This window comes from Pygocentrus nattereri, chromosome 6, assembly GCF_015220715.1.
Source record: "Pygocentrus nattereri isolate fPygNat1 chromosome 6, fPygNat1.pri, whole genome shotgun sequence".
In the NCBI taxonomy this organism is placed as follows: domain Eukaryota; kingdom Metazoa; phylum Chordata; class Actinopteri; order Characiformes; family Serrasalmidae; genus Pygocentrus; species Pygocentrus nattereri.
In genome coordinates, this window is record NC_051216.1 from 21849387 (window position 1) to 21918943 (window position 69557).

The 69557-nt window shown below is 39.8% G+C and overlaps 9 protein-coding genes across 13 annotated transcripts in view; 1 reads left to right on the plus strand and 8 right to left on the minus strand.

The window, feature by feature from the left end:
- Positions 1-6685: 6685 nt before the first annotated feature.
- On the minus strand, positions 6686-10799 carry LOC108424272 (homeobox protein Hox-A1-like). Of its 3 annotated transcripts, none has more exons than XM_037539178.1 (3): positions 10525-10799; positions 7514-7923; positions 6686-7372 (listed from the first exon to the last, which is right to left on the minus strand). In XM_037539178.1, the coding sequence occupies exons 1-3, from the start codon at positions 10596-10598 to the stop codon at positions 7074-7076; spliced, it is 783 nt and encodes a 260-aa protein (XP_037395075.1). In that variant the 5' UTR covers positions 10599-10799; the 3' UTR covers positions 6686-7073. The 3 variants fall into 3 exon arrangements, with proteins under 3 accessions (XP_037395075.1, XP_017547671.1, XP_017547670.1); XM_017692182.2 differs by having other exon boundaries at positions 7514-7979; XM_017692181.2 differs by lacking the exon at positions 10525-10799 and having other exon boundaries at positions 7514-9552.
- A 792-nt stretch (positions 10800-11591) lies between these two features.
- hoxd3a (homeobox D3a) lies at positions 11592-32764 on the minus strand. 3 transcript variants are annotated; one of them, XM_017692343.2, is made up of 4 exons: positions 32346-32764; positions 16939-17001; positions 13766-14305; positions 11592-13361 (listed from the first exon to the last, which is right to left on the minus strand). In XM_017692343.2, exons 3-4 carry the CDS (start codon positions 14202-14204, stop codon positions 12613-12615), a joined length of 1188 nt encoding a protein of 395 aa, XP_017547832.1. In that variant the 5' UTR covers positions 14205-14305; positions 16939-17001; positions 32346-32764; the 3' UTR covers positions 11592-12612. The 3 variants fall into 3 exon arrangements, with proteins under 3 accessions (XP_017547832.1, XP_017547834.1, XP_017547833.1); XM_017692345.2 differs by lacking the exon at positions 32346-32764 and adding an exon at positions 21210-21565; XM_017692344.2 differs by lacking the exon at positions 32346-32764 and adding an exon at positions 19162-19883.
- Positions 23188-25955, minus strand: hoxd4a (homeobox D4a). The gene is made up of 2 exons (XM_017692346.2): positions 25274-25955; positions 23188-24872 (listed from the first exon to the last, which is right to left on the minus strand). Exons 1-2 carry the CDS (start codon positions 25740-25742, stop codon positions 24571-24573), a joined length of 771 nt encoding a protein of 256 aa, XP_017547835.1. The 5' UTR covers positions 25743-25955; the 3' UTR covers positions 23188-24570.
- Positions 32765-37233: 4469 nt separating the features above from the next.
- On the minus strand, positions 37234-39072 carry hoxd9a (homeobox D9a). The gene is made up of 2 exons (XM_017692184.2): positions 38475-39072; positions 37234-38136 (listed from the first exon to the last, which is right to left on the minus strand). Exons 1-2 carry the CDS (start codon positions 39022-39024, stop codon positions 37892-37894), a joined length of 795 nt encoding a protein of 264 aa, XP_017547673.1. The 5' UTR covers positions 39025-39072; the 3' UTR covers positions 37234-37891.
- Positions 39073-41088: 2016 nt separating this feature from the next.
- Positions 41089-43492, minus strand: hoxd10a (homeobox D10a). The gene is made up of 2 exons (XM_017692185.2): positions 42679-43492; positions 41089-41925 (listed from the first exon to the last, which is right to left on the minus strand). Exons 1-2 carry the CDS (start codon positions 43409-43411, stop codon positions 41651-41653), a joined length of 1008 nt encoding a protein of 335 aa, XP_017547674.1. The 5' UTR covers positions 43412-43492; the 3' UTR covers positions 41089-41650.
- A 4311-nt stretch (positions 43493-47803) lies between these two features.
- hoxd11a (homeobox D11a) lies at positions 47804-49887 on the minus strand. The gene is made up of 2 exons (XM_017692186.2): positions 49260-49887; positions 47804-48574 (listed from the first exon to the last, which is right to left on the minus strand). Exons 1-2 carry the CDS (start codon positions 49867-49869, stop codon positions 48345-48347), a joined length of 840 nt encoding a protein of 279 aa, XP_017547675.1. The 5' UTR covers positions 49870-49887; the 3' UTR covers positions 47804-48344.
- A 3935-nt stretch (positions 49888-53822) lies between these two features.
- hoxd12a (homeobox D12a) lies at positions 53823-55293 on the minus strand. Its single transcript, XM_017692187.1, has 2 exons — positions 54732-55293; positions 53823-54061 (listed from the first exon to the last, which is right to left on the minus strand). The coding sequence occupies exons 1-2, from the start codon at positions 55291-55293 to the stop codon at positions 53823-53825; spliced, it is 801 nt and encodes a 266-aa protein (XP_017547676.1).
- Positions 55294-58622: 3329 nt separating this feature from the next.
- Positions 58623-60425, minus strand: hoxd13a (homeobox D13a). The gene is made up of 2 exons (XM_017692188.1): positions 59750-60425; positions 58623-59310 (listed from the first exon to the last, which is right to left on the minus strand). The coding sequence occupies exons 1-2, from the start codon at positions 60363-60365 to the stop codon at positions 59060-59062; spliced, it is 867 nt and encodes a 288-aa protein (XP_017547677.1). The 5' UTR covers positions 60366-60425; the 3' UTR covers positions 58623-59059.
- A 6628-nt stretch (positions 60426-67053) lies between these two features.
- The window catches only part of evx2 (even-skipped homeobox 2), a 3713-nt gene continuing 1209 nt past the window's right edge, over positions 67054-69557 (plus strand). The window contains exons 1-2 of the mRNA XM_017692189.2: positions 67054-67886; positions 68587-68828. Of these exons, the coding sequence (XP_017547678.1) occupies positions 67472-67886; positions 68587-68828 (657 nt within the window). The 5' untranslated portion in view covers positions 67054-67471. The remainder of the gene's footprint in view (positions 67887-68586; positions 68829-69557) is intronic.

Sequence of the window (69557 nt, forward strand, 5' to 3'; positions counted from 1 at the left end):
GATACACTTCCTGCATTCATGTTGAACTGCTCACATTCACAATTTGAGTTGTACTCTTAGCTGTCTCAAGTAGCACATGTGAGCAAATTTCATACAAGGACAGGAACAGATAATCTAAATATAGTAAATATTTGTTTTAAATTCATTGTATGCCATTAATATTGCTGTTTTGGAGATTGTTACTGGCAATACTAATAATGTTCCTCTGAGGTCAGTAACTGTAACTGTAGGGGTAGTCCTGGGCTGGAGGTTAGGGAACCAGCCCTGTGACCAGAAGGTCACCGGTTTGATCCCCTCGGCTGACAGTGCATGACTGAAATGCCTTTGAGCAAGGCGCCTAACCCCAATTGCTCCCCAGGCGCCGTGGATAGGGCTGCCCACTGCTCCGGGCAAGTGTGCTTACTGCCCACTAGTGTGCGTGCATGTGGGTGTTTCACTGCACAGATGGATTAAATGCAGAGGTCTAATTCCACAGTGTGCAAACATAGTGACTTGTAATGTGATTATAAGAATTTTAACTGCAGTGAATTACACTCTCATTACTAGAAAAAAGGGGAATCACATCACTGAAATGTGTTACTTTGTACCTTCTTACCCCCCAGCACTGGTCTCCAGTGTCCACTTTGGATTGCATTTTGTGATTGGAGGTAAGGTGTTGTGCACATTCACTGTATCAGTCTCTCGTTGTGCTTGTTGTGTTTGTGTATTTTAATTGCATGACCTCACATAGAAATAAACGTATAAATAAACGTATAAATAAATGTATAAATAAAGAAGAGAAGAGCTCTTATCTCTGCTGTAGTGATGCAGTTGATTTAGCAGTTATTTGATGCTGTTGTGGTGCATCTGAATGCTGTAGCGTTCACACTACAAATATTATGTAGTGAAATAAATCTCTGACCACCTTCAAAATTAGTTTAAGTGGTTGCAACGAAATGCACAGGACCCCATTCATACTTGTACTTAGCACTGTTCACCTGTGAACACATCACCCAAGGTGTATGTTAATGCCAGGTGTGCAAGAGGCAATAGTGACTACATATATGATTTAGATTTCTTTGCAAAAGTTGCTGGAGTTTCTCCCCATTATCCATCTGGAGTTGATGTCTTGGCCTTATGAGTGAGCAAGACAAAATACAGCACAGAAAGGACTGCAAAAGAAAAAGTGAAAACAAAAAGAAGAGAGTAAAAAAAAAAAAAAAAAGAGAGAAGTGAGTGGTGGGCTTGGCGGCGTTTTCTGTGTGAATTCCCTGTCGGTTTCCAGTGGAAATGAGCTGTGTGGAGGTGCAGCAGGCCTCGGGCGAGCAAGGGAACAGTGGAGGGATGGAGGGATGGGGGGCATCGAGGAGGAGGAGGGGGAGGAGGAGATGTGGGCCAGGAAGCAGCCTGTCAGGCTAGGCCCGCCGCACCCCCCCAGCGGCCTGCACTAGCCTCTCTCCTCCACAGCCACTGCAGTCTCCCGACATTTACATTATTCAAAGATAAATGCATTGTCAATTCTGTGTCTCCACACACTAGATATGTGTGCTGCTCCAGTCCCTCAGCAGCCAAAGGTGCTCTCACCTCCGCTGCCCACTAGACACACTACAAATGAAATCAAATGGCTGCTGCTACTGAGCGGAATAATTTAACCCTGCAGAAGGACTGTGCGTGTGTGGGTGTCTGTATAGCTGTATCTGTGTGTGGGTGTGTGCACACCATGATTAAAATACAGGATACTGAAACTGTGTGTATTTATAACCAAAGCTTCACTTAGAATGATTTCCCAGAGTGTATAACAAATGTTTCCTGATTTAGAGACTGAGGATTCCATATCAATGTCATTTTAGACCTGTCTACTGTACAGCATCCCCTCAGTCCTTTACAGTTACTATCAATGAAGATTTTGCTGTATCATTGGATTCTCTATACAGTAAGTACTCACAAAATTTGAACTTAGAATATGAACTTGGTTATAGTAATGTTGATTAATGCCCAAGGCTTTGTATTAAGATGAGGTTTTGACCTAAAATCTATTTTTAAATCCATTCATGGCAGTGAGAACCTAAGAGGTGAAACAGTCCTCAAAGAAAACTTTATTTTTCAGATTAACCATTATACCATTAACAATGTTACATATAAATGCTCTCAACACTCATGTAAATGTATAGGTTCTTTTGAATAGTAAACAAAATAGCTATTTGCATTACATATAATGTGACTCCTGCCTCCGATCACCATTTCACATTTCACTCTGAAACACTTTATTTGCATATCAGTGACTGACTTATAAAGACATTTTGAACATTCAGTGCAATTCGCTTTTACATAGTCCACTCCCATGTTCGCATATGCATAAAAACACATCACCCCAGAATAGTCCTATAATGTGTGTATATGTGTAAGCACATATTTGTATCTCCATTGAGTCCACTGAGACTCAGCTTTTCTAATGAAGGCAATCAGTTCTCACTCTTGGGATGCTATACAGACAACCACATGGACTCATCAGCCATTTTGTGCGACTGTAACATGGATCATAATGGACTCTGCCCACCACCACTAATTACCCATTCAGCTCCCACCATGATGAGCTCCCTCACCCCAGCACAGAGACCTCGGTCTCACTATGATCCCTCTACATAAGACCTGGGAGAGATGAGGAGGTCTTAATGTGGATTAGAGTCGTATGTAATCCACAGATACATCAATACTCTTTACACAAACAACTGTCAGTTTCAGTGAGCATTTGGGTAGCTATTAGGCTAGCATCTACTGTTGCTTGGAGAATTAGCATTTCTCTCCCATTCTCTCCATCTCTCTCCCCCTCTCATTGTTCATTGAATGTATGCAGCTTGTGAATGAGCTTCTTAATTAGAGTTGTGCAAGACTGCAAAAATAATAGCAAGTGAAAACATCTTAAATGTAGTCAATATGTCTAATATTTCTCATTATGATATACTTGGGAGAAGAAGTAATTTTATCTAGCAAAAGTGTTATTAATTTGCCATATTACTTGTTTCAGGAAATAATGCAGATCATTTTGCTTATTTCATGAAGTTATGTTTGAAAAAAATAAAATTATCTACCAGTGGAATAAGACTTTAATAAGGTAAAAGTAAAATATTTCTTGTTAAACAATCTTATGATATTATTACATTAATCTCATAGTGAGAAATATTAGATATATTGATTATATTTATGATTAGTTTTTAGATGAGAAATGTAGAGTTTGTTAATATTTCCTTAAAACTACAGATGTAATGCAACATGCAGCATAAATATAAGAATAGCCTTCAATCAAGTATCAAGTAGAGGAAGTGTGCTATGTGACAGAAGTTCAGGAGGACTATGTTATGTATGAAAACTCTGAGTAATTCAGGCACTATGGATGGTGCAGTTGACTTCTGTTCTGTCTCAGTGAGTGTGTTGAGGTGTGTTAAGCTGCCTAAGTGATTGGACGTGATGCAGGGTTAAGGAGCTGGGAGCTACCTGGCTAGACCAGTGAGCATGATAAAGATTTCCTCAGGTGAGCGTTTAAACAGAATCACTTTCACATGCTTAAGTTGTCTCCGGCTTATGATAAGTTGTTTAATTACCCATTTTTACGCTTACGTTCATGAAGGGACTGTTAACTTTAAAAGCCAAACTCATGAATGGAGCTGTCCGCTAGTCATTTTTCATATCTAATGGTCACAGGCTACTTTACTGGAATAACGTGTCTGGGATTACAAATGAAAAGCACAGGGAATCATTCTTTATCTTGTGGACAGATTAAATTCCAAACCCTGTTACTGTAATAGGCACACTTGTAGCTTTACATAAATTAGAGCCCTAATTATATTAGATACTATTTTAAACAAAATAACACATTTCTCAGAATCTATAGTTGTAATTTATAGTAAAGCCAAGTTCATTTTCTAGGATAATCCATTTCTCACTATGGCGGAGGGCTAATATGATGATGTACTGTAAAAACCCAAAGAGACTGGATCTCTCTCATCACAGGGTGCAGCGGAGGAGAAGATAAATGAAGATGCGTTTTATTCCGTCATAATTTCCCTGGGAAAATGCTATAAAGGATGTCCATATGGATATGAGTGAGGGAGAGGGGGATGCGTGAGGTATTTGTGTGTGGAACGGTATAGACATCACTGCAGTAATTGATGGCAGCTTTCCCGCGTGATCAGTTTGTCTGTCAGTTTGGAGGAGGTGGCGAGAGAGGGATGGGGCAGCCTCCGAGGAAGGGAGCCACCACATCACGTTTGCTAGGTTAAATCTCCTAATGATAAGTATAAATCATCAACTACTGCTGAGCTGAGTACATTCTGAAGGTGTTGTGTGTCTTGAAAGAAACTGATAGGAGTGTCAGATTCAGTGTAGTGAAAAATTTCTCACCTGATTTTTTGTAAGCAAAATTACTACATATGATGTTAATGCAAATGTAATCCTTAAGGATCCTTACATGCTAACAGTGAAGGCAGGAAAGCAAAACAGCATAAGATTGACCTTATCTTTGTGCATATTATACAACTATTATATTGATCCTGTTTAGCAGTGTGTCAATACTGCTCTGTGGCATCAGCACTGGGACCATGCAAAATCAGACTAATTGTATATGGTATCAGCATCTACACTTGACTGTAGGCGTGTAATCTGAAAAGCATATATTCATCTACTGTGTTTGGTGAACATGGAAAATATTGTTGTTGCACAAGTATATGATTTTGGTCTAAAGGGGTGGAGTCAAATACAAATCAGTCATACACAGTTCTACTCGCAAACAGGTTTTCCTGATTAAATATCAGCAGAAGAAGAAATAACCTCTTAAATGGACAGGAACAATAGCAGGTCAAGGTGTTAATTAACACACTTTGAAAACGTAAAGGACTCTTCAAAATTTCAATCTTAGAGATGTAAACAAAGTCATTTGGTTTGATGTGAAATGGTTCAATGTAGAGAAGCTTTTTGACTTGAGATTATTGTTACAGTGGTGCTGATAGGAAGCTGGGCTCTTGATGTGTACAAAACAAATATAGCCACTCTCAAAAAGAAAAAAAAAACAAAAAAACAAAACAACAACAATAGCAACACTGACCCTACAGCGAGTTTTATATGTAATGGTGATAAAGGTTTAATAGTGCCATCATGATATTTTTTTAAAAATATGTTTTAGGCTAAAACCTGATCTCAAATTTCAATGTAATATTCATATAATTTTAATATAATAATTTTTCTATTGGTAGCTTTTTTGTCATCGCCACTGTGAACAAATCTCACTCTGAAAATTTCTTTAGAACAAAGCATTTTATATCAAACCACTCTGAATCATCTCTTCTACAACTTAAGAATTTAATTAACATTTAATTAACCCTGCTAGTTTGCACTGTTTACCATATAGTTACCGAATATTAAGACTTAGATTGGAATAAGTCTAAGATTTAAGGAGGCTAAAAGAGGTTTAACTATGCTGCAATGATTCATTTAGCATTTTCATTGACATTATTGATGTTATTTGCATAAAACACCAAATTCTACAGAGAGCAAGCTCTCTGGCTGAAAGATATTCTGAATTTAACAGTTGTTATAATTTTATTTTCTTATCATTATTTGTTGAAATAAAATTTCCCTGAGTAGGTGTGGTTATGAGAGATAAACATGATTACTTGTAAAGTAAGTGCTGCAAAGTTACAGGTTAATGTTGCTTTATGGTATGTCAAAGAAATAAGACCAGGTATCTAAGGCCTCCAGGTTCTAATATCTTTTCCCCTTTTATTCTTTACATCGCTCCCTCTCAGTGCACCCTTTAGCAAGAATGTCTCCTACCTGTGAGGAGATGTAACAGAATTCCTCACTTTTTGGATTACAGTGCAGAGATGTTGTTAATACCAAGCAGATTCATCTCCTGGTGGTTGGTTATGGAATGTCCCTGTAAGGTTTCAAACTGACAGCAAAAAGGGTTTTACGTCAGGGGACTAGGCACCTATAGCCTTTTTCTGTACTAAACTGGAAATAGACCATGGTTAACTTGCAACTAGGCCAAACCTAAATGGTTTTGTATTTAATAATCATGGTCGTGGATTACTTAAAGTAATCGTGGATTACTTAAAAAAAAGTGAATGTTGTACGTTATTCCAGGAGTGTGATGCTCTGGGTCAAGTGCTTAGTCTATCATCCTGGCAGTGAAGTAATTATCTTTAGCTGAGGTGAGAAGTGGCAGAGGATGCTGTCTTCTGTTAGCCATTAGCTGAGCCTGGGGCAGCCTGGTGCCTGAAGACTCACCGCAACATTAGCCACTAATGGCTATCCACATAAGAGAATGTTGTGCACTTGTCTTAGGTCAGTAGGGTGGGGAATGAAGGCTGCTCTGCTTGCTTTTCTCACTATTTCATGTGATTTTTTCTAATCTATGTTTATATGAAATATAATGAAATAAAGGAAATAATATCGAATCCCATGATGCCAAATTTGAGACGCGAAGTGACCCAGCCTGAATCTAGAGTAGTAGTACTGCAGAATTTATCTATAGTAGTTCACTGGTGCGGATGCTAAATGAGATTTGTGCAAACAACAAAAATGTGCTTTACTGTGACTGTAGGTGTTTGTATGGAGTTCAGGATCATAAGCATATTTAGGAACACTTAATGATTCTGAACTCCATATGTAGGCATTCTTATTTACTAAGCATTAGTTAATGAGCAATAAATATGATTTTTCTGCATTTATTACCACCATATTCTTAGTACAGATATACAGTACAGGTTTGGGACACAATTCATCTACATACTGAAAGGCTTTCTTTAAGACACTGTTAGTCATTTCTAAGGTTATAGTAAATCTTTACAAACGTACACAATGGAAAAATGCATTGCATTGTAAACGAAGCGAGCTTTTAAAGGCACTCAAAAGTTATATGTGAGGCACATAGTATCAACAGACTAAAGATCAAAGAGGCTCAGTGATAAGGCAGTAATAACTTACTTAATAAGGCAATAATGCAATATTAATCAATGATTAAAAAACAGTGCAAGCAAGTAACTGAGAGGACGCGTTCTGCTCAGTGGCAGGAAACTTTGAATTCAATTCAGTTCAATTCAAGCACAGAGGCACTTTTTGGGCGGCAGGAGGAGGTGCGCGCGGGGCGGGGAGTCCGGGCTGGAGCAGCGGGGCATCAGGCCTTCCTTCTCTCTCTTCTTCTGCTTCATCCGTCTGTTCTGAAACCAGATCTTCACCTGCCTCTCGCTCAGGCTCACGTTCCTCGCTATCTCGGCTCTCCTGCACCTGCTGATGTATTTGTTGAAGTGAAACTCTTTCTCCAGCTCGGTCAGCTGCTGGGTGGTGAAGCTTGTTCGCGCGGTAGCGGTCCTGGTTAATTCACACGCCAGTGAGCAACCTGTAACGTGAAGAGACAAATGAAAGAAAATGGAGGTAAAGTGTGGACACGAGACATAGGCTATTTAAAAAACGGATCCAGACAACGAGATAAGCTAAGAATACCTCATCCAGCATGTTCTCATATCCATACGAAACTTACTTTGTGTGTGCTTTCTTTTAGCCCTCATCCAGTCGAACGTGTTAAAAGCTACACCTCTCGTGTCCTGTGAGCGAGACGCCCCCTCTGAACAGCTGCCCTGAGACGGTGTAAAACTTCGGGAACTGATGTAGGCGAGTGGAGTTGTCCTGTTTTGGCTGTGCTCCTCAAAGCAGAAGAAGGCGCTGCCCTTGCGCTCGGGGACCATGAGCTGTTCGGGCACCTCTGAGTCTTCATCTTCTGTGCAGCACCCCCAGAGTCCAGCACGACCGAGCGCGAAGCCGGGCCAGTGCAGCCCAGCCTCCAGACCCGATGTTAGATTGATGTCAGTAACGTGATCCAGGGGAGCGGGCGCTGCTCTCCCTCGGGGCTCTCCTGTGGACGGCGGAGGCTCTTCCTCGCATGCTTTCGCTCTGAAAGTCAGGTCTCCGCCTGAGTAACAGTCTGAGCACGAGGACATTAGGTGCATCTATTAGAGACGGGCAGTTTACAGGGTGAATGATTGCCACTGCCGCTTGTCTTCATGACTTACTGTACTTTGAAGCTGTACATGTAAATAATGGCCACCACTACGAAGGGGCGTGGCCTCGGCCTGCTGGCCAATCAGGGGCACGGATGTGTGGCCTGCCTTCTGGCTGCTAGCAGACCCTGGGCACTGGCTTCAACCAGAGCCCATAATGCGTCCATTTGTGAGCATTAGAGATTAAAACTTTATCAATTAAAAATTAATATTGTTTTTGGCTTTCCGTGAGTTTTTGTATGGTACTTCTCGAAATCAACTGTTTTTACAACACATATTGATACACAGTTTGTTTTATTCCTTTATAGTTATTTATTCCTCATCAAACCAAGCCCTTCTAGTTCCGAATAAGCCTTTATACAGTTAATGTGAGTGAGAGAGAAACAGTTAATGTAAGCTAAGTCAGCAAAAAGTAACTCCATGCTTTGTTTTGTGTTGTTTTCCTTTGTAAACTGACTCGCTGCGGCTAACCTACTAGGAGCTCTCATGCCCAGGGGGCTCTGTACTATATTAACAGCTCATTAAACGGCCTAGTGAAATTAAACCACACAATTTCTACTCGAACGCACGAGCTGTTTCACTAAAAAGGGAGTTAATGTTTTCCTCGCACTGCAGGGAAACGCATTTTACGTGCTGCTGCAACAGGCGTTTGTTTGTTGCACTGACTGCAATCTGATATTTAGATTTTATTAGGAGTGCGCACAGCCTCACTGGAAATCAGAGACAGTCCTCCGCTAACAAAATTAAACATACCTTACATATTGTAAAGCTGCTATACGTCATAGGCTGTGATTGCTCTGCTCCCTGTTTGATTTGGCTTGTTTGTTATTGTTGTTTATATATGTCTCGTTTTGGGTGTAATACGGCCAACGCCGCATCTGGCCGTGTCCCCAAGAAACGGCTGTCGAGGAAAATTGTGCCCGATCAGTGATTGATGATATAAAGCTGCGTCATACTCTCGACAGCTGTAGTAACCGATTCAGCCGCGCACTGTTTTCTGTAACCTTTCTGGCACTGTTTTTCAGTGGCGTGCTTCTGGGTTTTGGCTACTTTTTGCATTCTAGCTGTTTAGGCAGTGCAATTTCAGCCAGGCTAGTAAATGTACCACCTGAGTCGACCAGCTTAGCTTACCACAGAGACTTCTAATGATCTTCTTTGCAGTGCGGTCAGACCAGGTCTCTTACTGAGAGACATGAGCACTGACAGGAAAACAAGGACTTAAAAATACAAAGATGTCAGAAACAATATAGCATAGATCTAGGTTAGCCATGTGAATTAGGCCAATCGATCTGCCATTTCATTTAGGTCTGAAGGCCTGCAGTACTTAGCCTCCAGCCCGACCAAAGGTGCCTATAATGTGGAACTGTGAGGTCATACTGATTATCCACTTATTAATATTTTATTGTATATATTCCCTTCTTCAGATCCCTTCGTGTAGCTTCATGTAGCCCGTCTCAGTTTAACACATCAGTTACTGGAAGGGCACAAGTGCAATAGGTCTACACAGCAGTGATGTATCTAAATGCCATTTTGCAGGGGAAATAATAAATAATCTTACACAAAAGACTCAGCTTTACCATTATAAGACTATATATATATATATATATATATATATATATATATATATATATATATATAAACAATAATGTGGCCTGGCCGCCTTTTCAGGTTTTCAGAGCAAGAACATTTCAGCTGCGTCATCTTCTTTCATCATTCACCTCTATAAATGTAGATCAGAATTTTTGATCAGTTTTAATGAGAAGGTAAAGCAGTCTACATTAGACAGAAGCTCAAGTTGAAGCTCAAAGATAAGTTATACTTCATAGCCCTAACTTCGATTATTAGTGTTTTCATTAACAGTCGTTTTTCATTTTCACTCGCCCACAGTAAACTATCGCGACGCCCGGATACGTGTTATTTCAAGTTTGGAAAAGCACAGAGCACTAAGAGCTCAAATGTCGTCTTTAGACCTCCCGTCACGTTTTTCGTGAATCTGCACCCTGTAGATTTTAAACAGAGCATGCATTGTAGTCATTTCACTGTCTTTGCTTTGAAAAAGCACTTGCCTGTCACAAGTAGCCGCGCTCTCTCCTGATGTCAGAAGGTTAGCTGGGTGATTTTCTGAGCTTGTGTTATCCGAGGGAGGGAATTTAGAGCAAATAGCAGAAACGCTAATTCATTATAATGATGGAGGAAATGGCTGCCATTATTGCGCATGGACCGAAAGTAAGCGTGGGAATCGAATAACTCGCGAGAAATGACCAATTTTAGAATAAACTCCTTTTCAAAACTCCTTCGTCATTTTAAACGCTTGCTTTCCATTTAAAAGCTTGCTGACTGTTCAGGCTGCTGACTGCTGGCAGTGTTGGTATTGCACATTAACAGTTGTCTATCACATCTAACTTTACCGTCTAAATCCACGAGCTTTTTAAATAACGCACTCTTGATTTGTATTCTAAGCAGTCCGTATGAGTTGTGAATATAGTTTACCTACCCTCTGCGGAGGAAGCCAGCGCGCCTCTCATCACCATCATGTAACTTAGAAATGCCCAGCGCTCTCTCATCCATGCCCTGGTCCTACCGCCAGCATGCTGTCACGTTCCCCTTTTCTCAGCACAAAGTTTGGCCTCTCACAGTTTGAAATGTGTTTCCAGAGTTGGGAATGCAAAAGCTTTGTTCATAAGGAGGTGGAATCAGTGGCGAGGCTGAAAGCGACGAGTTTTTGATTAATGAGCTTTGAAGTGCCTCGCTAGGGGGAAGCGGGCAAGCGAGCTATTCAGTTAGAGAAGACTTGCCATGCCTGTGAAGCTACCAATGCGCAGCAGTGCCTCTGGTCTTAGTACTATTTATTACCACATTATAGGGTGAATTTTTGGGGGGAAAAAACACGAATGTAGAAGCACTTGTGCAGTGGTGTAGTGTGTTTGAGAGAAGATATGTAGTCTAGTGGCCATGACTGAAGATGTTTGACTTGATGTAGAGAAGCATTCGCAAAGCCTCGAGCCTTTAAAAATTGCCGTTGAAATAAAGTGAAAAGCAGCCACCGGTGTCTAGTTCCTTGTGTTTTAATGCTTAAAGAGCCGGAGTGCATGAGCGTTTTCAAAGGACCACCTGAATGTTCTCTCTAAGTGCATTACTGGTGGCTCATTAAACATGTCCATAGCACAGTTATCATGACTGAATGGATGGAAAGGTGGAGTCAAGGTTTTTCATATGGATTATATCAACGTTATCGCGAAATAATATCGATAGTATATGTTATACAAAAATAAGAAGTGGTCTTTTTATGGGATATCCTTAATATGTTAGTGGTGTTTATGTTAGCCTATTGTTGCTGAATGGTGAGTCGCGGTGGCGCGCAGGCGCGGGAATTGGATGCTTGTGAACACCACGCAGCCTTCTTTGTTTACTATGGATATCATTTCAAAATGGCGTCTGGCTCCTGTAGGCTATGAGCTACTTGGTGTGGGGATGTGCCAATATCACCCAGTATTAGAAAAGCACGTGGGATCCTATTTATCCGTGTAGATTTATGGTTCGAACACACATATGAGCTCACTCTTTCAATTTAAGCACTTTATTTACAAAATGTATAACACAACAAAATATAACATTTCCATATCGTTACCATTTCATCAGTTTGAGTGAGTGTGTTTGTGTGTGTGTGTGTGTGTGTGTGTGTGTGTGTGTGTGTGTGTGTGTGTGTGTGTGTGTGTGTGGACTGTTCACTTACAAAATAATATCTGTTAAGAGTGATGATGGCAAAGATGGCAAAATTGTGTGCTGGTGTTTTTTTAAGCTAGCCTAAAACATTTAAGCATTGTCCCAAAAAAAGTGTCAAGTGCCAGGTTCTCGATTGCAATAAAACAAAAATGTTTAGATGTGTCGTCTTCAGATTTTAAGTTTTGATACAGGAAGAAGAAAAAGAATACAATAAACAGAAATACACCAGCCACGTATTATCACTTTGTTTGAAATGGGAGAATGGCAGAGCCCGCGCAGTTTGTTCAGTTCTGATGCATAAATTCTACAATAGTCCATATAAATAGTCCACGTGAAAAGATAAATAATGTGCGTTACAAAACTGATAAATAATAAATACTCAATAGGGATAAATGTTGTCCATACAATCTCAAATAATAAATAATAGTGACACTTTTAGTGTTAACAGATTCATAGGTACCAATGACTAAACGGACGACTTAACAATGGCAATGATTTCTTCTTTTTTTCCCTACAAATTCCATCCCTATAAAGATGGGTGTCTAATATTGTAAAATCTACAGGACTTACCTTCAAGTAATAAGATATGAAATTGCCTTCATATTGCGCACTGCTCTCTCTCAAGATCTCAAACGACTGACAACAAACACTCTTGCGCATCTCCAACAGTCAAGAGAAATGGACCACAGCTTAAAAAATAATTACAGTCATAGCAGTAATAGTAATATCAATAATAGTACAGGGGTAATACGTTATGTCTGTCTCTCTCTCGGAGTGTATTTATATAAATTACTATTTTTTTTACTTGTGAGGTAATAAAAAGCGACACTTCGCTTGGGCACACGCGCACACCAAATCCTTACAAATGCGTTAGCTTCGGTGCTTCCTGCAGCCTTCCCTGAGAAGCGTGGTGAGAGGTGAGGTCTGTGTATGTGGGGTGAGGGTCACACGGTCCGTGATGATGGTTGCCCGGGATCTGAGCGGCACAGCTGTAGTCCACACTGGCTGATGAGGGATGAGGAAGATGGCCGAGGTTGAACATTGGGCCCGAGGCTGGCATAGAATCAACGAAATTCCCCCCGACGTACACGGGGCTCCCTTGCAAATTAGCGTTGGCAAAGCTTCCGTTCCCCTGCATGCTGTGGTGCTCGTACTCGGTACCAGGGTACCTTTTCTGCTGTGGTATACAGCCGCCTAACGGCGCAGTGTACGCAGCCAGACCGTACATGTTTTGCTGAGGCTTGGCGAAGGACGGAGGCGACGGCGCGTCGTAGTTGAGACTGTTTACATTTGGAAGCTGACCAGAGTATCCAACGTGATTGGGGCCACTTAGCGGTGGGCTTCTGTCCGGAGAGTGTCCTAAGGGAGAGTGCATTATGCCCTTGGATTTCTGATCCTTCTTGTACTTCATCCTCCTGTTTTGAAACCAGATCTTTATTTGGCGCTCGGTGAGATTGAGTAGATTAGCCATCTCAACTCTTCGGGGACGGCACAGATAGCGGTTGAAGTGGAACTCCTTCTCGAGTTCCACGAGCTGGGCGCTGGTGTAGGCAGTGCGCACCCGCTTGGAGGCCGGTCCAGGAGGACTCTTGTCATCGCAGGTCTCTCCTGAAAACGTAACATAAGCATGTTTAGTGCTTAGCGACAGTTTTCGGGTCACTACAGTGTGAGCAGTAAGGCTAAAGAGGCTACAGAACGGGGAAACCTATCAAACAAGCGATTGGCTATATTTATCATAAAGTGACTGGCATCTATATCCATATTGTTGTGCCCAGGAACTGATTTTAATACTTGGGATTAGCCATGTCATATGTAATCGATGGAATTATTTCAAAGCAGCCCACTCCTTTAGTGCTCTGAAAGCAATATAAGGCTGGTGAGCGCTCAAGGCGAATCTGAGACACCATCATTAATGAACTGGAGTGGTCCCTTCCTCTGCCCAAACAAACAGCCCGGCTGTACGCACACATCCACCCGCCCACGCACCCCACATCCACACAGGGTATAGCTACCTGGAGCCGTGCAGTTGGTGCTTTTTTGTTTTGAGTTCTGACGAGTCTCCTTCATCCATGGGAATATCTGCTTGGTGATGACTGGGGTGGCAGTGTTGGAGCCATTGTTGCTGGGAGATTTCTTTTTCTGGGTGGTGGTGCTGTTGGAGTTAGGCGAAGTGGCTGCTAAAGGAGGCGCTTGTTGCTGGTCACCAACACTCTCTGGTTGGCTGCCCTGGCTGCCACTTGGTCGCATACAGCTGCCATTGATGTCACTGTTTTTGTGCGCCGGCGGCCGCACCGTGTTAGTTTGAATGGAGCAGATTGGGCCTTGATAGTCATTCTCGATGCTGGAGGTGGGGTAGGACTGGTGTGCAGGCCCATACGTATACGAGTCAGACTTAGGGTATGAGTAACCTCCAAAAAGTCCAGCGTTATCATAATAAGTGGCTTTCTGCATTGTGAAGATTTTAATCTACGAGGGACTTTGTTCCCCTGTCCAATGGCATGGGCTCCTTTGTCACGTGACTGGGGCTTCCCACTGTTTCTCTATACCTTGACCTGCAAAGGGACAAGCAAAATCGCAAATCAGATCGGTAAAGACTGAAGAGTTTCGAATTACCTTCTTGGTTGTACACAGTGCTTCTTCACTCTGCAGACATCTTAATGCTAAACATTTCCTCCAAGTCTATGATGTTGGTTGGCAAGCTTAAGCCTTTTCCCATCGTTCAGCTCTAGACGCATTCTAGAAAAGACCATCTGCTTGCTTAAACAGCTCATAGTATCTATGGCAGGCAGAGAAATACAATATATTGTATGGGGTGAGGTGAATTAATATACGTTATGCCAATACACTGACTTCACCTAAACATTTTGGCGTTCTCCTACTTCACTCATCTCTTAACTGAAACGTTTTCACCACACTTGGGCTTCTGCTTTATGCCTGACAGAATGATATGATAGAAACATTGAGTCAAGTTGCGTCAAGTTAAAACTTGCTGAAGTTTTCTACTGGATCCGCGCGTAAAGCTATTAATTTCAATTGAAGCTTATTCAACGATCTGGAAACAAGCGCAGGCTACTTAAAGGAATGATTCCACATTCATACATACAGAAGACCCTCTCCTAAGCACTCGTTTGTTTCAGGAACTTTCTCACATATTGGTGCTTTTTTGGCTGGCGTTATGAGTGAGCTCGCCGTCATGCACCTGAGCTCCTCTTCAGACGTTTTAGCTCTATACAAGGCTTCTGGCGTGCTTGCCTCCCCAACCTTTTTAGCCTTTCGTTTTCAGGACCTCAGGCGAGAATGCAACAAGAGGGTTAAACTTTAACTAGTTCTGAAAGTTCCCCATTGAGCCCAGTCTAAAGGAGGCAGAAGGCGAATCAGCAGTTTTGGCAAGAACAATATCTCTTTCAGTCCCATTTCGTTGCTCAACACAAAGTGTGAGTGCTTTTATCTAAGGGTATAATAAGAAAAGAAATAAAAGTAAGAAAATACGTGATCCACTGTAACTATTTTTAGCCACAGATGATCGTATTACAGATGTTAATCAAATATGAGTAGTTGTAGGCCTAAATGTTGGAAACTGCCTCAGGTTAGATGTCGGGTTAAAAGCAACATGATACCATATGTAATTGGATTCAGAAATTCTGGATAGTTAAATTGAAGTAACTCCTCAGCAGTGTAATATTAAAATTTTTCAAATGCACTGCTTAATTGATGTTGTTTGATCGTGCATGCGTTAAGCCATGAAGGTTTTTATGTGTTTATACCGTCCGTTTGTTGCTGTCACATTGCTTGTATGTGAACTTTATCTGAACCACCCAAATGCTGGGCTGTAAATCATAAGACGAAGGCAGCCTTCTCCTTCTCCTCTTGTTCAAACTGCTCAAGTGTTTCATATAATGTGTTTAGTGTCATTTTTATCATCATATATACGCATACTTTTATCATCCCGCACTGTTGCTTTAATGCGATGCTTTCAATGCATTTTACACATTATACCTTCTAATGTAACTTTCCTAACTGATGATATAGGCGCGCGATATTGCTCCTGAATTCTCACCGATGCTGTGTGTTGTGGGAATGGGTGATGGTGGGTGGGAGGGTCACTGAGCTATGCTAATAACCTCACAAATGCATGGCAAATGCACGGGTGCAATCTGCTTCTTCCAGCCCTGTGGCGTGTTCAATTCAGCATGTAGGCTGGACTAGGCCTCCTTCTCTTTATAAACCTTATTTTTTTATTATCATTTTCTTTACCTTTTAAGCTAGACCAACGCCAAAATGACTCTAACGTGTGACAGGACAGCTCAATACTGTAGTTATTAGACGGCCTGAAGCTCCGCGCATTGCATATCAATGCACCTGTCATTCGGACCCCCACAAAATTTATGGCTGGCCAACTAATAAAAAAACAAGCCTACCACAGGAGTGAGCACAACACTTCCAAAAGACGTGCTACAGACCGCAGCATAAACTCCAAGCGTAGGAGGATGGCCGGCTTAAAGAATGCCCTTCTCTGCTATACTCCCATAGTGACAGCGAAGAGGCCGCCACTATAAAACCAGTCCTTAGTCCAGTCCACCCAGCACACAAGATGCCGTTGTCTTGAAATTAAGTACCGCTGCGTTATATCACAGTTTTACGAAGAGGATGATGGACTTGAAGCAAAAAGCGGAGAATATGGTCTGAAATCCTGAAGACTGGAGCTGCGTATCCTCTGCTCTCGTGCGGGATGTGTATACCTTATGTATTGCTTTTTTGGTAGAAATGCCACCTACAACACTAAAAAGATGTAGCTTTGTGTTGGGTAAACAGGGAAATGTGAGAAGAACTATAAAATTACATTCAACGCTGTGACGCCCATCAGGGTGAAATATGTACGAATCCTTTATTCTTGCGTGTCTCAGGGCTTCGTCCAGTTGACATGTTTCAGTTAACATAATCTGTGCCTCTGCTGATACGTGTTTAATAGGTATGTAACATTTTGTTGGTATTTTTTTCTATAGATGGTAAGTCAGTTTGGGATTAGAACATTTTTATATTAGCCTGTTTAGACTCACGTGTACTTTTAGAATATTACCGTTGCTAAATATTAAATAGAAGGCATGCAGCATCTGATAATACCGTGCAGAAATAACATCAAATTCCGCGCGAACTTCGTGTTTCATTAAAGGAAAGATTTACTCACCGCAGTGTGTATCGCACTGTTCTCTCTTCTCCCTCAAGCGCTCCTCATTATTCGGACCACGACCTGGAGGATGAAATTAATTCATTGATCACTGAGGTCTATTAGAAATTTACATTATTGCTGAATGCTGCTCGTTTTGTCTTCAGTCTTTACTACACACCACGTAGAGCAACATTATATGTCCTATTTGTCATTTGGCTAATTTCACGTGCTATTTTATACAGCTCTGATATTTGCAATACAGTAATGAATGAGTCATGTTCAAAATCTTAATAAAAAATCATTTAAATGTGTGCTTTCTTTTTTCGTTTATCTTTTCCCTTTCTTCTCTTTTTCTTTTTTTTTCTGGGTATACAATTGTGCATGTACGGTAAAACGTGTTTAAAAAAACTGACATAAGCGATTCTACACAAAGAGGAGCTGGCCAAAATATTTAGCACTCATAAGCCTTTTGGATGACCTTTGGCTTCTTCAGCAATAACTCACTGATTAATGAACAACGGGCGGAAGGGGCTCAAGTAAGTCACAAAGCAATCCACACCGCACAACTTTTCCTCCAGTGTTTTTAAAACCGAATGAGCCCGCGAGGATGAGATATTTAAGCTCTTCATCTAAGTTTGGTCTCCAAACAAGACTCAAGCTGCTCTTCGGCGGGCTGGGAGGATATAATAGGAGTAGAAAACCGTGGGAAGAGGACAGCACGCCTGGCTTTTTCAAAAATAATAATGGACTGCGTTTTCAAAAATGCCTAGCAGCTTTAAAAAAGAGTGGTACATTTTAAGCTGGCTCCTCATGTTCAAAGTCTTTCCTAATGGGATAAACGTTGCTATGTCTCTTGCTTAACAAGCTCTGCCATTCTCAGGCTACAATGTTTTCGCCCACGCATTGTTACGGTAAGTTTGGTGAGCATAATGGCACAATGGTTAGTTAAAATAATGGACTGAAGATGTGGAGCTCTTAAATATGCATACGAGTCTGATTCGGTTAGGATTTAAATGCTCTTAACTACGTTCTTTCAAGTCTGGTCGCTCATCTTTTTCGAAAAAATATTATATTGCGGGCAGTGGTCTTGTCTTGCTAAGTGCAAATCCGCGCTCTTACGAAGCCTTCTGCAGACAAAATGGACGGAGGCTTTTTCTCTACAGCTGTAAGGGTGTTCGTGTGCTCCAATGTCATAAAATATCTTTTTATGGTTTAGTCAAAACAGCGACTTTGGTCCTACAGTCAGGAAATAAACTGTTTAATATCCGTAAGTCTTCCGCGCTTTTGTTTATATAGGCGCCGTTATGACAGTGCTCCATTAAAAGTGTGTAAAACTTCATTAAATGTAGATATTATAATGCACTAACCAAACAAATAAGTCCGGCTAATCGTACATCACTTGGTGAAAAAAAAGAAAATGAATGGAAAAAAATCTTCAAGGATCAAGGAATACGTTTCTTTGGATTTTGCTTTAAGACATATGTGAATGTTGTAATGACAGACACAAAACATTAAAAATAGCTTAGCTTTTAACCGGGCTTTGTAATTTCAGTTAAAATATCACACTAATTACGCTGTGCATAGTAGTGGATTATGTCAAAATTCCTTTAAATTACAGATTTTTCTTTCATGTTATCATTTCTTTTGTTTTAATGAAAAAATAATGGAGTCATGTTATTTCTATTTTTGGAGATGGTATTGGTCCATTTAGAAAACGTCGCGATGATGTTTTAGATGACTGCTTTTTTTGCAATCTGTAAAAATCCCAATCCAAAATAAAACAATTGAATTAATTTGAATATGGTAGCATCGCTGCTTAACAATGCATATGTCCTAAACCACATATATCATGTCTAACATTACTGTGAGGATAAGACAACAAATTAAAGTGATTTACGATCTCGCAGGCTATGAGACAGAACAAGAAGTTGCACTGCTTCTTTTCCCCTTTGCGTTTACTCTTTTTATGTCAAATCGCAAAATCAGCTAAAATCCGGCGTCAAAAGTGTGAATCAGACGTGCAGTCCAAGCTAACCTTTCGAAAATGCTCATGGTTGCTCAAAAGTGTAAAGTAGTTCCACAGAATTCGTGTATTCACGTCCTTAAATTGTGCTTAGTTAAAGGTGCGGCGACATTAATAAAGATCAGCTGCTCTGAATGGAATAAATCATATTTTTTTTTACTGTTGCCTTAATGTAAAGCTCATGGTTAAAGGTTGCGTTTTGCCATGCAATTGCTTACCTGTGAATCAATTTATCATAGAGCCGTGCTTCTCAGTCTCAATATCTTTCCCTGCAGTGCCTCGGATATATCCTTCACCCTTTGTCTGTGCACCGTACTGTCCTAAACCTGATCTTGCGCTTTTTCAGACATTTCCATATACCAATGCAGACAGTATTCCCGAAAGAATGGAAGCCACTCACTCAACTACCAATAAAAAGCCAAGTAGGTATCCTTATTCCAAAAACGAACAAAATTGCTGGCAGTCAGCCTCCCCCTGGAAAAATAGCGCGAAGGTTTACAGAAGTAGGATCATCGTTTGAGTCAACATTAGGATATTGGGGTTTGGGAAACCTTTATCATGACAAATAAAGGCGCTGCCTTAAAATACAAGCATATTTGTTCACGTGATCTGGATAGCAGATTGTCCTGACTGAGGCTGCTACTCCAACCAAGCCTTACCTCACAAATCCGTTTTAAAAGCAAGAACGCTAAGCTGCCCTCCAGTCCCACCTTATTTTATCCAGAATTGCTCATGTTCCCACATTGAGAAGATTATCAGTGAATTATTTTTTTTTCCAGATTTATCCTCTTTGAAAGGTTTGTGGTAATAATAAATGCTCTTTTTACTAAATTTGAACAAAAAATACAGTCTGAGAAAGTGGAATGTTTGAAAACATATTTCAGTGGATGAACAGATTTGTTTATGTTCACTTCTATTACAAGATTGAGGATATATTTTGGTAAATAACCGTTTATAATGATACATTTATATCGTTGTCGATTTTAGTGCTTTGCAATAAACGTAAGAAAAAGAAAGAGCTGTCTCGGTGTACCTCATTTTTAACCTTTTTTTCTTTCCTAAATGTGTTTGTAACAGCTTCTCAGAAAGCATCGAAATATTGTTTGACGATTATAGCTCAGGCAATGACAGCAATGTATGACCCTGTCATCTGGAGAGATTCATCAAAATCATTACTGTTCTTCTGGTACCACCAGCACACTGATGTGGGATGGATCTTTTTTGGTGTAATTACGAATAATTGTTATGCAATATCGCTAGCGCTTTATTTTTCAGAATGTGTATTACTGACATTTACGGTGTATTAATGTCGCTCCCAGCCAGTGTGCTGGATGGTGGGTTAGCTGCAGGAGGGATGGAGATGGAGCGAGTTGGGAAGGCGGCCGAGCGGGATCTTGTCCTGAGGAGAGAATGCGCGTACTCTCCCTTTGCAGCATATGTTCACGGGGTAATAAAAGTGAAAGATTTACAGTCCACGCCCGGCCCCCAACAGCCTCTCACCCTTTCAGGAATTACTGAGCATGATTTACAGCGATGCAGATCTCCATCATTCCTCTCTAGCAACTTGTACTACTTTTCGGAATAATTTCACCATCATTGCGCACCACCACAAATAACATTCAAATAAAAGTCTCTGTTGGACTGATTCGTCATCAGTGTTCTGGTTTGTTTCTGGATTGTTGATGCTTTTGTTTGAACTATCTTCACTGAATTTGAAGAATTTAAAAAATGCTCTTAATACCTACTAATAAAGATTTCATCCCTGGCTATTTGGGTGCGTTTCCGAAACGTTTAGCCTTTGTTAGCCTTTGTTTTGCAGTCCTCTCGCCAAACACACAGCACCGCATCCCAACAAACAGCCACCAGTCCAGCCGGGAAGAGCCGCATCTTTGACGGATTATAAATCACTAAGAGGCCCTCGCGTGAAGCCCTGACGACCGAGCTATAACAAACCAACCCCTCTCCACTTGTCCTGAAATCTCCGATTCACAAATGCAGTCATTCTGCTGAGAGTGGTACTGTTTAAATCAGCCTACCGTCCACCATCATACGGTAAAATCACAAGAGCCGTCTGTAAATGCAAGTTCAGACCTGGATGTGGTCGTAACGGTTTCTACAAAAGAAAGAGTCATTACTCTGCTTATTCCAACTTCAGGCTGTCCTCGAGGAAGCTTCGCGCACTTATCAAAGGGCGCTATTTATCAAAATTCTGACAGATATGTTCATCCACCACCTTACTCAAAAAGAATCTTAAATGTTTACCTACCAAGCTTCCATTGGCTGAAATGCTGTACAACCGTGCGGTCTACGGTTGCGTTGGATACCAGACCGTTTGGATATTATTTTCTTGGATCTCTTCAGTTTTCAAGTCTGATAGAGTCCTCGCGATTAATGACGACGCCGTGTTTCTAGGGGACGTGCTGCATTAATTATTTAGACAATCACGTGGTCGAATAGAAAAAAAAGATATAGAACGGAACCATATAGTCACCAAATTCTATCTTCGGATGTCGACAGCGCAGTTTAATATATCTTAACGGGCTGTCTCGCTAGGCGAAGACATTTTCTGCGAACAGCTGGAAATCAAATATGGCCGTTTGAGGACCATTGTGAGAGCGGCGGTGGTAGCCGGCGCAGTGTCACTGCGAATGGAACTGCCTATGGCTCCCATTTCTCCTCTTCATACATGTAGGTCAACACCGGGAAATGCCTCACAGAACCGGCCCGAATTTCAGAATTTTTAACCTTTAATCGCACGTTTGGTAACCTTGAAGGACAACATGCTTTTAGATGGTTGCTTTAAAAAAACACAGGGCTCGCGTTCATTCCTGACTATATTTGAAAGCAAATCGGTGACCATAGTTTAAATGATTACAGTTTTAGTGTTGACCGTTTTTTACCATCGTGGAAGATTTATTTTGCCCTGCTTGTGCGTTTCGAAGCTATGGCGCGAAAACATCATTACAACTGCTGAATAAAGAAACTTGCTTGAGCAGTTTAGTGGACCCTGGTGAAACTGACCACCCTTCAACTTGAGACATGCAAGGTTGATTACCCAGACTTATACCCATGCATTATTTTCTGCCCTTCTCTGTTCTCTTGCTATCTCTTTATCCTTAGCTTGTTATATGCGCGCGCTCTCTCCCTCTCCCTCTCTCTCTCTCTCTCTCTCTCTCTCTCTCTCTCTCTCTCTCTCTCTCTCTCTCTCTCTCTCTCTCTCTCTCTCTCTCTTTCTCTCTCGCTCTCGCTCTCTCTCTCTCTCTCTCTCTCGCTCTCTTTCTCTCTCTCTCTCTCTCTCTCTCTCTCTCTCTCTTTCTGCCTCCCTCCCCCTCTCTGCCCCCCTCACATAAATATAGGACTACTGATATGAAAGGAAGACTACACAGAGAACAGACACATATAAGAGAAAGTTACAAAAAAATAAAGCTTTAAGCAAATTTCTTAAATGGTGCAAAGGCCAAAAGGTATGGCTCAAATGCTGTGGAACCACTAAGGGTGTTTTAAGGGTTGTCCATGAAAGCGTGTGATGTGTCTGCGACCTCTGAAATGAATCTATGGGGGTTCATGACAAAAATCAATAAGGCAATAAATAAATAAAAATCCAACAATATAATATTGAAAATTGCATCAAAGTAAAGGTGTAAAAACACGCGACAGGAACACACGACAGAGAATGTGCGGAGGTATAGTGCACAGCTGCCTCTCACTGTGTGCATGTCAGAGAGAAATTCAGGGCCTGCTCTCATAATTAGGTTACTGTCGATTGTTCAATCCACATTTACAAGACTTCTGTTAACATCCGAGTGAAACATAGACAAAATGTCAGTATTTGAAGTGTGATTACATGTGCCCTAAAGTAAGTATATATATATATATATATATATATATATATATATATATATATATATATATATATATATATATATCTTTCTCTTCCTATTTAATTTTAACTTAAAAAACTCTTTCTTTCCCGTGCTGGTGCAACCGAATGTTAAAACCGTCTAGGCGAGAAAGGCCTGTAGGTCTTGCAGGTCAGGGAGTGTAGAGGTCAGCGCTCGCGGCTGAAAAGCGCCCAATGCAACAGAAACTGTGTCCTCTAGATGAACCTTCCCGCAAGGCTTTTGTCGAACTTCTGTAAAAATACCTTTTCAGTGCTCTCAACGTGAAGGCTTCAGCAGAAGACGTCTTGGCGATGTGTGAGCGCCTCATGGGTTTTGTTCAAGAAGACAAAGACACCACAATGACAGTAGAACATTCGATCTTTAATCACGACGTGAATGGCCCGACTCACATTTCAGACCCGGTCCCATTCTCTTTTTGCCAAAAATATTTTCTTTTTCTTTTTTAATCAAACGTAAAAACGGCAGAGCAGTTATTTCCTTTTTCCAAACAGTACACAGCATGTTATTACTTCAACAGGGTATGCGAAGTGGTTTGTGAGTAAACCTTTTCTTAATGGCCTCTATTACTCATTTACTACAAAATGTGCTTGTAGAAAATATGCACAAAATACAGAAATATATAGAATAAAAATAACACACTTTTCATAAATGAACTTATTAGATTTAAGGAACGATCACTTAAATTCACGTAGAATATAAACACAACATTTTCAGCATTCTCGTTCTGAAATTTAATAAATAAAGTACTCAAGATCTAAAGGTGTATCTAGAAATGCAAAAGTAAGTGAAATAATAAATGCACTATTATTTAGGTATTTCAACTGACATCTGGAAGACAGATATGCAGCTTCTTTAATTGTACACTGTTTACAAAACTGTCAAGTGAGATTTATAGCCGTAAAGGTATCCAATAGTATGGTCAACACACTGGGATATTTGCTTCGAAATTAAGCAGAAGTCACATTGGCTGTTTAATTTATTTTAAAAGGACAATTTGTTCGGAAGATTATTATAAAAATCCAGTATTTGTAAAATAATAACGGTTCACATTTTACGACTTTTCGAATTTTGTGATGTTGTGGGCAATTCCTAAATTCCAATTTCTGGATGATTTTTCGAATTCTTATGAAAACTTGATTTTTTTTTGTGAATTGTATTCCTGATTAATACAAAATTTAAAAATTCGTGAAGCGAAAGTAAGAAATAGGTCAGAGATTTGTAATTCCGTGAGCTTTAACGGAAGCTTAGAGTAGTAAAGTAATGAAACAAATGAATAAATTCACAGGCCGTAGTCGTAAACCTGCTGCTTCTTAAAGAAATAATTTAACAAATTCACAGGTCGCAAATGCTGCTGTAACGCATTTGCATGGATAAGAATGAATGATAGAGAAAATCTAATAAAGGTAGCTTAGGAAAACTCCGTGCTTTTATATAGATTTGGCAAGCTTTATTATCTACTATACCTCATGGCAGCATGGGAAGCATATTGTGATGCCCTTCTATCCTTTTTCATACTTACATCGGTGGAAATGGAGATATTTCAGCTTTCAGTCCTCTCATCCAGTCCACTCACACTGTTTGGTAATGATGTGTGCTTCTGGTTCACATTAAATATCACTGGTGTCAAAAAAGTCATCTTTTAAGACCATGCAAAGGCAAATGAAGCATTGTCTATTATACACAGTTCGTCTGGACTTCATGGGCGAGTTGAAGGCTCCACTACGCTTATAAAGTTGTGATATCTGTCTGGTTGTCCTTCTGAACGTGTTTTGCGTGCTGGTTTGCAGCCGACGTCGACCTTCCCTTCGTGTTGGGCAGTTTGTGATCTTTTTTCCATTTCATTCTCCGGTTCTGAAACCAGATTTTAATCTGTCGCTCAGAGAGACACAGGGTGTGCGCGATTTCAATGCGGCGCCGTCTGGTCAGATACCTGTTAAAATGAAATTCCTTTTCCAGTTCTAAAACCTGCTGCCTGGTGTAGGCTGTCCGGGAGCGTTTGGGCTCCGGTCCTGTATAATCTGGGTTCACTGGAACAGACAAAAACACACTTGGGTGAGCAAGTGAACCCAGTTAAGAAAACAGCCCTGCTCCCACATGAGGCTCCCCCCTCCCGAATATCTGCGTGCGATTCCGCTTTGTTTTAAATAAAAAATAGCCAATGCAATTCAAAATTACATTTTCACTGAGACATTCCACTGATTTTCATGAATAAATAATAGAACTCGATAGTCCAAGTGGACGTCTCAATAGCGCAGAGGCAGCCCATTCAGCCAGCGGCCTATTTCCTAAGCAATAAAAATTTATGACTAGTGTAATTGGCGGCCCCTTCAGAAGAACCCATAAATATTTCACGGAGTGATTTTTAGCATGTCTTATATCGCCGAGTTCGGCCGGTCCAGAAACAGACAGGAAAGAGACTGAATCTTACCCGTGGTAACGTGGACTTTCTTCATCCAGGGATAAACTATTGCAGGCTGCGTGCTTTGTATCCCGTTCTGGTTCTTTGTGTTTTGCTGTTGGCCACAAGTCCTCGGGCCGGATATTTGGACCGGGGAACACTGTTCGGTCTGTGCGGGAAAGGAGTTGGGGTGGCTGGCTTGGTCCTGCACATGACCCCGTGGCTGTACCGTTGAGCCCTGCACAGTGTTACAACTGTAGGGTTGCTCCGAGTAGTTTGACCGTGAGTAGATCCCTGGATGCTGGAAATCAGTGTCCTGCGATGGACTGTAATAGCCCGAGCCCTGCTCAGGTATATAACTGTTCTGCGAATATTCCTCGCAGGGAGGAAATTTTGGATCCACATACTTGGAGTTTACCATGTACGAACTCATGGCCATTAATTTCTGAAGGTAGAAAATACTAATTTTTCTCGAGTTGTCTTTTTTTCCTCCCTCCATAAAGCCCTCCTACTTGCTGTCAACTGAATAAAGTTGGGCACCCATGTGACCAGCTCGGCCAATCGAGGTGAAGGAAGCCTATTAACGCAGAAGAAGCCATACACACCTAGCAGCGAATTTCACAAACTTCGCAAAATATCACAATTAGGACTGATGAAACACAAAATGTAGTGCGGCAGAATTCACAATGCATGCAATATATTGATCCATTAGAACAGCTTTTCCAGTGCTTATCAGCTTATCATGTTAAAAGGTTTATATATATATATATATATATATATATATATATATATATATAAACAAAGATTTCCATGCAGGATTAATATTCAACCATAGTAAATCAAACTCAAGCCAGGGATTCTGACTGGTAAACAAATAGGAGATACAAAACGACCCCAGGCACAAAAAGGGGCGAATAAAGCCCGGAGACAATTGATGGAGACCGTCTTTGTGATGAAGAGGTCATTCAAAAGTTACAGGAGTCTCATCGTCCCAGTGCTTTTCACTGCTGTGGCCCACCATCAATGCCGTGTGCCAATCAGTAATCAAACTCTAAATAATACAGAGCTGAAGCGTGGAGAGGCTGTGGTTACACTAACATGGCACATGAGGTGGATTAGTCCACGTTTTTCCAACATAAAGCACAAATCTTACACGTGTGCCGATTTCAAGCGTCATATTTTGTGTCTTTTGAAAATGAAAATAGCACTGGAGGCCACAGTAACCTTAAAGGAGTCACTGGAGGGCATCTCCGAGACTAAGTTAAATGAGGACATGCTAATGAAAGGCAAGCGACTTTATCAAGAGTAAAAGTGCATTCTTTTGCATAATGGTATCGAATATGATAGATGTTATATTCTGCTTAGAGAACTTTACCAACCTGCATTTTACCACCCTGAATGGTCAATAGAGCATATATGCATCTGACCAAAACTGTAAGTGCGACTATTTTGTTTTACTGTTTGTTTAGAAGATGATATTTAATAAAACGTTACATAAAAAGTTGAGTTTATTCGAAGTTTTTGCATCGACCATATACTCCCCTAGAATCGAATCTGTGACTGTGATTTTTTCACACAAATTCGGTTCTACAGGGTATATATAGACGACGGGATAAAAGGGTCCAATTTCTGCTTGTTGTTAAGGCTTCGCTGGCAAAGCTTTAAGACAGAGAGGTCATTATCGATCCCGAAACCTTGCATTTATGGACAGCTTTATTCATGAATTAGAAAACTTTAATTTGATCTAATTATACAGTGAAGAACTAACATGCATACATACAGTTTGTGGCATTTTTTTTGACCAAAATGCACCCTGCTTCACTCACATCCATTATAAAGTTTAACCAATTATAGCCAGTCTTTCACTTATCATTCGGCTTGCCATGTCATTATACTCGACTAAAATATGTGTCGATTAATATGAGGACATAAAGACTGTTCTACTCACACATGCTACGTTTCCATACCAGTAAAGTAAATCAGGCGGTCTCACTTAGCCACTGTCCACTTTTAACACTGAGTGGACACTTATAAGTAAATGACTAAAGGCCGAGAGGTCAACCGAAATCATTTACAACACACATCACAAAGTTTCATTATTTTTGAACGCAGCGACAGCAGCATCGGAAGAGCACTAAAGTTCATGAATTCTACATGACCTCTCCATAACCATCTCCAGTGGTCTCGCTTCCCGCCATGAGAGCCAGAATACTACAGAATCGCACAAGAAGAAAATAAGGAAAGAGTTCTTTTGAAATAAGTTTCATTTTAATTCTGAATAACGTGAAAATTGAATTAGTCTGAAGCTGAACTGCGTTTTTACTGCTGCAAGACTGCGCTTCATTGATAGAGGATTTCTAATGTTCACGTTGGAGTAGCTGGTCGTCACTACACTGATCATAAAAGAAAAAATAGCCGGACTGTAATTATTTAAAATATATACCTAGCCTAATTTGAATGAATCTATTCTATGTCTAATGTCTGGTAATTAACTGTCGGAGCCCCACTGATCATTTCTGTACATTTAGTTAAAACGCAATCTCTAGCACTTTCATTTCATGTGTGTGTCTCTGTAGAGCTGATACTTGCTTCAGAGAAGATAAGTGATTGGAGGTGAGCTGTTCAACGCGTTTTGCATTTTAATATATGTTAGACAGTTTGACCTGCGGTTCACCTTCCCTTGCGACTCCTTCATGCGGGTCAAAGCCGAGTTACTGATGAACAAAAGAATAGAGAAGCCACCGCTCTTCATGACCTTTGGCTTAAAATTTAACAGGAGCTGCACTTCTTTATCAAAAATCTCACTTTATTTTCAAATTCATGTGCAGTAAAATCAAATGCTCCAAAAACGGGGGAGTTGATTATGTGACATCATATAGACGAGCTAGTTTAGAGTTTTTACCCATGGAGTCTTTCGTGTGTTTTTTTCTTTTAATTTCTGAACATTTTCATATTTGTTTTTTTGAAAAAGGATTTATAAACTCATTTTTTCATAACTAAATACAGGCTGCAGAAACCTAATTCATGACTTACAGTCATTGCGTTATGTGGTTTCACTTTTCGGCGGGCAGCTTCTACAGCTCCAAAAACCCAAACACACTGCAGTTTATTCTGCAATAAACGAAATTGCGCCGAGGTCGGTGCTATAAAATGCTCATTCCTGCTCGTTGCAATATTCGTTCCATTTTTTTTTTCATGAAAATAACGTGTGCATAATGAGAGACCGTGTTTCATGAAAAATTTAGAACGAATAAAAAGTATAGGTTATGCAATGCCAAGCTTAAGGCCCATCCCCCGTTGCTCTGTAAATTTATTTTAAATAAATATATTTAAGTAATATTGTGGAATTTATTTTTTTAATAGTGAGAAAAATGATCAACCCCAATATTTTAGCACACTGTTACGTTTTGTTTTTTAATGTGTTGAGCAGTTTATTGACGAAATGTATCCTCTCTTGGTGCGGGGGCGCTAGAGAGCATATCTATCAGAATAAAGAAAATGGCTCACGTTTAAGGTTTGTTATACAGAATATATCACATTTTTAGAAGCTTTTGTTTATTAATATGAAAAATTCGTTTATTCTAGTTTAGTTTTTTTTTCTTAATGAGCCAGAGAGATGTTTTTCACATCACTAGATCAGTACTTTTATCAGTTTTAGTTCTGTGAAAAATAACATTTTAGCAGTTGCAACACAGCCGGTTACAAAATATGAGCACTAAAAATCTGCCCACTTCACTGACCCTAAAGTAACATGGCAAGATTAATTTTAACCACACACAGCAAACAAAACAAGCAAGAAGCACAATCATTCAGTATCTTATTTCTCTGTCCAGATCTATTTAACGTAAATATATATATATATATAAGATCAGGATCTGGTGGCGAGGGGCAGCGCTGTCCCGCTACAGTCATTCTCTCACAACGTGGCACCAAAACTACTAAACTACAATTACGCTACACGTCACTTTCCTTATATTATTTCTACTTGGTAGTCACTCAACCAGTCTTAACAGTCTTAAGAGCGAGTTTAAACGAGCAGTCCGAACAGACACTGCGACACACACACATGGAAGCAAGGCACACCGAGTGGAGTGACCCAGTTCAACCCAGCACAAGTTCAGTGACACGTATTGGAAGCGGTCTTACCTCGAGAGCTCGGCTGAGCACGCAGAGCGCGCCGATAAGCGAATATATCCATGATCAGAACAAAACCAGGACTAATTCAGGCTCCGCACTGAGACTGGAACCTTTTCTAAACCGTCTGCAAGGCCTTTCTAATATACAATGTGAATTATATTTTGGCTTGTCAACTCCCTGGCCATAAAACAAAGTTTAATGGTATCACGTGCTTCCCCACAGCCATTCATGACAGCGCGCGGGTGCCATAAATAACCCTGAAAGTTGCACTTATTCAATAATGGCGATTACACTGATGTCAGGAGGAAATAAAAGCGTTCATTGCTCTCTGAGGGGAAAACGTTTCCCTCTATGGGAGGAGGAAGAAAGTTATTGTTCAAGGATCCAAATGAATAGCAGCTACACGCACTTGGCCAAAAAAGAAAACATTTTGAATGTGGTCTATTTTCTAATTCCTTCATTTTTCCGCTTATGTCGCCGTGGCCCTTCCCCCTTGAGCAAATGAGGTGCGTTTGAGCAGCCTGACGTGTGAACTTCTGTGAGTGTTTTTCTCACTGTAATTTTAAGGCAATAAAGCAATAAAACGCACCCCTGGGGTGAACAGCGCTGCAGCCAACGTGAGAACCTTTGAACTGCACATTGTAGCTCCATATGTCGACTTCTCGCCTTCATAAAAAGCCAAATGGATTTGAACATATCTGTTGATAGTTAAGGCTTTATTTTGAGACGAGAGTTTAAAACATTACAGAAGCCCATCTACACTGAAACCATTGAACCACTGTAAACTGATTTAATATTTTAGCTATTTCTCATTCTAGCTGTTTTAGTAAAGCTAAGTAAAGCCTACAAATGCGCCCAATGTATACATATACTACAACAATTGAAATTATCAAAAAATAACCAAATCAGGATTTGCAATGTATGACAGTGATTAAATATGTACTTAGGCTTTGTTTCGAAATCACACCTTTTATTGACACCTATATCAAGTAAGGTACAATTAAGTCAAATTTTATGTTTAAAGGTCGTGGTTTGAAATGCATATCATTACATTTCCTATCACGCTTCCAGACCAAAAAGCTGAGCAGGGTCACATGCCTTCAGCAGCCAACCACAGTTTACAGAAATGACCTCGGAAACAAACGACTCAGAGGCCTTGGCAGGTCTCAGAGTGTTGGACAACAGTGCCGTCTGTCGGCTGATACGAGTACTGCTGTGTGTCTTTGGCGCATGGCAAACTGCAGTCTAGGCTTTTTTCCTTCCTTTAGGCATGACGTAAGCCCAATAATAAGACACCTGAAAGTGCTGTTTGATATCGTATGCAGAAATGCACTCTTTACTATTGCACTGGATCAACTGTCATTTGCCAACGAAAGAAAACTTCTCGTATTAGAAAAATGATCAATTTTCAGTTTCATGACACATTAGGGTTACAAGCAACAGCGGCTGTAAAATAAAAGAGAAAAAGAAGAAGCATGTATATGAAATGTGGAAATGCAAATTTCACTTCCAATATCCAGCATTTCTAAGAGGGAAATATGCAATGATTTTGTATGTGTGTGCGTACGTATTAAATAGATTAAGATACAAATCAGATTCAGATCCTCAGACTCAAAGACATCCTCCTTGAAGGCTTGATTATAAACACCTCTCTTATTCAACAATATGTGTTATAAATCACACTGGCGCAGACCTATAATGGTCTTCAGTAAATTTATTTTCCTGAGCACGTGTTTATTAATTATAGCAATATTTATAGCTTATTTTCACACAGGCAGTTAATGAATATGCTTCTAACGTTAGGGCTACATTACATTACATATTCAATAATCAGTGATAAATTAAAACTCGATGGACTGGTGCACTGGAAATAAAGCGAATGTAATGCGTTTCTAGCTGTGTGCTAGCTAACAGGCCTCTGGTTATGCGCCTTTCTCTCCTTCTCTTGCCGCATTGCAGCAAGGCTGTAAATACTTTTGCAGCTGCCTGTCAGCCAATGGTGAAATACTGTCTTTGTTCCGCAGCCCCCATCTCCAGGCAGCTCACAACTGCCCACAGAACTGCACCATTCTCACCGATGAGGAGGCATATATTAAACCGATGCACAATTTCCTTTCTTTTTCTCCTTTTTAAACACTTCACTGTGTATTCCAGCCTCTGTTTTCCAAAATTTTACTGTGTCCATGGCACATATACAACGAAAAACTAATTCATATTAGGCTGACATTACATGCAGGCGTAGCTATCAGCAAGTTGTCACATTAGAGTTATCATATTGTAGCCAGACGCTAAACACCAGTGTTAGTAATGTTGTCACAGAATTGAACAACTGTTTGAGAAAAAAAAAAACATACACACACAAAAAACAGTTTCTGAATGTAAGAATAAGAAAGGAAGCGCTGTAGGAGTTGTATATTAATTAATAACTACATTTTGTGTGTTATTATTATTGTTATTATTATTATTATTAATAATAATATTATTATTATTATTATTATTATAAATGATAATAATAGTACTACTACTAATAATAATGACCAATTTGTTATCACACTGAAAAATACATTGCACACAATTTAATCTCTGTTCTGGTCATGTGACATGCAATAGGCTCCAAGTTAATGTTACAGAATGAAGACTAAAAATGGCTCATAACATTGGATGTTGGCATTATATGAGAAATTAGAGAAAGAGAATTTTCTTTGTAAATCACTGTAACAGTAGTGTTATGTTATTCTGCATATTCGCCATGTTACGCTTCACAAACATAAAAAGCACAAGTCGTTCATTTTGATTCTTTCACGTTTCGTCTATCGAAACCATCGAATGGTTTTTGTAGACTGATCTAAAGTTGCTGTCATTACGGATTATTAATGCAAGTTTCCTGAACAACACGTCTGACCTGTCTGAGTGAATAAGAGGCTCTCCCTAGACCAGAATAATGTGTTATAAAACATACACTTACCAAACGCAGTCGGATAATCCATGTCCTCCTCCATTTTCCTCTGTCTGCGGCTTGTCTGAAGTCTTCTGCTTGTTGTTGTGTAACAGCAGCGAGCAGTACAGCGCGTCTGCATAAAGATTCTGCACAAGGAGCAGCTATGAAGCGCCTGGCAGCACATACTAGCACTGCTGGAGCTATACAGGCCCTTCGCTGACTGTGCGTGTACTTCACTGTGTAAGTCTGATCATTATATAAAGTAGAAATGCGAGCTGAGTAAAAGTGTTAGGGTTAGGACGCTTTAGCTGCAGAATGCGTAAAAAAAATCGCTGGAGAAATCAGGAAAAGGGGGCCATGAAGACGCTTGCCTCCTGCACATGACCAGTGGCATCCAATGACAGGCGATATAGGCCCATAAAAAGCTCTATTACCAAGCTGTAAATTGTCTTCTAACAAAAAGGAATTCGGGGCTGCTGCAAAGCCTCTGCCTTTTGCGCATAATGGTGGAAAGCTGCTCTCTGTTTCTATTGCGGAAAAAAAAACAAAACGAAATACACACAAATGTAGAAAGGACGTTTTTTTGCTGATTTTTAGGACAGTGAAAATTATATGCAGCACATTTGGCGTAGATAGTTGGAAAAATACTCCCTGTTTTATATTCAGATAGAAGTCTCTCTCTCTGTAGTTCTCAATTTTTTTTTTTCTGACAAAAATGTATTTATTTCATATATATGACTGATACTATATATATATATATATATATATATATATATATATATATATATCACACCATATTAGTGTGATCCATGGGTGTGTCAATAGAAATGCGGACTACAGTTATTCAGTTAGAACTCGGTCGAAATAGAAAAAGGTTCATACTTTTAAGTGACACCTGAAAACCTTTTTTGATCATTTTGATCTTCATATGTGAAATGATAGTGTAAATGATCGAATATGGCCTGGATTTTGGAGCTTGTGTATTTTTAAAATGATGCAAACACCTACAGGAGCTTTAGAGACGGTAGAAACGGTGGAGGGAAAACCTGCTGGAGGAGAATTTTATATTTTGTGTTTGCAGATCTTTCATTTCTGCGGAATTGTGGGTGTTCGGTTTTTTAAGCAATTCCATTCGCCTTCTCGATTTTCACTAGAGCTGCTGGCCACAGGTCAGACTTTGTGTGTGAGAAAGGGAACTTCTCTTTTGCTATTATTATTCTTTTTTCGTCCAGAGTGGAAAAAAGAGAGAATTTGAGCTTAAATTCCCTCTTCAGCTGCCGGGGCCGGCGAGTCTGCCTGGTTCTGCTTCCTCCACACCGCTCTGAGGAAACAAAAACAATGTGCTCGGTTCCAATTCTATCCTGTCTATTCCCGTCTGTTCATATTTCAGTATTCCACTCAAAACGGTGGTGGTATTTTAGAGGGGATGAAAGGTCTGCTCGCAGGCCTGCTCACACTGAGCGCGCGATGCCCCGCTATCTGCAAAAACAGGGCGAGCTGCAGAAGCCCGTGCGTGATCTGAAAGCAGATTGAATGACAACCAACCTTGAGCTCTTGAGACGGAGGCGCGCGCTGATTTAGGCGCGCTGGTGCTGTGCCAGTATCGCCACCGGACGATTTACAGTCGGGGTATTGTAACAGGCCGGCCTCTCGCCGCGCCGTAAAGAGCTGCTGTCTTTTTAACTTATCGTATCTGTAAAAAAATTAGGGCGCTGGCTGTAGCACCTAATTCCACACGGATTCGGCTGATAACTCGCACCCTGTGCCGAGTCCTGCCTCGAAAGATAAGATTCCTGCGCGGCTGGGAACGGACAGAGGTGCCCAGCGCCATCGCGGTGCACAAGCGATCTCATCTCACTGAAAAAACATAGTCCCAGAGGAGGAAACTGCGTCGCACAGTGTGCGCTGAGAGCAGTTGACAAAATAGGAACTCATTTGTACTGTCACACCGCTCCTTATGGATGTCAGAGGAACAGACTGTGATGGAAGAGTGTCGTTACACTGAGCCGAGCAGTTGGTGCGCATTTGCGCAACTTGGTGCCCGCGGTCAGGGGAGCAATTGCGCACAATTATAGCACTCAAGCACACCTCAAAACACATTTTCTCTAGGAGCGGGATCAGAGGATGGGGCATGGCCGGCCGGGCGGGGCTCTCCTACACTTGTACTGACAGCTTTAAGCAAATGTGGAAGAGATTTGGCTTTAAAAGGTTTTCGTTGCCCCGATTAGGCTGCTCTTTAGTAGCTATATGTATCTCTTTCCAGTCTTATCTGAATTAAATACATCTGTAAATTTCCGAAATGTTTATATTTTTAGCAGACAAAACAGATATTAATTAACCCATTCATGGCCAAAAAAAAAAAAACACCAAAAATTTAGATTGTTTAGAATTATAAGAATAAACCACACAGAACTATGCATTTTGTAATTAAGCCTTGAATCGTGACCAGTTTTTATTTTAATTTATTTATTCATTTTTATTTATTTGGTACATGTAATGTCCAAGTTGACTTTTTTCTCTTTTCTTTTTTTGTTAAAATCAATAGACTCGGGTGACCAAAGGATTACATTTAATTATGCAGAAAACACTTTTATCCACATGGTTTGACCGGATTGAATATATATATATATATATATATATATATATATATATATATATATATATATATATATTAGTGCTCAGGAAAGCTCAAAGAACATTTTGAGCAAATGAAAATGTAAAATTTTGCAGATGGACATTAATATGGTTTCACAAAAGGAGTGTAAACTGGTAAACTGATTGGCCGCTTATGGTTAAATCCAATCACTAATGCAGTGCAAATCAATACAATATTTCACAAAGCTTCACTGTGAAATTCTTTTTCATCAAATAAATATGAATTATAGAGCAGCAGCTCTGGGCCCCAGCAACACAGAGAACCTGGGCTTCACTTTGTACTGCTATGCAACAAAATCTTTTGCATTATAAGACAAATTTGGCATGAATTATACTAGCAATATTAACCTAATCTGAAATAACGGACTAGCATATTGCGGCAGCAGAAAGTGTCGTAGCCATTCAGTTCCACTGTCAGAGGTAGCCAGCTTAGTGTCCAGTGGTGGGGACTTTATCAAAAAGCCGACGCTTTGGGTATTTGTGACATGCTTCAATGAATGACTATTCCTCCATTTGTGTTCTTGTTGCTATATTTAACGAATTAAAGAAAAATGAAAGAAGAAAACGTGATCGTGTGGTTGCTGAATTACCGCGGTCATGCTCAAAAACAAAGGTGTTACAAATAAATGAAGACTTTGCAAGGTGATTGACATGCCACAGAGATCACGTATGTTGTGTAGAGGATGTCTGTCTGTCTGTCTGTCTGTCTGTCTGTCTATCTATCTATCTATCTATCTATCTATCTATCTATCTATCTATCTATCTATCTATCTATCTATCTATCTATCTATCTATCTATCTATCTAGAGGCATTGCCACTGCAATGCCATGTAATTATGTGCACTATTGCAGGCTTAGTTATATATTTAGATCCACCTTGAAATACCGCCATAATCACTGCTTAACTCAGAGCAGACACCATCCTAACTATCGCAAACAACAGTTTAACATCCATTAATGATTGCGTTTTAGTTTGCTCGTCTGCGTTTTGTTGCAGCAGATTGCAAAGGTTAATAAGATTAATAAACAGGAGGATTGTATTTGTCAACCACAAAACTTCACCCAAATAATAAGGTTGTTTAAGTTGCAACTTGTAGCATGCCTGTTTGCCGTGAAACACTCAATAGGGACAGTAGTCTCTATTTCCAAAGAACTAGATTGCCCTCTAGCGGTAACAATGCACACCTTGTTTCCACCTTTCATTAATTGATCAATTTAATTACAAACACGTTATTATTGAGGTCGATTTGTAAATACAGGCATTTCAGAAATAACAGCATAGATTGTATTGATTCAAGTGCAATGTCAGCAATATGCTTGTTCAAATATTTATTTAAAAAATGCATTGTTACTGCTTGGATGAATGGGTGCGTATACAATGTTTATGTATTAAACCCTGTGCTACAAATGGGTGCATAATAATTAGATTCATTAATAAGAAACTCGAATTTTAAGCGACAGTCAAAGTTAAGTGTCGCCGCCTCTGAGTGGAAATGCATTTGGTGAATAAACGTGACTTTCCGTGTGTTGGGGGTCGATTTCTTTTCTGTCTCACCGACAGACAATTTATCGACCAGACACCCCGTCGAAAAGTGTCTGCATTTTTGTTTGTCAGCAACAGACACAAACACCCTACTCGAATGTTTTCAAAGCGGAGTGCAATTACTGTCTTAGACCATAAACTCATTTAGACCAGACATCTAGCCATGTCTATGGCTTTATTGGACCCGGATTCTTCCTGCTTTAAAACAATTCTAAAGTAAGTTTAAAATACATGGGGGCTCTCTACAACACAAAATTCTCAATAATGAATAGTTTATTACGCTCCCCTAACAATAAACTTCTCTTTAATCTTGTTCTCAACATAAACTGAAAAGTTAAACTAAATACGTGGATGTTCGTTTCGTATTTTTTACAACTTTCTTTATTTTGCTATTTTTATTTTACATCAGAATGACTTCAAAAGTGTGCAGTCCGGGCGCAGCAACTATATAGCTGTTTTTTTTTTTTTTTAATGTAGATAGTTGTAGTTTTTGGCAACCTCGCCCAGGGGTATTAAAAAAACAGCAGGTTACTAAACATAATAATAATACTAATAATACTAATAATACTACTACTAATAATAAAACAATAAAATTACCTCAGCCCTCCAACTAGAAGATTACATGTTATAAAAAAGTTATTAGTTTACTAGGAATTTAGACTTTTACAATACAGTTGTTGAAAAAAAGAAAAAAAGGAAAACAAACGTAAGCAGGCCTTTCGTAGTTATTGATAAATGCATTTATGATGCCATGTAGTGTTGCAAAAAAATTCTTCATGTCTGCGAACAAAGATCTAAATTTAATGCTAAGAACAGCGGGCCTTGTATCTTAGACTTTTACCCAACGACGTTTAGACCCTAAACAACTCGAACAGCAACCTGATAAGTCTATAAAATTGACTTCAAATTTCAAGAGAAAGACAGGCCCAAAGGTAGCGTGGCCTACTTCATTAATACTATATGTAGGGTGTGCACAAGGAGGGAGTAAGTGCTGTTCTCCAACCTCTGAGCTCCAATACAGCCAATGCTGCCCCTTCCTCTGCACTGTTCAGATAAATTAGGCTTTAACCGCCAAATGTCTAAATGATATCTACCATGATTATCGCATGCGAATTGCCCGCGTGCACAGTTGCTTAAAGAGTGAAATGCTCTGGACCGAAATAATCCTGAACAGATGTTTCAAGAACACAAATTAGAATAATTTTAAGACTCGTTTAGGCTACGCCTCCAGTCTAAGATCACTCAGTGTACTTTTATGAACTACTTTGACAAAAATACACACTAAAAAGCCCTAATATCTTGGATCTAAACAGAACATATTACACATATACAGAGAGGACACTTAGCGAGGCGAGCAGCTCGCACACATTGTTGTTCACTGAGGGTCTTTACTGCCCCTCTCCCTGTTCATCTTCTTCATTTTCATTCTTCTGTTCTGGAACCAGATTTTAACCTGCCTCTCGGTCAAATTCAGAATTCGTGCAACTTCGTAACGGCGATCTCTCGTCAAATACATGTTGTAAAGGAATTCCTTCTCCAGTTCCAGAGTCTGGTATTTTGTGTAGGGACAGCGTTTCTTTCTCGTTGAACGTGCGTGGATCCAGTTTGCTGCAGGGTTGCCTGCAAATGAGGAAGAAGCCCATAAATTCACAAGGTCACAAAAGCAAACAAAACACGTAAACAAAAATAACCCGCGCGCAGAATCATTTGTTTAATTATTATCATTATAATTCTCTTAGGGTTATTATTTCTACTGACCTTTCTAAAGGATTATCAATGGTCACCATTAATGATGTGGACGCGTTTGTTTTAAATACCCGGTTTACGGCCGTATACATCTCTTTGGACCCGTGGTAAGAGTTCAGACACTTTTATTGGTTAGTAAAACCTCCAGCTTTACACACCATGGTCGTGCAGTTCTGACGGTTGTAAATCACGGGGCAATTTCTTTTACTTACTTGGGTCAAGTTGTTGTTGTTTTTCGTCTTTGGGCTCGCTTTGATTCGCAGTATCATTGCCAGCGGTTTCTTTGCTGGCTTTCTCCGTGCACTCGGACGCGGCGCCGCTGCTGTAGTCGGGGGCTCCGGGAGCCTCCGCTTCGAACATCGAGCTCTCGGTTCTTTTCGACGGCAAACTTTCAGCCTTTGTCCCGCACGGCCGACTGCTCGCGTGGAAACCGGAAAAAGAGACATGGCTGGAGATTGGATCGACCCAGGAGCGCACGTATCTGCTGTCTGTACAGGCGATGTGCGACTGATGGACGTAGGGGTGGTAAATGCCGGAGACTGTGGCCGTGGATGGCGGATGGACCGAGGACCAGGACGTGGGGAACACGGCTGTCTTGGGAGCAAAGCTGCAGGAGGAGAAATCAACATTTTCCCCAACACCTGACGGCCTGGCGGACACGGGGTGCGAGCTCTGGACGTAGCGCGTTCCGTACACGTCTTCCGTCTCGTGTCCCATTATAGAGTCCACATAATAATTGCTAAGAGTTGAACTGGTCGTCATTTTTGGATGCCTTCGTAGCCATATAAAAGGTTACACTGTTACGGAAACCTTGCCTCCGAACAATCATAGTATTTTTGCTGGCTTCATCTTCAGTGATTGGTTACATGAATCACGTGATCATATTTACCAATACAGAGAGTAAATCAATCCGCTGATAACGGTATGTTTGATTTTGTCTCATTCACTAGTCTAATCGTAAAATGAAGTATTATTTAGAAGAATGTTCATATAATACCACTTTGATCTGAAAATATTGGTGTTTTAATGCGCTGTTCAAAAGGAGGCGACTCCGGACTATTTTTTTTCATTTTTCTATTTTCAATTTTTATTTTTGAACACAACTGGAATAATACTTCGACCTTTTTCCACTTTCTGTTCGCAGCATTGATGCATATTATTCTATCTGAGTGTAAAATCTTGCAAGATTTTATACTTTTATGAGATATGTCATGTATTCTGGCCTTGTAAAGCAGGCTATTTTATAGAGTACTGAGTTTTAAGCCCTCGTAAAATAAATGCAATAACATGCTGTAAAATAACGAAGCCCGTTTCCTCGCGCATTCTCATATTTTATAAACTGTCTGTGTTTTTCCTTTTGTCCAGAGGGCTCATATTTGTAAAGGTGGTCTTGTAAATTTGACACAGGAAGTCATATTTGTATACCGATTGTATTTATTGAGAAGAAAGCCATAATGTTTTTATGTCTATCGATAAAAACTTTATGAGGTGCATTTGATTGTGCATTAATGTGCCCTTAATAAAACGGACCCTATGCGTTGCAAAGTAGAATATGTGTCTGTGACTGTATTTAATGGATTATGAATAATAATTTTAAAAATCTGTCTATCATCGCCCTTCACGTGATCTGAGTTTTGAACACCTTTCAAAATTCCCGCAGGCTGGCGGATGTGAATTTGATTCTGTGAGTAATCTGTGAGCGCTTTCTTTGTCAGTGATGATTTTATTATTCCAAAGCGTGTCCTATTCAGATGAATTACTGAATTATGTATCTGTCAGATTTCCTATGTCAGAAGAACCTTTACCCACACAGAAAGACAAAAGTGGTGGCTGACTGAGGGGGTCGTTTTATTTAACCATACTATGTCGACTTTTTTTCCTGTTTTTGTAAATATGGAGCTGAGACCATTACATGGGCAGTCACAGTGTATGTGTAAGTGTGTCTGAGAAAGAGATCCAGACATATATACTGAACCCGAGACAAAAATAAAGGAAGGAAATATTGATCTTTTTAAAAAAATGAAGTGATTTAGAAATCCCTGCTGCACCAGCGTTGGACCTGTGTGAGCTGACCTTGTTTATTATGCTTGTAGTTCCTCATATTGAGATCGAGCATGATATGGACTATCTTAGTCATTTCCACTCACACTGCCAACATCTCTGAGTAAGTTTGTGTCTGTAGTGCAATGGTAGACACTTTTGCTCGCCAAATAAACAGCTCATTAGCTTTTCTTATGTTAATCCAAACTTATGAAGCTTTCCTATCCATTGCTCAAAAGTCCAGAAGTTTTGGAATTATGTGTACTAAAATAAATAAATCTATTTTCCGATTGTAATTCCAATTTGAACTCGTAGTAACTGTAATGAAGTAGATTTTAAACGAATACGGATAGGTAAAAGGTTATTAGCTTAAGACTAATAGTCCGTGGAGCTGGGAAGTGATGCATAGATGCCCCAACAGAAAAGCGTTCGCCTCTTTATTTTATTTTACTATTCGTTATCAACATCTGACACAAACTATTACATGCGGCTTAATGCAGCAATGTCAGCTGTTTGAAAGCCGAGTGTCTCCTTATATTATATTACAAATCAATGTAATCCAGCGTTATTTATTAATACAGTGGATAACCGACTAGCCAAATATTCGATTTTTAATTAATGTTCCTGAAGTAACCAAATATTAAGGTATTAAGAGTCATAATTAAGGGTGAACTTGACCATTTTACTTGGAAAAACTTAGCATTAACGCGGCACATTAACATTTCACGTCCTGCGGTTTTGTTTATAGAGCGGTAAAGGAAACACCGTTTACATCACATAAACAGATATTTTGACAGTCTATTTATTACAGGATACATGCCACAAACATGCACTGGAGGTACATATGGTAACAGATTTCACATTTACTATACAGAACCCTTTATACGGCGAGATTTCACATAAATGTACAAGTTCTGCCGGAGGAGATCGGACAGGCTTCGCTTAAAAACAGTACGTGTGCTTTCAGGTCCAAAGTCATGTTTCCCGTGGATTTCAGTGCTTGATGTCCCGTACGGCGTTATCTTTTGTCCTCAATGAAAACAAACTCACAACGACTTTGTGTTTCTTTAAGCTTCATAAGTTAAGACCACTTCATACCCTGTGGAACAGAGGCTATACACAATGCATAACTTTAATAATGTCACTTGAATACCATCAAGTGAATAGAATAAAAAAACACTATTTTTACGTAGCAACAATCACAGTATGTGAAGGTGAAGAGAAATAAGACAACGTCCCATGTTCATGTTTGACCGCATCCTTTTTAAACTATTTTGAACAGAGACAGAAAGAGAGTCAGTTCGTGATTTTTTTCTGTGTAGTTGGGGGGATGCATTTGTCTGCACGCTCACGAGAAAGTGAGGTTTGAGGTAAGTTCCCGGATTCGGTTTTCTCTGCTCATCTTCTTGAGCTTCATCCTGCGGTTTTGGAACCAGATCTTCACTTGTCTGTCGGTGAGGTTGACGCTTTTGCTGATCTCTAGACGGCGCTCTCGAGTCAGATACATGTTGAATAAAAACTCCTTTTCTAATTCCAAGGTCTGGTGTTTTGTATAGGGGCATCTCTTTTTCCTACCGCTCTTCGCAGTCAGCCAGTTGCTGGTCGGTGTATCTGTTTTGCACTCTGGAAAACAAACAGATGCAGACACATTACTCAGGACGGCTTTTCTGTTGTCCTATCACTTGGTGCACACCCATACAGCAGAAAAACTGTACAAATTCACCAAAGCCTGGGGTGGATTGCAGAAGGTCACATATAAACATGTAATAATAATTATTATTATTGTTATTATCATTGTGTAGGCAAGTAGGACTAAAAAAAATGGTCGGCTCGTAGTAGCGTCTGAGTTCTAGACATAATTTAAGGGCTATTGTTTTCTGTAGAAAATATTTAAAATGAATAAAAAGGAGCTGCATGTTCTGCACTGGAAAAAAGTTTGTGCTGATATTAATTTTGTTCACATTTGATTATCAAATGAAAATATGATTATTTTAAAGGCTTGACATTTAGGCTACACCCATTCATAAACTAGCATCTTTAAAAGATTCCCTGTAGCCACTCTCAAATCACTGAGAGGCATTTCAAATAAAAAAAAGCATGTGGTTGTGTTAGGAAAAAAAATCCAAAACTAGTTTCGCCGACTCCACACACTACCCAAAGAGGAAAAAAGCTTTAAAGCAGCCAGAAACAAAAGGTAGCTGAGGCTATTTTATGTGAGCGCGCGGCGCCGTTTCCTGTAAAGTCTTTTACTGCAACCTGAGTAAGCCTCTCATTAAACATTACGACTTTCGGGTTGTTTGTGTTTTATATTGGGTTTTATGATGCTGGAGCGTTCGTATTACACCGCGATGCGATTAATCCTTTTATTGTACCCACCTTTCGCTTCCTTGTGTGGCAATTCCGGGCTGGAGACAGACGCCTCAGTAGAGCAGTTCTTCTCCTCCTGAGAGCTCGCCTTGGGCTCGGGGCTTCGCGCTGCGGTTGGGGGGCTCGGCTGCTGCTCGCGCGGAATCTCCGTCAGTTTCTTCTCCACCTCGACAAAGGGCGTAGATTGCGGTTTTGGAGTCAGTCGGTTCAGCTGCATCAGCGTGTTTGGACTGGCCGTCTCGTGGCTGTAGTCCTGACTTTTCGCCGTCGTGTAAGTTTGGCTGAGTCTGAAGTAACCCGGGACCGGAATCTCGGGACCTTCAACGCTACTGCACGGCTCCGAGATCAGATTTGAGTACGCGGGCATCTCGGACGAGCTGACCTTTGCTCTCTTGTCGGAGTACATGCAGCAGTTGCTCTCCTCTTTTATGTTTTGTGAAAACGTGCAAGTGGGCATCTGGTTAGACGCTTGCTCTATTCGGCAGGACCTGCTCGGATCTGCCCAGTTATCAATCTGAGGTATGTACGAGTGGACGTTCATGCCCATATTTTGGTGGTTTACTTCCCCCCGTTTGCCAAGAGACGGCAGGAGTCCACAGGTTTGCATTCCATAACTTCCCAATTCTGCACTGGATGGCATATACATGTTGCTGCTGGAATAGAAACTGTCTGTTCTGCACGCACCAATCAGAGAGTCTACCAAAAACGTGTTAGCAGAAGGAGAGCTGTTGGGAAAGGACATTTTGGAGAGGTTTTAAAGAAGAGAGAGATGTCCTTTGTAAGCTGACATATCTAGCAAAACAATCCCCGCGTAACCCAGAGGGTCTCTCTGCAACCACATGACAATCTCACCAATGAAATTTGAAAATGGCCTTGAGACGCAGGCTCTTCCCCGTCACGTGTGCGCGCTGACACATGATTTGGAGCCTCGGACGTGGTCAACAGCGACACCTAGAACGCGGACTTGAAATTGGTTCCAAGACAGACAAAAGGCTGAGGGTATTTAAACAGCTCTTTCTGTTTGATATAAACAATAAAGGAAAATGCCAAGACTCGGTGAAGAGAGATGCAGCTTCACTGACTGTTAGGACAACGAAAGTAAACTGTCCTCTTAAACATACATCTTTTGTTGACTTGGAAATCCAATTCAAGTTCAAGATGAGAAATCTCTCCAGAGGTATTTCAACCATACCGAGAATTTAGAATTATATTTCGTAAGACGCAGGGGTGGTAGGCTGCTCTTTCAGTGGAAGAGAAGCGTGCTGCAGATACGGTCTTGACAGCACTGTGTTTTCCATGAAGAAAACGCGCCGACCGAAGAGTTGCAGAAAAGTATATTCATTAAAATATACACTAGTCCTAGTCTACAATGTTTTGTATGTTGTTATTTTCTCTATAGCATTCCTTTATTGTATGTATTATTTTATTGTTGACATATATACCAGACCTGAGTAAATTTACTCATTCATATGTGCAAGACACCTGCGATATAATGCTCTCTCGAGGAGTTTTTCGTGATTTTATATGACTGGTTAAAAACCTTTCACAAAGAAAATGACTTGTTTTTTTGTAAAAGAAAAAACAACAATAACAAACCACAGTGTTCAAACCGGATATTTTTTGTGTTTAACTTAAAACTATTTTTTTGTTAATGAGCTTTTCTATAAGTGTTTGTCTCATGAACGAGAAAATCTCAAACTAATCTACATTACTGCTGACACTGCTAACGTTTTTTAATTATACATTGAATATTTACATTGACGTACAGTAACATTAATGCTCGTGTCAGGACTTTTATTTTGGTCACTGGTTAATTTTGGTTTAAATGAGTGTGATTGTTTACATTTTTTTTTTACACTTTCCTTCAATTAATGAAGCTGATGCGTTCAATGTCTTTTATGTGTGATGCATATTCAACCACAGAACAAAGCTTAAGCCAAGCGTTTGCACAAGAATAAAAACTCCCATAATTACATTGGATAAATATTTATTTATTCACTTGTTTCTTTTTTTGGAATTCAGTGAAATTGTGTTTGTGGCCCATCCTGAAAATTGAATTTTATTATATTATATATATATATACAAAAAAAAGGACATATAAAAAAGCACCTAAAACACTTTTTTCTAAGATAGCCGTTGTATGGTTGCAATCATGAATTTCGTAACAATATTCATATATATTGTAAATGTGACAATAAACAGATTTTAATAACCAGCGAGTGCATATAAAGCACTCCCTGATTATTAAAGTCTCTAGTCTTAGACAACAGAGTAAACAGTAAAAGGAGTTCAGTCCAGAAATAGATCTGCGTTTATGTGCATATATATATATACTCATACACTCATACACTCATACAAGGTTATTTGTGTTTCATTTGAGAATAAACCAAGATTAAATTATTCGTAAATAAAAAATAATATAGCTTTTGCGTTGCACTCCCACATGCATTTTCCAGATATGGAGAACTAGTAAACCGCTGATTTGGTAGACGATCTGAAATTAAACAGGAGATTTTAAATGATTTAAAAATGTAAAAAAATTGTTTAAATGCGTGTATGTCGATTATTGGCTGTAGGCCTGTACAATTTCATCTATACTAAACCTGATTTCACATCAGAAACCAAACGTGAGAATACATTTTTATTCTCAATATATTTTTATATTCTGAATATCTGAACTGCTGTAATTTTGTTTCTTAACCGAATTATAATTACTAACTCAGTATTTCATATATCTTGCTGTTATTTACTCTGGCCAAAGTACACAGACAGAGCAATCTACTGACGTGGACGTGTTCATTATTAATTTTCAAAGTTGCATGACGTTTAATCAAAAGGCAATAAACCCTTACTGACCACTTGAGAACTATATTAATTTCAACCAAACTATTTTGTTACACGCAGACTTGTCCAAGCGACACGTAGAGCCCACTCAAATACTAACAACTAGCTTAAAAGCTTACAGTTTTACTAGAAATAAGATAGACATCTGGTTATTTCCTGAAATCCTTTAAAGGTATTTTAAAAACTCCAGAGGACATAACTTGCAAGGATTTAAGGATATTCTTTCAAGATCACAGTCATTGTTGTTAGACACCAAACACGTGAATTTCATTGCAGCAAATGCTCAAAAGCTGCTGTAAGTCTGCCCCCGTGTGGGTGCAAACCGCACTGACACCCTAGAGAAGCTGCAAAGAACACAACAAAGCTCTTACAACTGTCTGTACAAATACAAAAAGTAGGACGGTGACTGGAGGGTTGCATAATGCAAATACCTCGAAAATGTTTATCTTTAACTCTAAGAATTATTTTCTCTTAAACATGGAAAGTTTGTTTAGAAATAGCATTTTTATCACGTGTTTATTGTTCTGATTAGGAAAATAGACATACTCAGCATAAACAGTCTTTGTTCAAAAGTACATTTACATAAATCACTGCACTCTAAAAGAATAAATAGAGAATAAAAATGAATAAAACAAGAAATAGAGATTTGATCATCATTTTCCATCATGCACTGACAAAAGTGTTGACGGTTTTATTGTGTAAGTGGTCATAAATGATTGCACACAAAGAAAATATGTTACCAGTTGCTTTCTTTAAGTTTACTTGTTTGGGATATTATTGTGCTCATGTAATATGTTTTATTTACGTCTAACCACTCGACACATTTTAATCAAGTCAGTTTAACGCTCCATTTTTACATCGTGCCATAAATACACGTAATGTGTCAGTTTGACTAAATCGACTTGGATATTTTTGATCAAATACTCAGCACCATGTGAATACAAGCGATGATTGAGGGAAGGGACATTTGTGAACACGGTTTGGAATTCCTGAAAAAAAAACTATTTCATTTGAATATTAAATTAATGTTAATTCAAGTAAAACACACCGTTTTGATATGAGCGCGTTCTTTAGTTGCCTTTTTTTTCTTTTTCAAGATTGAAGCTTAAATATTCCCTGCAAGAAGACATCTGGATAGCTGGACTGTTCAGGGGCTCTGCTCTGTATTCAGCACTGTTTTGGCTTCTCACTGAAGCCCTTATCTGATTAAATCTGCTGTTTTAGTTCAGGAAGGCGAACACAAAGGACACAGCGGCGAGTTATTCACTCAGTTAGTCACTCACAACCGCAGATTGTGAAGAAGGAAAGCTGCTGTTAAGGAGGCTTAGCTGCTTTATATTCGCTCGCTGGGCCGCAGTCGTCCTTCAGACTGGTCATCATCACAGGTTGCAGGGACTCGCAGGCCGTAGCGGTGTGAGGAATGCGCCTGATTTCAGTGTTGGGAAAGGAGGTGCAGCGCAGCCATGTTGAATCCTGCTGCAGTGCGGCATCTCTCAGAGGGCGCAGTTTCTCAAACAGAGCCGCGAAAAGGCGCCTATACTTATTCAAAAAGGTGAAGGGTGACGACCTTGACTTTACGGAAGTTCAAATGCGATTTTCAGATTTCTAGACACATTTTCAACGCACAGTTTTCCTAAAACAACGACTGAGACATTTTCTGTCCATATTCTGTTCTTACCTTGGACGGAAATTACGTGATGGCTTGCGTCCAAATATGTAATCCGGTGTTCTCGTTATCCACTGCGTTATCGATTATTTTCATTTTTTTCAGAATGGTGCTCTATCTCTCTCTCTCTCTCTCTCTCTCTCTCTGTCTATTTCTCTTTCTCTGGATTGTGCACATCCACGTCCCATTCTAGGGAAAAACATCTGCACTATGGGCTGCTTTTAGGGCCAAAGTCGCGTTTGGACTGGCTAGACAGTACAATAGCCCCCAATTTAGACCTTTACAGCTGCACTTTATTGAACTGTCTAGACGCAGTTCAAGGTTTGGTAAACACCCCTTAGTGTAAAACAACAAAAAAGTCTAAAAAGCCTTTGGTGCCTCGGGCGTTAGTTAGGCCCACTTTCACGCGTTTCCTATTTCTGCTTCCAGATTTGACCTCCTTGTTTTCGAGGCGTGCCAAAACTACAATATTATTGCATCTGTAATACAAAGGAATGTAGAGTTTTTCACAAATAATGTGTATTCATTTTCATTTTACTCTTTTTCTATAAACGAAACAACGTCCGCCAACACATTCATATCTCACAAAAAGAAACACTACAGCTCAAAAATGTAAGGCAAACCTTCAAGGAAAAATTGTAGTATTTAAGTTTATTTAATACACCAGTACATCACATGCTGCTATCAAACAAATGCATACACAATTCTACTATAATGGAAATTATAATTGTAAGACGTACTGAATACTGTAATCAAAATTATTTGCTGCTTACTGCAATGGATGTGACTTACGTAGCCTTCAATGTACCATGTAAATTGCAATAAATAAATAGATATACAATGCGGTTACATTTCAGTGGCGTTCACTGTTAAAACAGCAGAGTATGAAAAGATTGTCGAGGTACCCTTCTGTTGTAGAATGTCAATGTCCATCCGCCAAACCATCTCCACTGAGGTAAGGGTTCAATGTTCTTTTACCAAAAGCTTTGCATAGTTAAAAATATACATCAGACCTATGTAGATTTTTTAAACGTTTTATTTTTTTTGTTTAGCTTGCGTGTCTTTTTCGATTGAATGCATAATGCATAATGTCCCAACAACGCTCATAATAGTGACACTATGGGAACCGTGAACGTGGTCTGCCAAAGTGGACAATGTCATGGTTTCAGAATAAAGGGTTTCCAGTGAAGTACTGGAGGCGATCTCGGTTGAGCTTTTTCTCTTTCATCCTTCTGTTCTGGAACCAGATCTTCACTTGTCGGTCTGTAAGGTTTAGCATTCTTGACAGTTGTAGGCGTTTCTCTTTATTTATGTACACGTTGAAAAAGAATTCTCGTTCAAGTTCTCGGATCTGGTATTTTGAATACGGACACCTCTTTTTTCTGGACTTTACACCTACAAAGAGAAACGTAGGTGGGTTACATTAACAATGCAGCTCACATGCAACTGTGCTAAAGTTTGTTTGTCAAGGTGGCTGACATGTAATACATTTTGAATGGTTTCTGTAATCAGCTTAACAAAGCAATAAACATGAAAGCAAGTTTACAGCTCATCAGATCTTTCCCTACAGCGATTAAACCACTTATATGCGATGCACACATTCAAACTGACAAGAAACAAAAACACACACACACACACTGAACTGACACAACACGCAAGTACGCGCGTGCACGCAAACGCACGCTCATGCAAACACTTTTTGTATGAGTCTAGGTTCTGAAAGTCTTGCAGTTCAATATTAAAATCTATCACGACACTCTTTCACACTACTGAGGCAAATATAGAAGTCTGGAAACGAGCACGAGTTTGGCTGAAAGTGCTCCAGCCCTATGATGGTTAAGGTGCCTTTATACACTAACATTCTGTACATCGGTCAACTTCCAATCACTTTAAAACATGCACAGGGTCGCTGCTATGACTGTTGAAGCCCACCAGAACAGCTTTCCCATCGTAAATATATTTTTACTAGGGCAAAGTAAACCTTATTGGGTATATAAAACCCTTTGCATGCTTATAAAGCTGCACGTAAAAACCGAACCAGAGCGGCTTTAAGCGCCCTCGTTACAATGCGTGTACCTACTTGGGCCGTTGCTCTTGTCCTCTCCGCAAGTTGAAAGTGAGCTTTCCTCCTCCGTGGTCTCGGCTGGGTCTCGTTTCCCCTGCTCCGCGCTGTCTGGAGACTCTTTATGACATGCGGCATCTCCGGGGACGCCGGACTCCGTCTTTTGTCTGGAATGCTCAGGGCTGGGCTTCTCACAATTGATCGTTTCGAAAAACTGATCAAATCCTTGGGGGAGTACTCCGTTCCTACCGACGCCGGTGAAAAAGCTGCACGCGGGGTTCGAGCCGCCGTGGTGGCCGTACACGGAGTCGTTTTTGAATATCATTTCCGCCCTGTTCGATGACTGGAGAAGATCTCGGTGCATTATCTCGTCCGTCGAGTAGTAGGAAGCGTAATTGCCCCTGTAATGCCATTTGCTCGGGTGGTCCAGTCCGTAGTCCCTGAAAGCCACTTCTCGAACAGGTTGGACTTGAGCTATGTTGGAAGAATAGGGGAAATTGACCTGGCACGAGGTGGTCTGGGGTAAAAACGACGAGACAGACGAGAAATCCGGCGCCGAAACGTAGTACGCGCAGTTGGGTAAATACATGTTAGACGCGCAGCTGCTGCGATCATCGTAGTCCGTCATATCTCGGTTTGGCGTTAGAGAGCAGCAATAAGCAGCCTGACTGTGTTAAACTTTGTCCATCTATTGCACCATAGGCGCGTGGACAGGACCCGGGAGGGAGAAAAAATCGGAAACGTAGGCTGACGTGCAATTCATCTTGATCGATTCTTGAGGTAATTGTGTCATGTGATCCAGTAAAGAAATTACCATATATCAATATCAGTCATTAAGAACGGGCTGGAGCAGCTCAGAGGTAAATGCACACGGCAGGTTATTGGTTGGTTGCCTGCATTTTTTGAAACTCCCATGTTGATACCCCGTTCTCCCCATGTGCATAACAAGGCATTAGTAAACAATCGCTGAAATACTGCATCGGAGACCTCGATCCTGATATATGCGGTGCCCGTTGCAATAAAGAACGTATATAAGAGCGTTTTTGTCAGTGCATTACGTTGCTCATGAACGACATTAAGTTCCATTGGGTAATGTTTAGGAATGTACTTTTTTTCCACACAAGCCCTCACACTTCACACTTAACGAGGTATGAGTCGTCCACCAGTCAGCATAATGCCAACTGCTAAACTTTATTCCTTCTACACATTTACATGATTATCCTTTATGCTTTTTAACATCGAGAACGAATATAATTGTAATTATACTCTGTTTTGTCCTCGTTAAACCTGGAGCCATGGTTTTCCGGCAGTCCCCAAAACATTCCTTTTCTCTTGCATCATCTTTACACAAGTTTCAAAAAAAGTGCTTTAATGTAGAAAAGTGATCGAAGAAAGAAACACACAGCTCGTTTGAGTGATCTAAAGGCTTTTTAACGGTTTAAAATAATGTGGCGCATTCATGCATGCATAAGCTTTCTAACTGGAGCAAAATCCTGTTTTAACTTCTCTCGATTCTGCTGTCTCAGACTCTTTCCTCTAAATTTGCCTATTGAGTATTTCTTCGACGAAGAGTTTAAGGTACGAACACAAGTGTATAATAATAATAAGAAGAAGAATATTAATAATAATAATGACTTTTACTCACTTCAAGCTTTGAGTAGCCTCGATGTGCCTTAATCCAAATCTCTTTTTTGTTGGTCCTTTCATCGTAAAAGCAGAAAGTATCCTGGAAAGGGCGAGACACTGGATTCACACTGCCAAGTACAAAACAACTGTTCTGGCTTTGAACGTCTGTGTGAGACGATGCACAGCCCGCAATCCCCAATAACCGTCAGCAGCCAAATCAGTTTATTACTCAGACACCGCTCAGACAAAAGGATGCGGTCTAGCTGAAATGTCCTGTGAGCAAGCTGAGTGAAAGAACCTAGTAGCGGCCGAACTGGTGCCACCAGAGCGTTTAAACAACAATTAGTCGAATAATTATGTATTCGCAAATGTTTCTAAATGTCACAGAACGTCCAAATGTCTGCGTAATTACGCATGCAAATAAGCGATACGTTCTTTGTGCGTCTGTGTTTGCTGCTTGAGTTAGCTCATACAAAAGCAATCCTGTTTTATACTCAAGTTTAAAGTAATGCACTAAGTAGTATGCTATGGTTATATTTGTTCTTTCGTAAAAAAGTAAATCAAGTAGCTTTACTTCGGTTTTTTAATTGAATTGTTTAACCAAATTCTACACAGTTTTAAGTGCAATACATTTGTGCATATTTGTGCGATTTTACTTGCAGCTGAGAAGGTTAAGTGTGAGTACGCAGATTAAGAATGCCAGCTGTCCAGCTTACAGTGGATAAAATGTTTAACGTTTTAATACACTTTATTTCAGCTCAGTTTAAATGATTTTCGAGACATTCCTGTCATTTTGTTAAACACAGCTAACCACATGGTGGAGGCGTTTGGCCTTGTTTTGCGAGATTTTGAAATTAATGAATTAATTTAAATGTAGGTCGTTTTTCTATAAAGGTCTATGCGTTTTAAAGCTTTTTGTGTTGTGTATTTAAAGGGGATGTTGCATTTTAGACAACGGATTTTCAGTGCTAGATTAGAGACTAACTTGACCTTAACTTTGTTTTGGCGCCCCCATATTTGGCGCGAGGAGCAGGCGGCGTCTCTCTCTCTCTCTCTCTCTCTCTCTCTGCTCCTAGTAGAAAGACGAATGAAACTAGCAATAACTTAGAAACTTTTAAAACTTTAGCTTACCACAAATAACTACATTCGAGACAAAGGAAATTTACACGTAATTTACACGTAATGATACTTTGCATGTTCAACATGTTTCACATTTATAGAGAAAAAACGTCTAATTACTCACAATATCCCTTAGTCCTGTGAGATCCTTGCAAAGCTAACATTTGACGCGCACATCAGTGCAAATTCACTTATTATCGCGTAATAATATCATCAGCAGGTTCCTTTGTTCTCGAAGCTGAAACAGTTACACAGATAAACGTTTTGGCCCATGAAGTTGAGAGAAACAAAAGTTTTCTTCGACTTTCTTAGATAAACGTGATGCTTGATCGACCTAACAAAACAAATTGTGTTGATCTAAACCTGCATATACTTTTAAACTCTGCGAAAATACTCAAAAATAGTGGTCCAGTGTGCTGGGCGTATTTATTCCAATATTTTTGTGCCACTCCCAAAACCTACTTTCATGTAAGCTGTGATATTCATTATAACTTATAATGAAATTATAATGCTATGTGGTTTTGCTATTATTATAATAAAAATAATTATTATAATTTAGTGTAGCCTTCTGGCCCAACAAAATCACTTATACTAAATAAATAATCCGTAATAACCTCACACTGAAACATGATCTGAAACAAATCCGCACTTCAAATATAGCCTTGTTCTACATACGATGAACAGACGAAGCGTTTCGTTCCAAGGCGCGTTACACACCACGTTCAAAACTTTTTAATAACATACGTTGTAGGATTTACACAGACAATAAATATAATTGCTAAATTATCATTAATACTTTCATTAGATAAATATTTTTCCCCTTATCAGCCGAAATTATTACAAATGTATACACACATACGCACACACATCCACACACACACACACACACACACACACACACACACACACACACACACACACACACACACACATACATATATATATATATATATATATATATATATATATATATGTGTGTGTGTGTGTGTGTGTGTGTGTGTGTGTGTATTTGTATATACATTATAATTTCTCATAACAATAAAACAATAAAGCATTAACGATTATTATCAATGTTATTATTATTAGTATTATTATTAGTGTCCACAAACCGTAGCAATTGTAGACATGAAAGCGGGATAATATATAACGACTACATGCTCTATTAAACTATTAAACAGAAAAGCGTTTGAAGACAAACCGCATCCCTGCATCCGGTAATGCTTTTAGAACAGGCCAAGTCAGTTTTATTCTCTAGAAGGTAAACACGGTTATGCAGACTGTGTGAAAACCCGTGATACAGAACGTTTTCTGAAAATTTCCTGACTGTGGACATAAACGAACCTGAGTTTGGACTAAAACTTGCTTTAGCACCAAACACGAAATCCATACAAAAGCATGTACATGTAATCAAATTGTTTATTAGAATGCAAGACATACATTATGACTCATAAATAGGCCACATTTAGGTTGTGTATATAAAAAAGCAGGCACAAACCCTACATATTTTACCAGAGTTTTCTCGACGTCAGTCGAAAGTATTGGGTCTCAAGTTGAATTTGAATGAATGACTTTTACGTAAACTGTGTCCAATCAACATTTACGTCAGAAGTCGAACAGTGTGGACATCTGTTAAGTTCATGCTTTTCATACTAGCTAAAGCAACAACAAAACACTTAAACAGCGATAAAATACAAACAAGATGGAACTGTGCGTTAAAAAGCACATATGCATTGAAGTAAACTGCTCGGGTAAATCATTGTCAAGGTGAGGAGCGCGTGAGACACAGAAGACTTGGGGCACAGAGGTCACCAGCAAGGGAGCCTTGATATTTACTGTTCAGTACATGGTGAAGGCATGCTCGCGCATCAGCAGTCTTTTCTTCTTCATCCTGCGATTCTGAAACCAGATTTTGACTTGTTGATCACTCAAGTCCAGCCTGTCTGATAGTTCCTTCCGTTTTTGCCGGTTAATGAATTCGTTCATCATGAATTCCTTCTCAAGTTCAGCCAGTTGTGGCTTCGTGTAAGGTTTCCTCTTCTTTCTGCCTCTCACTTGTGCGGGACACCACGGCACACCTAGAAAAAGAGCAAAAACAACAATGGTTGTTTATGCATAGACTGTGTATTCGAAGCCTCTACCCTTGAACATAAACGGTTTTGTTTACAAATTAAAAATATGTTGCCATTAAATAAATGAATCATGGTGGCTTTGAGTTACTGGTTTACATAAAAAAATGACAAAAATAAATGAAAGTACAATGCACCATATGAAAACTTTTTATGTTGATCCAAAGAGAATTTCAATCCAATGAAACCCTGAGAAATTGTACTGACATGTTTTAATTCTTTCTATCAACGATTGAGCTGTATGCTGAGGTATAAGGTCTGTGTGCGCTGACTCTACTCAGTTTGATTGAATGGAAATGTGTGCGTAATTCACTAAAGTTGATACAAAGTGTACTGTTTATTATTCTTTTGCTCTGTTTTGTAAGAATAAATGATCAGCCTGCGTTATTTCAATGCCCAGTTGCATGCAGCGGTCTCTTAGTCTCGTCGTAACGACTGCTGGTTTATATTTTAAACAAACCTGCTGTGCGAATCAAGTAAAAAAAACCGAATGCACTAAACACCATAAACATAACACTGCTTGAGAACACGCCAAGTCTACTGTATCAGGCACGAGTGAGCATTTGTGCCATAATATGACATAACAGGTCCATAACAGGTCAGAGAAGAAGATGCGTACCATCAGAGAAGGCTGCTGTGGTGTTCTGTGCACTCGAAAAGCCTTGAACTGGGACAGTGGTGTGTGCAGACTGTTTTGTGTCATCGGTTATTGCTTGGTCAGTGGAGTTCAGCTCAGCCTGTGCCACCGTGATTTGCAACCGTCTGTCCAAGCCTGAAAACTCATGTTTGCTAGAAGCAGGAGCTGTGAGTCCATGTTCTCTGTCGAAAGCTGTCGTTTCTTTGTCCGGCACCTCAGCTTTGTGGTTTGCATCCTCGAAGTAGTATTTACTGGAGTCTCCCAGCGGACCCTTACTGTGGTTGTGTGTGCTGGTGGTCACAGGCACTGAGTTGGTGAGGAACGGCTGAGAGTAGCCACTGAAGGTGCGGCTCTGTGGCGGGCTTGTGCACGAGCTTGGGGAAGTCCACGGGAGCGAGCACACCTCTCTCCTGCCGTAGATGTGCGGGAACGCGGAGGGATGGGCTCCATTGCCCCGCAAGTTTGAGAAACGCAAGGAGTCCGAAGAGGGAAAATTCAAAAGAGGACCAACATAGCCAGAACTGAAAAGATTGGGTTCGCACATTTCCAAGCTCGCACAAACGATTCTTACTAGCTTTTTTAGTTACCCCTAAAGAATAAAGCCAGGATAATTGTTGATTTGTTAATGCGCAGTCACGTGATATGCAAAACATGTTGTCCAGCCCGCCTTCGCCCTGACTGCAGTACTGCTGCGTAGCTAATGCAGGGGCTACGTCATTTTAGAGGGGAAAATCAGTGGTTTTCACAAGAAAACTGTGCATTAGTTTAAAAAACATTGTATTAGAACCTACAGAACGTTGAATTTAAATTATCACATTAAATTAACAACAACACAGCTTACGAGTGGAAATTTGATCGTTATTATTTTTTTTTTTATTTATCTCGAAATAATGTCGCAGATGTACAATTGAGATATTCGAATTCTCGTAATCAAATGCCCACATTCATAATAAACTTTGATAGTCTAACAGCTCATCTCTTTGGCTTTTATTATGCTGTTATTACAAAATTAGGTTATTTGCAAGTAACCACTGCCAACTGTGTAGAAAACTCTTTTAAGCCTGTCCTATAGATGTTGTTGTCTCGCAGCTCCATTTTTTTGTCGGTTTTCAGTTTTTGACATAATTTGAAAATGCCTGTTGCTCTTTACGTTGGGTGTTAATTTCATGATGAATAGACCAAAAGAAACGGCTCAACATTAAAAGAAAAGTATGGTTTTTCTTCTTTTGTAAAGGTACCATTTTGGAGATTTTTTTGGGCACACACACACACACACACATTATTGTTTTTTTTAGTCTAATTACCTCATTTTATGATCTGTTTATATTTGAAAGGAATTTTGATATACACACACACAAAGGTGAGAGAATGAAAAAATGCAAACACAATAAATGACAAATTCTAACAGAATACATAATGAATAAAAATAAATAAATAACCTAGAAACGGTGTATGTATCAGCATTATTCCTTATTGCACAGATGTCCGTGTACCTCGCCTGTAATATGTGCTATTATTATTTTGCAAGCTCGCACCTCGAATTATACCGCGTTTATTCCATATTTATAAGCGTCTAATGTTCATCAATGTAGGCATATTCAGTTTATTAGTCAAAGTGGTGCATACACAATAAAAGCACGTTGTAATCAGACAAACAGGCCTGAGAGGCTTCAGCAGGTTTAAGAAAAAGGTAAATTGTGACTATATCTGTTCGGCCTGCTCAGTCATTCTCTCTCAAACATTTAAGCTCACCTAAAATTTTACATAGATTGCATTGCATGGTTTACGGTCTCACTATGAGGTAAAGTTATTTTAAAAGCGAGTATCTAAAGAGTTCGACCCCAGACTCACTACACAAATTGTAAGAGTCATTTATCTCGTTTCACAGATTGCTCTCGTTAATCAAGTCAGTGAGAAAATAAACAATTCAGCCTAAGATAAAATGAACGTATACGTTTGAATTTCTCTCGACGTTTTCCTCATTTTTGAATTAATGAGAAAACCCACCCCAGACCACTCTCTGCCTCGATAATATCATGCTAGATATCGTACTTTCGTGTTTAATAATTTAAGCGCCTGAAAAACAGAATTGTTTTATTTTTAAATATAATTTAACGTTAAGAGCTTCATCACAGATTGTGAATTGAACAAGCAAGGCTCGACGGCTTTTGTTGAACTTGAGACAGCAGAGAAATGTGAATGATCAACAAACAAACTCGCCAGACTAAATGTTTAGACACTACAGTACCTCTAGAGCGAGCGGGAGTGCTTTAAGTTAATGTCGAGTTCAATGTTCAAATGTTTCTTGCCTTACCTTATAGGCGGGTTTCCCAGACGTTACCCAAGGATCCCCATTCTCAGTTGACTAAATGACAATTGTAAATGCGCCGGAAAGAGAAGAGACACTTCGGCCTCCCAGCTTTTATGAGTCTAGTAAATTCATGCAAACCATTAAAATGAAATTCTTCCATCTGTTCGGCATTCAGAGGCATGACGCAAGCTGAGTCATCACATTTATTTCATAGAAAAGGACAGTCATAATCACTGACCATATAAAAATTATCAGATAGTTCAAGGTCAAAGTCCAGACTCACATTTACCAAAACAAGTGCATTTTATCGCAACGTCACACTGCATCTGTGCAGAATGAACCTTTACAGTTGTGTAGGACATGAGACGACACAGTTTCGTTGTTGTTGTCGTTGTTAATAATGATGAAGAACATCATCATGATATTGGGCGCTTTTTGCCGGGGTTTAGCCGTTGCTTCCCCATGCTTTACGACCACTCGGCCGCTTTGTGTCTGGACCAGCGTGTGAGTGGGAAGTGTTTTTTGACCAGAGGAAACGGTGGGTACAACATCATAATTCTGTTCTACAGGGTTTCTGTTTCAGAGCATTTTCATGTATTAACGATGCAGAAAATCACAGAGAAACCTTCCTTCGCCCAACATTACACAGTTCTGCCGCCTGAATTAACTTGCAACATGCACGAGCAAGGCATTTTCGTTAAAGCACTGCTGAACTGTAGTTGCACAACATGACCAGTAGATGGCAGGACAGTTCCATGAATGGGAGCTGTTTCATTATTCATGAGTCTCATTTCAGTCAAGGTCGAGTCTGGGAATGCGTATCAAGGTCAATGGTAAAAATAAGATCCAGTCTCCGAGGAAAAGGTTGAAAATTGTCCTAAAAAACGTTAAACGTAAAAAAAGTTTTACAGAAACCGAGAAGAATTTTAATGGCTGATGTAGTTTAATTTAAGGGAAGGACAAAGCTCGTGCCTGAACTTTGGTAGCCGTGCTAAATTTAGCCCATACTTTTACTGGAATTTCAGTATTTCAGAACTGAATGTTCACTTTCAAACAAACGGTGTAATTTTTGTAGCTTTAGAATGATTTCCATTCTCTTCTAAACAACAGAGCAACATAAATTGACACACGATGTTTTACTTTAGTCGTACTGCAAGCGTTGAAAGCGAGGCTGGCGGCTCGAATCCCCCAGATTACAACTCCAATCCAACTCACATTTCCATACCGTGAAATACGAACTGTTCGATTTCTCTAGACTACAAAAGCCAAGCCAGCTTGTGTGGTCACTTTACAAATAGCGGGCGGTGTTTCGATCTCTTTGACAAAAAAGCCATAATTTATTATTATTATTATTATTATTATTACTGTTGTTGTTGTTGTTGTTAATAATAATAATATTAATGTTCTTGTTGTTGTCAGATCATACTACTACTACTACTATTACTACTACTACTACTACTACTACTACTAATAATAATAATAAATAAATTAATAATAATGAGAATAATAATAAGAAGAAAAAGATGAAGAATTTACCTAAAAAGTTGTCTAAAGGTGTTAGATGACCATTCTTTAACAAGCGTCATGATTCGTGTAATACATTGTCCCCTTATTGTTCCTCATGAATCGTCCAGTTTATAGAGTTGTGCTTTTACGGTAAGTATTGTGGTGCTTCCATAGTGAACTGAAGCAGTACGCTTTAAACAACCCTATGGTTAAAAAATAAAATAACAGAAACTGTTTAGTCTTGCCATAGAAGACTAAAAGTATCTACAAATGAATGGTCTTCTGCTTCTGTCGCTGTCTTAATGTCCGAAACTGTGATATGTGCTTTTGTAAAACGGATAGTGGTCGACAGAATAAAAATACATTTAGATCTGTTTATCACAGCATTTGGATAAACATATAACCCTTACCAAACATGGATATATTACCATGAATAATGCACTGCGGAGTTTGAAGAGCGGCGGATAGATCTCGCATTATTTCAGGTGTTAGTTCACTGATAAGGTTCAAAGTCTTTGGATATTTTGGAAATGATCTTTTTGTCCTTCACACGGCGATTCTGAAACCATATAGTCACTTGTCTCTCTGACAGGTTGGTGGAGGAGGCTATCCGCCGTCTCCTCTCTTTGGTAATGAACTTTGTAATGGTGTACTCATGCTCGAGTTCCTTCAGCTGCAGCTTCGTGTAGGGAACCCGTTTCTTCCTCACCCGCCGAGGATCAGACCGAGACAGCGCTGTGTCCTCTGCAAACACACAAACGACAAACTACTGAAGTTTCGACCAAACAAAATATGACCTATTATTCTAACACACACACACACACACACACACACACATACACACACGTGTGTGTGTGTGTGTGTGTGTTATTATGGGTTATTTCTGTATTTACTTATTACCATTTAGTCATATACACTCAAAAATGAAGAGAATTGCTGTTTGGCTTACAAACTAAACTATGCTGACGTTCATTCCAATTATATGCTCACAATGTTCTATTTGACTGAAATAAACGGCGTGGTACACGTCACAGTACATTAAGTACAGCAAAGCCACCCATGTTGAATGCATGTACAGGAATTTCCGTGCTTCAAATGAATACTTTACCCAGAAAAGTCGACCTTTACGAATGGCCCTGGCTAATAAGGGGAGGTGAGATGTGAGTTAGACTACAGATCTTACCTGTTAGTGATGATTTCCAGATATGCGAGCTCTGCGTCTGCTCCTTAGGACAATAAACCTGGCCGTTCCAACTGCTCGACCAGTTCCATGGCTGGTAGCCCTCTACTGCGAAATGACTTTCACGTCTTTGATCTCTGGTCCTTGGCCGCTGCGCTACAGGCACATCGATGTATCCAGGGATCCTTGGGTATGAGTAGGGACCCGTGTAGCCCTGATAGACCCCCAAGTCCCGCACCCTACCCGGGACTTCACCACAGCGAAGCGCCGCCCTGCCGAACCCGACCGTGTCCTGCTTGTCAGCTGAATGTCCACCTACATTCCCATTGGCACCGTGGCTCACGCCACTCTGCTGAAACGCAGCGCTTGGAGGGGCTTTACAAGTATAGCAACTGCTGGCGAAGTGGCACCCAAAGGTGACCTGCGTGTTGGCACCGGTCGCTGAGCTGGGAAAAGATACATAAGGGGTGAAACACTCCGGGCTCAGAGAACTTGTTCCTTCCGACAGTGGGTACACAGCGGCTCCTGACGAAGACCGATTCGACTGCTGTCCAAAAGCAGGGTAAAAACTTCTGTTGGCAACCGAGGCTGTTTCCCCGCCTAATTCCTCCAGTTCCATGTTTATTTGACCACCCTTACAGTCTTATATGTGAGATTACACCTGACACTAATTAAAACCATCATCCTCTGCTAATCCAGACCAGGCAAGTAGGGCAAAGCACTCAACCAATACAGCTGACAGCGAAGCTTTTATATTTTTTCCGGACTAATTACAGGACTCTGACAACCTGTAATGTGATTGGCTGCTCGCGGTCATGTGACATGCAAATAACTAGGTTGACCTTGGATAATGTTTAGATATGGTTACTAATTCTCCAAAACCTATTTTTAACCAAGCAAGTCGCATGCCGGATTTATGTATTTGTCATTATTAGTTTGTTGCTTACATAATTAACTATTTAATATATGTATATTTACAGATATTAATGTCCTGGGATATAGTAGACAGTAATATCTTTCCTATTCAAAATTAAACGAACTTTGGGACATTGACAATTAAACGTAACTATCAACAATTAATAATAAATAATTAATCACACACACACACACACACACACACACACACACACACACACACACACACACACACACACACATTTTCTAAGCCGCTTCTCCCTCAGGGTCGCGGGGGGTGCTGGAGCCAATCCCAGCGGTCATCGGGCGGAAGGCAGGATACACCCTGGACAGGTCGCCAGTCCATCGCAGGGCAGACAGACAGACATACCCAATCACACTCACACCTAGGGGCAACGTAGCATGTCCAGTTGGCCTGACTGCATGTCTTTGGACTGTGGGAGGAAACCGGAGAACCCGGAGAAACCCACGCAGACACGGGGAGAACATGCATGCTTTTAAACAGATTTATAAGATGGTTGCAATGAACATTCTTATTTTACTGATGCTGTATGCTAACCAAAGACAAATAAACCAGTATCTCACATATTGTGAACGATTAAAAACCCAAAGCTTGACGTGTGCTGAAGATGCCCTAATTAAACGTAATGCGGGAGTACGAGTGCCTTTACCAGAGCATTTGACGTGAGTTTGTAGGCCTATGCTTAACTATATTTATATGGTCAGTGTTTTTCTCTTACATGCGTTTGGTCTCTGATTTATTTGTTCCTATTTGGGATGCCAAGTGAATATACTGAACTAGATAATTAATCCACTAACATTAGAATAGATTAAATCCAGCTAACCAACACATAACAGTGAACTAAGGCACGGAATCTGTAACAGCCTCTATCATCGATAGGCATCAAATCTCGTTTCCAAAGCAGTCTATTGAGCCAAAGCCCCCGAAACCTCTCCACTCTTACCATATTCTTTCAGGAAGGCGACTGTAGGCTGTTTATTTCTGACTCTGAAGTCAGAGAACTGCTGAAACGCAGTAATGCTAGCTGGAGTTAACGTGCTTGGCCTTTTGATGTAGACCTACATTCAGCAATAATTCGGTCACGTACTAAGTCACAAACTACTTAAATAAGAAGATTGAATTATAATTAGACTGAAAATATATTGTGGCTGCTGTTGTAATTAATCTTATCTCGTAGATGAATTTATTTAGAATATGTATTCGTTGCACAATTTACACATATTTTACGGCACAGCGCAAACATACATAAAACAATATCGCAAAAAATACATTAAATAATTTAAACACCACAAAATTGCATTAAAATGAGTGCGTTTATTTGATTGCTGACCTCTGTAAGCAAGAAAATGTGTTCCTCAACAATCAAGTCGTGTATATAAGACATTTTAATAGCTAATGTAGCCATTAAGCATCTGAACCGAGCTCCATTAGCAAGGCAATAATGATGTGAAGGAAACTGTTGAGATGCTCCTCTCACAGCCTGCCAGAGCGAGCATTAGTCTTCTTGATGTCAGAAAAAGACTCAGAGGCTGATCTTAAATAAGACACGGCAAACCGTAAACTAAAAACTATAAACGTCCTGATTTTAAAATTCCCTAGTTGTGAAAACTACCAAAGACAAAAGAAAACTATTATCTGGTGTAAAAATATTATCAGTAGACCTAGAATTTCGTTAAAGAATATATTTAATACATGTCTTACCTTCATTTTTCTGATACCAACAGTACAAGTTTGTTGTACAAAATTTCTTCTTTATTAAAGACAGTGGGTCTCTATGGAACCACAAACGCTCAATGAACCATCTGAATGCATGTCTTTGTATGGTCAAATAGCTTTTTCTATGATGGAAAATCATTTTACAGATGGTTCTATATGGCATTAAAAAGGTTTCCACTATTATTAAGAGTCCAAGAACCCTTCATCAGTGCTATTTAGAAGCTTTTACTCTGTTAAGAGTGTATAAACATGCGCAGAGTGTATGTATGGTGACAGTTCAATAAAGTGTTAAAGGCTAAAATTGTTCGACTATGCATTGTTTTGACGTCCAATGTAAAAATGTTTAAACTTTTAAAAGGTAGCATAACATGTTTGCCTTATCATTTTGAGTTAATTCAACTTCTAATAGTAAGTTAACAGAACAATAATATGTGGTTTGCACTCTATTAACTTATTATTCGAAGCTCGAAACTGTAAGACTACCTGATTAGTAACTTTTTAAAGTAGATAAAAACATTGATTTTTTTTCAGTATTCTGTAGTTCCGTAACACCTGCACCAACTGCTGTGAAAATTTTGCTGAAGTAACATGTAATGCCCTACGGAACAGCTCAGTCATTATTTATTCAGAATTATAAGGTCATTGGTTAGCTTGCAGACCTGTAGCGTGGTCTGTAAACCGCAGCAGATGCAGAAGAAGCCAAAGCGTGTAAAGCCGTGCAGTATTACCAGTTCATCGCTAGATGGCTCTATCAGTCCACATTGTGGAAATCCGTCAGTTGATCGACGACCGTCTTTCAAGGCAGCAGTTGTGTCCGCAGCCGTATAGTCACTAAATAGAGGTGCCGGGTGAACAGCTGTGGGACTTCCTAACCGTCAAGCCTTTCGGAAATAAAACCAGACGAGGAACTTGAACTACAGCCTGTTGTTTTGTCTCTGGTTTGTACACAACCTGGTGCTTTGTAGTTGACTGACATACCACGCAGTGCAATAAAACCAGGTCAGACACGACTTACCTTGTGTTTTTTAGCCTCTTTCTGTTTTAGAAACGTTAGAGCTGTTTCTGAAGTGGGCCTATTTTAAAAAAGCAAGACAATTAGACATGTTTTCCAAGTGGCCGCATGAGTTGACTGACTTGTTAAACTTGTATTTCTATCTTTCTGAATAGTCATGTTTAACCTCAAGTGTAAAATTCACTTAGAAGTTTTACTAACTTACAAATTTACTTAACTCTTCTTTCAAGTTCTGATTTAAGTAAATTAGGTAAACACTCACGTGCATGTGACTTATACGGTTGTACATCGCATAGTGTCGTTGCTTTTGTAAACATGGTCATTTTGTGAGTGCGGGCCCATTCCATTTAAATTGGTTGTGACCTTGCAAGTACGCTACGTGAGCCATAAGAAGACTATAATGTTATTGTACACGAATTATAAGAATTTTATAATATTCACTGACGCTCTTTTAATGCTTATTTTGTCTAGACATAAGAGTATTTCCAAAGAACAGTAGGGTTCGTGGCTATAACATATAATAGTTGATAAGCCACCATTACGGTAGGCTATAACATCCTCCTTATGCAAGGAAGCATCATTTATGACAAACCGCCTAATAACCCATTGACGAGCTCATGCCCACACTTATACAGGAGATACGAAAGCTGCCATTTTTATATTTTGAATTTGAGATCAAGCTATTTGTTGAAAAAGTAGATACTTTTTTGCAATTAATGAATAACACATGTAAAGGCTTTTATTTTATTATAGTACTTTTAAAATGTAATACTCTGTAACTAGTATGTTGTTTGGTAACTACTGTAACTGTAAGTACTGGTAACTTAAAGGTACAACAGTGGTTTTAACATCCAAGTGTGTGTCTTAAGTATGTTTTCCTGGTGAAAAGTACATATTTGTATCTTTTTATAGCCTAATATTTTAAATCAGAATGATAAAATTAAAAGCTTGGAGACAAGACGGGGTGTGCCAAGTCAATATCAGTTACAAAATATAATTTCAGTGGATTATGGTACAGTTATGTTCCCTGACTAAAGGTACTGAGATGTACTCTTGAAGAAACCACCCCAGTGACAAGAGAGGTACTGCCCCAGAGACAGTTTGCTACCTTTATTTCTGAGAGTGTAGCTCATATTTACACATACACACAGTGCAAATACATCAGTGCACAAACAAGACAAAATGACATGAATATGTAAATGATTAGGTTTTAAGGGGTTAAATGATTCATAATGACACAAAGTATGTTTTTGTCCCTTCTTTTATTGTTACCAGATATAGCTTTTAACAACATATCATTTCAAATGGTGTCATGTTTTATAGCAGGTATCACTGAATCATCATCCATGAATCATTGTCACTAACTACATTTAAAAGTAGTTACTTAAATGAGACAATGTTTTAATGTGCTTTTAAAATATGTAAAGTATTCACATATTAAAAGACACCTGGAGCATGGCTTACACAAACAGCAATTATGCTTCTGGAGGAGCCAGAGGAGGCACCTGAAATCTGAACAGTTGAATTCCTATGGCAGAGGTGTTCAGAATAGCCTGGCGCCCATATTCAAGTAACAGAATTGTTCCCAAGTTGAAATGGTTGCTGAAATAGACATTTAATTAGTTTGGAAAATAATCAGTAGGAGAAATAAAACTACTTGAGTTAACTACTTTGGTCCTGTGTCCCTTGTGAAATTGAAGTGGAACATCAAGTACCAAAAACTGTGTCTTGTTAAGTAGTATTATTCTGCATTTGGGGTCCTGGTGTAAAACTAAATACAAACAATAGCAAAACAGTACAGGTGCTGTCAACCACAACATTGGTATTGAACCTCCAAATACATGCTCGCAAATACATGAGTAAGTAAAACCATTAGCGTTTAAAAATGCTCAGAAAATTACAAATCGATAAAAATGTAATTTGAATGTAACTGAGTAAATGGAACAGTGACTACCCGCCTCTATCACATGGCTCAGCTGAATTCCTAGAATAAGCGCTATGTTTACATATACATTTACATTTACAGCATTTAGCAGACACTCTTATCCAGAGCGACTTACAAGAAGTGCTTTGTCAATCTAGAGAAAGTATCTTTGCTAGTTACCAATAGCTTAGAGAAAAAGACAGTCCTGAGCTCAGATACTGCTAGAAACAAAAGTCACTGTATATACCCAGAGAAAAAGAAACAGAGTTGAACGCAGAACTCTGTGCCATTCAATGCAATACAATAACAATAAGATACAATACAATACAATAAACTACAATGCACAGTGAAGTACTGTGTGGTTGGACCTCCTGTCCTTTTCGTAACTCTTGGTCTGTCATACACAATAGAAGTATAAATACTGAACCATAAGCCATTACAGAGGCCTATACAAATTCACTGTTTCTATTATGGCTCTGAACTGTAAAGCCACCTAGCTGGAGAAAAGCTGATGGGGGCGCCAAAGGACGTGAAAGCGGCTCGGCGCTCTCTACACCCGTCCCCGGTCTTCAAGTCGAATGAAAGCAGCTCGCGCTCTCACTTAACCCCGCCATCACGAGCCGTCCACTCCCTCAAGCGCGCGCCTGATCCGGAGCTCAGCGCTCACCATCATATGTGGATCAGACATTAATGCACACCTTGCTGACTTGCCAGATTTTTGAGACGAAATACAGTAGACAAGGTGTTAGAAATAGGCGATCTAACCGAACAGGGCAATAGAAGTAATGAAGGTGCTTATTGGAGAAGTTATTTTAATTGTACCCTACATATGAAAGTAGGTTGTATTTTTGAAGTGGTATTTCGATTGCCCCATTAATCACAATTAGAATCCATAACAGTGTTTCTGGGACTGTGGTGTGGAAGAATAAAATCTCGATAAAAGTGAAAATAATGTATGCTTATGTTGTTATGCTTATGAAACATGCATATTATTGTCAACCATTGCAAATAAAAATAATACAACATAAAATTTTATGTCAAAAAATTTGCCTTCTTATCCCATTTTGTCCTTTATGTTTTTTTTAAATAATGCTAAATAATATTTAACCGTTATAAGTTATTATTTATAGCACAAGTCTATGGTTTTAATTCCGTTTTATTGACCTAGTTGCCTTTTTTGTAGGTGGGCAACGAACAATGACTGCACATTACAACAGTACACCACAGCTGCAGTAAAAACATTACAACAGCATGATTTAGTTTTATAAAGAAGCTGAGAACTATTTGCACTGTGATTTTCAGTGTTGAGTGTTTATTCGATCGAGAGCAAAAAACAAATAAGTCACTTTTAAGAAAATGCCAATTCCGTGAAGCCCACAATTGCTTTCAGTGAAAATAAGCAACTCCTCAGCTAATGTCTCATTCGAAAACGGTCTGAGTGAAATAATGGACAGAGAAAAGGGGGAAAAAAGAAAGAGAGGGAGGCAGAGAGGGGGAGAAGAGAGAGTCTGCGCAGAAGGGAGGAACAATAGAGAATCAAAGCATAATGATATTCCTAAATGAAGAGGGAAATGTTGCCGGGCTCATTTTATTAATCAGACTGTCAATTTCACCCCAGAGGCCAAACCCAGGAGCCATCTAAAGCAGGAGCAGATCAGCGGCGGCGCGGCGCCTCCTCTCCTCACTTCTCCTCTCTCTCTCCACCTGGATATGTGGCTGGCCGCCTCCATCATCCTCGCGCGGCCCCTCTCCCTCTTTTATTTGCTTATAAACCTGTTACAATAAATGATCATGCGAGCGGCGTCACGCGCACCTTTAACGGCGGAGCCGCGAGCCACTTTTTGATGAATGACATCTCGGACCGGAGAGGATGCACGGGTCATTTTGAGCAGTTACTCGTCGCCCGCACTGGCATTCTTCTCTCTCTCACTCTCACTCTCTCTCTAACTGTCTCTCTTTCTCACTGTCTCTCTCTCTCTCTCTTCCGTTCTTTTTTTCTTTCTATCTCTCTTTTTTGCTAGTTTCGTTCCGCTCATAAAGGTGTTATATTATTTCGAGGCAGTAGCAGAGCTGAATGTGGATTAGCTCCGCCGCCGCTCGCCGGACTTCGCCTGCTTTCTCCTGCGCCACGTCTCCATGGAGAGGATAAGAAAAGAGATGATTCTGATGGAGAGGGGACTGCACAGTCCCGTTGCAGCCAAGCGCCTCTCCAACCTGTCGGACTCGAGCGGCGGCGGCGCGGTGCTCGAGGCCCTGGAGAACTCCGCGCACGCGGGCCGCCTGAGCCCCAGACTGCCCGCGGCCTCGCTGCACGGCGCCCTGGGCGACATGCCCGCCAAAGGCAAGTTCGAGATCGACAGCCTGTTCGGGAACCACCACGCAAGCGACAACAGCGCATCGGTCGACATCTCGAGCTCGGACGGCAGGAAGAAAGTGAGCCTGTACCCGGAGGTGTCCACCGACTCCGAGATGAACAGCGACGTGGAAGTGGGGTGTCCGGCTCACCGCTCACCGGGCAGCGCGAGCCAGCACAAGGAAAACAACAACAAAGGTAAGATCAGCTCTCTCTCTCACACACACTCACACACGCGCACATACACACGTGAGCGCGTGCACACACTACGGCGCATTTATGTCTGCATATGTGTAAAGGTTTTATTATTTCAACATTTGATTGTTGCTAAGCCCAACATCTGAGTAAACAGTAATATTTTATTGCCTAATAGTAGAAATAGTGCAAAACATCCAAACAGATTTAGATGTATTTCTTTACCAGGTTTAATCAAATCTGCTACATTTCCGGCTAGTTAAAAGTCATAATATGATATTTACTTTATTTTATTTGAGCGTAAATATTATAAGATGATATGATACATTATAAAAATCTATTCATATGCACAGATATTCTTCACGTTTCACTACATAAATACAGAAATAAACCGGTTATTTTACCTGACTTTATTTTTCACTACAATGATTATTCCGAGAGAATTCTGAATGATTTTCTCTGTGCTGGTTTTTGTTGTTTTGTTTTGTGTTTTATTTTGTTGTTTATTAATAAATATTGTTGGGCTAGTGAGTTACTTTAATGTTTAGTCCTGCATGCAGATGCATGAAAAGCTGTAGAAATCCACCCGGCTGTGATTTGATCAACACCTTCACAGTTACAGTCTGACAGAAACGCGGACCTAAATCATTGCATTTTTGTTTGTAATACTCTTTTGTGTAATTCCTTTTCACCCCGTGTTCAGGTTTCTCCGACAATAACTCAGGCAGCTCCAACTCGAGCTCCTCGTCTGTCTCCAACCACAACGGCAACTCCATCGGGAGCTCCAACAACTCCAGCTCAGACCAGGTGCGCAGGTACCGCACCGCTTTTACCAGAGAGCAGATCGCCAGACTGGAGAAGGAGTTTTACAGGGAAAACTATGTCTCTCGACCCAGGAGGTGTGAGCTAGCTGCAGCATTAAACCTGCCTGAGACCACAATAAAGGTAGGACGCAGTTTAAACGTTGCTCCTTCATGTAATGACAGGGTAATACGTTGTTCAATGTATTCCTGCTTTGTGAATATAATAGAAATATATGAAAAAGGACAAATTACTGTTTATGAAAATACGTACAGCATTAAACTGGTCCACGTTGTTGAGGCTTAAGCTACAGGCACTCACAGACGTAGGAACACACACACGGTTCACCACAACAGCGCGCGCAGTACTTTAAAACAGGTTATGGCAGTTGAAATTCGCTTAAAATCATAAATTAAAATAGTGAAGCTAGGCCTACTGCACATATTTTAGATATTTTAAATGCTAAGATATTTTGGCTAAATAGCATGTGTGAACTTTTTATGTTATTTAGCTCAAATAGTCACATTATATTCTTCTCATCAGCCATGTTAAAAAAAAAAAAAAATATATATATATATATATATATATATATATATATATATATATATATATATATATATATTATTTTTCCATTTTATTTGAATACGCTGAAAGCCCAGCTGTTCGAAGAAACGTGTACTGCATAAGCTAAAAAGTCCCTTTTTTGCATTCGAGTCTTTTTGAACGCGCTGCTTTGTTGAACCAAATGTTTATTTTGCGTGGTGTTTCCTGGTGATGCGCTTCTGCTGCTGTTATGCTTCAATTAAGATTTACTTCAACTATTTTAAACAATACACAGACCGTGAAATCAGACCTTTTCCAAAATTATATTTT

Coding starts and splice junctions, on each gene's coding strand:
- LOC108424272 (XM_037539178.1), bottom strand. CDS start 10,598: ATGGATGAGAGAGCGCTGGGCATTTCTAAGTTACATGATGGTGATGAG. Junction 7,924..10,524: donor GCTGGCTTCCTCCGCAGAGG/GTAGGTAAACTA, acceptor CCTGACTTTCAG/AGCGAAAGCATGCGAGGAAG. Junction 7,373..7,513: donor TAAAAGAAAGCACACACAAA/GTAAGTTTCGTA, acceptor TTCACGTTACAG/GTTGCTCACTGGCGTGTGAA.
- hoxd3a (XM_017692343.2), bottom strand. CDS start 14,204: ATGCAGAAAGCCACTTATTATGATAACGCTGGACTTTTTGGAGGTTAC. Junction 13,362..13,765: donor CACCAACTGCACGGCTCCAG/GTAGCTATACCC, acceptor TTACGTTTTCAG/GAGAGACCTGCGATGACAAG.
- hoxd4a (XM_017692346.2), bottom strand. CDS start 25,742: ATGGAGGGAGGAAAAAAAGACAACTCGAGAAAAATTAGTATTTTCTAC. Junction 24,873..25,273: donor GAAAGTCCACGTTACCACGG/GTAAGATTCAGT, acceptor TGTCTGTTCCAG/TGAACCCAGATTATACAGGA.
- hoxd9a (XM_017692184.2), bottom strand. CDS start 39,024: ATGACGACCAGTTCAACTCTTAGCAATTATTATGTGGACTCTATAATG. Junction 38,137..38,474: donor ACAACAACAACTTGACCCAA/GTAAGTAAAAGA, acceptor CCTCATTTGCAG/GCAACCCTGCAGCAAACTGG.
- hoxd10a (XM_017692185.2), bottom strand. CDS start 43,411: ATGTCCTTTCCCAACAGCTCTCCTTCTGCTAACACGTTTTTGGTAGAC. Junction 41,926..42,678: donor GCCACACAAGGAAGCGAAAG/GTGGGTACAATA, acceptor TTTGTTTTCCAG/AGTGCAAAACAGATACACCG.
- hoxd11a (XM_017692186.2), bottom strand. CDS start 49,869: ATGACGGACTACGATGATCGCAGCAGCTGCGCGTCTAACATGTATTTA. Junction 48,575..49,259: donor GGACAAGAGCAACGGCCCAA/GTAGGTACACGC, acceptor TTCTCTTTGTAG/GTGTAAAGTCCAGAAAAAAG.
- hoxd12a (XM_017692187.1), bottom strand. CDS start 55,293: ATGTGCGAACCCAATCTTTTCAGTTCTGGCTATGTTGGTCCTCTTTTG. Junction 54,062..54,731: donor CACAGCAGCCTTCTCTGATG/GTACGCATCTTC, acceptor CTCTTTTTCTAG/GTGTGCCGTGGTGTCCCGCA.
- hoxd13a (XM_017692188.1), bottom strand. CDS start 60,365: ATGGAACTGGAGGAATTAGGCGGGGAAACAGCCTCGGTTGCCAACAGA. Junction 59,311..59,749: donor CTGGAAATCATCACTAACAG/GTAAGATCTGTA, acceptor GTGTGTTTGCAG/AGGACACAGCGCTGTCTCGG.